At 32.5% G+C, this 54221-nt stretch overlaps 2 protein-coding genes across 2 annotated transcripts; one reads left to right on the plus strand and one right to left on the minus strand.

Annotated features, from left to right (window-relative positions):
• Positions 1–998: 998 nt before the first annotated feature.
• LOC140440696 (circadian clock-controlled protein daywake-like) lies at positions 999–28276 on the plus strand. The gene is made up of 4 exons (XM_072531058.1): positions 999–1156; positions 21880–22120; positions 25617–25750; positions 27901–28276. The coding sequence occupies exons 1-4, from the start codon at positions 1096–1098 to the stop codon at positions 28200–28202; spliced, it is 738 nt and encodes a 245-aa protein (XP_072387159.1). The 5' UTR covers positions 999–1095; the 3' UTR covers positions 28203–28276.
• Positions 28277–31215: 2939 nt separating this feature from the next.
• LOC140441488 (uncharacterized) lies at positions 31216–53880 on the minus strand. The gene is made up of 10 exons (XM_072532242.1): positions 53729–53880; positions 51264–51522; positions 47392–47551; positions 46018–46140; positions 45368–45509; positions 41549–41893; positions 38609–39394; positions 37709–37930; positions 34169–34307; positions 31216–31520 (listed from the first exon to the last, which is right to left on the minus strand). Exons 1-10 carry the CDS (start codon positions 53797–53799, stop codon positions 31314–31316), a joined length of 2454 nt encoding a protein of 817 aa, XP_072388343.1. The 5' UTR covers positions 53800–53880; the 3' UTR covers positions 31216–31313.
• Positions 53881–54221: the final 341 nt, after the last annotated feature.

Here is a 54221-nt window from a genome sequence, read left to right on the forward strand (position 1 = left end):
TAATAACCAGAGCTTATAATCTGTTTTCGCATTAGAATCAATGACTTTCTTAGCTAATATATCTACATATACTCATTATGCTCAAGCCCTATGTGAGCTTTATTCCACAAAAATCTCACTGTTCTTTGTTCCTGGTGTAATTCAAAAATAATTTTTTTGATTAAAAGGATGTAAATATTTGTGCTTTTGATAGTAAAAGATATAGTCTCAATGGCTATAAGAACCGACAAAGAATCACATGCAATTATTGTGGAGTTGTCATTGGAATCCTTAAAATACGTTAATGCTTAATAAATTGCTATGGCTTCAGCAGTAAGAATTGAAAAATTATGATCTAGAGTAAACAGGTTTTTTATGCTTTTTGAAGGAATATAAAAAGCGTATCTAGTGCCAAGAGAAGACTTTGATGCATCTGTATAAATAACTGTTGATGCTGGCGAGTTTTCTAATAAAGTCTGATTGCACTATTTACATGGTACCTTGGTTTAATTACCGTAATAGTTTGCAAAAAAACATAAAATTCTTCAAAGTTTGAATTATCATATGTGTATGAGTTGGTGTAATCGCAATTTGAGAGATTTCTAAAAACGTCACAAAGTTTAGGAGATTTGCTCTATATAAAACTATATTTTATTTTGTGGTAATTTAAATTAAAATCTAGTGTTGGTGTTTGTTAGTTTACACTGTACACTGTTTTATAACTACTATCCCCTTTAGAGTTTAGAATATTCAAAGAGTAACACAGTAATAAAAAACACTCAAACACAAGGTTTTATTGACAAAATTGTTCCCCACATTTTCTAAAATTCGTTGTAGACAATATTGCCAAATTAGATTGTTTATCTATAAAATTCAGTATATGAATTTCTGTTTAACCTTTGTATTTATTAGTTTGAATATTAAATGGACTATTAGCCTCTACATTTGTAAGCAATTACAATGAAAATAATTGCTGATGTTGTCAAGGACCTGGTGCAAGCTGGTAACCATATAATACCTGTCTCAACAACACTTCTTATAGTATAAGTAGTGATACCACAAGGTAGTATCGAACTGTCAGTATTATTTTGATGCAGTGTTTCGAACGAGTCTAATATGTTGGTAAAAGTGGCAGTTCTAGTTTTTTGCTTGCTCTGTCTTGCTGATGGAAAATTACGTAAGTAAAAAACTGTATTAAGAAAACAAGAAAGACATTTCTACATGACTCCTACTTTTTTATTTATTGTAATTCTGACTGGTATACTAATATCTTAGTCCCGTTCACTTTATTGCTTTTTCAATATTTGAGATTTGCGATATTTATCTAAAAATCTTTTTTATCATCGTTCATTTTGATTTTTTATTTGGTTCATTAATAAAAAGTGTTTGTAGATATATTTCAGTACTAATAGTAGTAATAATATTCTGAAGAGCTATTCTATAAGTAGCCCAGTCTGGTTATGCAAAAATCATCGATTTCACCGCAAAATTTTTCGCAGATATCTGAAGCTTTTAAGACATAGGTGGGGGTTACTAGATGACGAATAGATGAAAAAATACTCGTATTTAAACCTTGCGTTTTTTTTAAACAATAATTTATGGTCACAATTTGATTTTTTGCCTATAAGTTTTTTCTCTTATACTTTTTTTTTTTTTTTTTTTTTTTTTTACCGCATCAACCCCTAGGGTTATTAGCGGGTGGTATATCTTTATTTTAGAAAAGTTACATTTAGTATATTATTAAAATTTACATAACATTTTTGTAAAATACAAACATTTTATGTTATGTTACAGTTTGTTATACAGTTTACAATTTTTGATAAAATTTATTGTATTGCTGATGTCTTCTTTTAGAGTTTCTTTCAAATTGTGTTTTAGTTTTGCTGTCGATCTTGCTGTTGAGTACACTGGACAGTCTATCATTATATGTTGCACTGAAAATGGTATTTGACAGATGTGGCAAATCGGCTGAGGGTCCTTGGAGATGATGTATCCATGTGTAAATTTTGTATGACCTAGCCGCAGTCTGTTAATAACTACTTGGTCATGTCTTTTAGCTGGGAGCGGTAGTAAAGCAGAAGTAACATCTGGTTTGATACTTTTTAATTTTGCTTCTGTTTCTTTCCATTTTACTTGCCAGATTTTGTTCATGTAAGTTTTTATTAATGTTTTTTGGTCTGAAATTGGTATGTTTTGCATAATAGGAATTGTCATGTTATTGATAGTTTCTGTTGCTGCTTTATCAGCTGCTTCATTACCCTTTATCCCAACATGGGATGGTACCCATAAAAATGTTATGTTTTTACCACATGTTTGGGCATTGTATAGCATGTCTTTTATTAATGCTAAATTGGCATGAGTAGGATACATCTGCTTGACACCATTTAAGGCACTTAGAGAATCTGATATAATAAGAAAGTTTGTATCAATGCTGGTACATTGGTTCAGTGCGTTGAAGATTGCCTGCAGTTCTCCAGTATATATGCTACACTCCTTGGCTAGACGGGTGACAGAGGTGTTGTCTTCAAAAATAGCTGCAGCAGCTACACCATTACTGCTTTTAGAGGCATCAGTAAAAATTAGTTTGAAATCAGGGTATCTGGAGATGGTAGACCGGAATTGTTGTTGTATTTCAGAAGGATTGTGTGAATGTTTGGGATAGTTAAGTAAGGTAAAATCTACTTTTGGTATTTGAACTTTCCAGGGAGGAGACTGGCATCTGTTTGTAGAAGTGGCTCTCAATTGATGTATATCGAATTCAAATCGATTTATTCGTTCATTGAAAGGTAAGTTTCTAGGGCAATAATTTGAGTACAGATTTGGAGGGTTGCTCCTTATTAGGCTTGTTATAAACGGGTTTTCCTTTGCACTGAGATATTTAGTAGCACAACACATTGAAAAATATTGTCTTCTGAGAGTTAATGGCGGTTCTCCTGCTAGGACTTGAAGGCTGCTAATTGGCGTGGTTCTGAAAGCTCCGAAAACTATGCGTAATGCTGTGGATTGGATGATGTCCAGTTTGTTCATTTGAGTTTTAGTAGCAGTTTCGTAGCATATACATCCATAATCTAGTTTGCTTCTAATTAGAGCTTGATATAATCGCAGAAGAATAGTTGTGTCTGCGCCCCATTTGTGATTGGAAAGAACTTTTAGAAGATTTATTCTCTGTTGGCATGATTTAATTAGTTCATTTATGTGCGATGTCCATTTTAGTTGAGAGTCGAATGTCATTCCCAAAAATTTGATTTCGTTGATTGTTATAAGAGTATTTCCGTTAAGTTTTAAATTTAAGTGGTGTTGTGTTTTTCTTTTGTCAAATATTATTACTTTAGTTTTTTCGGTTGAAAATCTCAAGCCTATATCTAAAGACCACCCTTCTAATTTATTTAGTGTATTTTGTAATATTGATGCAGCTGATTGTAGGTTTTTACTTCTCATATATATTACAAGATCATCGGCGTAAAGGTTTGCTTTTACTGGAAGCATAAAATGGTTAGATACGTTGTTGATTGCTATTAAGAATAGCAGGGGGCTTAATACAGATCCTTGAGGGATACCATTTTCCAGTGATTTCTTAGTTGACATGACACCGTTTGTTTTAACTTTTATACTTCTGTTCTCCAGGAAGTTTTTGGCGAAGGCTAGGAATTTACCATCTATTTTCCAACTCTTCATTGTTTTTAAGATGTGATATGTCCACGTGGTGTCAAATGCTTTTGTGATGTCAAAGAAAATTGCTATTAATTTTTGTTTATGTATAAAAGCTTCGTGTATTTCAGATTCTAATGCTATATTGTTATCTATTGTAGACCGTTCTGATCGATACCCACTTTGGATGGATGTAAGGAGATTTTTCTTTTCTAAGTACCATTTTAATCTTTTGCTTAGAATTTTTTCCATTATTTTACAGATGCTACAGGTAAGAGATATTGGTCGATACGAAGAAGATAAGTTTTTTGGTTTATTGTCTTTTAAAAATGGTATTATAATTGCTTCGCGCCAGAGAGATGGAAATTTATGGGTCGAATAAATTTTGTTGTAGATCTCTACTAAAGTAACCTTCGCGCTTATAGGTAGTTTTTCTATGAAAATTGGTGGTATGTCATCAGGTCCAGGTGAGGTATTTTTGAGGTTATTAAGACTTTCATTTAATTCATCAAGTGTTATGGAAGTGTTTAGTGGATCAGCAGTATCTTCTATATTAATTTTTGATGCTTCTGTTCTTTCTTTGTGTTCTAAGAAATTTGGGTGGTACTGCTGATTGCTTGAATACAACTGATAGTGTTCTACTAAAATTTCTGAGATTTCGTGTTTGTCTGAAGTTGTTAGATCATTTGTAGTGATTGTGTCAATATGGTTAAATGTTTTTGAACCTTTTATTTTCCTTATTTTTTGCCATATATCCCTTATGGGCGTAGACGAGTCAATTGACGACACGTAATTGGTCCAGCTCTCTTTTTTTGCTTGTTTTATTAAAAATCTAGATCTGGCCCTTAAAGATCTAAAATTGTTTAAGTTATTAGGTGTGTTAAACTTTTTGTATATATTAAAAGCATGTTTTGTTTGCTTTAAAGCGGATGCGATTTCAGTGTTCCACCAAGGAAGAGGAGCTTTTGTGATATTTTTGGTTTTTCCTATAGAATCTCTGGCTGCGTCTAAAATTATACCATTGAAAGATGATAGAGTAGTGTCTATATTATCTGATATAACGAGATTTGGTATACGTATGCTTACTAAGTTCGAGTATTTTTCCCAATCGGCTGACTTTAATTTCCAAGTTTCATATGGTGTTGTACAGGTTTTTTCATCTTTGTCATGAGTAATTATTATCGGAAAATGATCACTGTCGTATAGGTGGTCCAATGTATTCCACTGTAAAAATGGAGCTAAAGTTGAATCACTGATAGATAAGTCTATGGAGGAAAAAGTGCCATTATGTGCATTGAATCTAGTAGGTGCTCCTGTATTTAATAAAACTAGTTTTATGTTATTAATTGCTTCTAATAATATTCGTCCATTTTTATCTGTTCTTTGTGATCCCCATGCGATGTTGTGACAGTTTGTGTCACCCAAAATTAATTTTGGAGATGGAATTTGTTTAATTACATTTTGAAGTTCTAATAGAGTAGTTTCGTCAGGATGTGGTAAATATACGTTGCATATGTTGATTTTAAAATGATGTATTACCGAAACTGCTACTGCTTCCAGATTTGTATTTAACGGAATTTCTTGGGATTGGATGGTTGAATGTACAAAAATTCCGACTCCACCACTGGATATTTGCTGTACTGCTCGATTTTTTGTATAGGGCATATAATTTTTTAGTTTTGCTTGATTGTTGGAAAGACGAGTTTCTTGAAGACATATTATTAGTGGTGACAGTTCATTGATTAGCATTTTAATGTTTTCAATGTGGCTATAATAGCCATTCAAGTTCCATTGAAGAATGAATATAATTGGACTATTGAGATAAATCGTAGTCGCTTTCTTCAGTGAGGGAAGATTCATTTGTTGGATTTATTTTCTTTATAATTCTTGTGATATTATTTTTCATGCGTCTATCATTTAATTTTGAGTGAACCATTTTTAATAAGGTGTATAAGCCGTCAAAATCTTCTGTATAGTTTTTAGCTGTGACTTCAGGAAATTTTGATCCTATTGCGTTTATAACGAAGTCGCATAATTCAGAGAAATTTAGCGTATATGAAGGAGATGCTGTCATTAAAATGTTTTCAATTGGTTTTAATGTGGCTTCGACATCTAAAGCCTTTTTCTTTTTTTTGTGTGCGGATTTTTTTGGAGTTATGAAAGTTTCGTTTAGGTTTTTAGTTTCTGAGATTTCAGGAGAGGTTGAAATTTGCCTTTTTGCTTGATTGGTTGTTTTACTATTATTGCTGTTAGCTTTAGTTGAAGGTATGCTGTGTACTATAAGCGAATCATTTGTCGTTGGGATATCTGCAGAAATAGGGTTGAAACAGTTGGTTGTATCATCTGAAATATTTGTTGCTGAATTATTCTGATTTATTTCCATGAGTTCGAGTTCTGAGGTATAAGGATCTTTAAGTGTTTCTGTACCAGTTGATGTTGATGTGCAGTTTTCTTCTTTGTGGCCAGTAGTATTACATCTAGAGCAATTTAAACCATCTAGGGATAGGAAGATTCTGTAAGGAGTGTTGTCATAGGTTATTAAGATTGTATTTGGAATTGGTTTGGTGATTATCGGAGAGACAAATATTTGCCGCCTAAAGCTTAAGACATGACTATACTCAGACTCGGGCATGCCAACTTTTAAAAACGTTAATTTGGATACTGCAGTTATTTCTAGTTGTTTCAGTTCTTCTTCTAAAATACTGTTCGGAATGCTGGGGCAGATGTTTGATATTACTAGTCTCCTTGCTGGCGTAATAAGTCTTCGAATTTCTATCTCATTGCCTTGGATGAGTACTGTTTTATGGTTGTTTAGTAAGGTATCTACTATGCTAGTATTGTTCAAGTAAATACAAACTCTGTTGTTAGCTATTCGTGATGCAAAGATAACATTTTTTGGTGTGAGTAGAGACCCTATGGCTACTATGTATTCATGTATTTTAATACCTTGGATAGCTGACAGAATAATGGCTTGTTCTTTTGAAGGAAAATTGAAGTTGCTTACTGCATTGGAGTATGTCGATGTTGATGATGTAGTAGGTATACTAATATTTTCAGAATTATCCATTTTTAATTTTTGTTTTCTTCATTTGATAAAATTTTTCTAGAGCCGGTCTTGTATCGGCTAATTAGTTAGGCCGGACTTGTGGAAGTTGCCAAAAAACCAGAGACTGGATTAATTGATGTGTTGTATTGAATTATGGGTTATGTATAATATTTAATAATATTGAATTTGTATTAAATTGGTAATGTACTCACAGTTTATTTTTTTGTGTGAAGAAACTTTGTTGTTTAAATACTCTATTTAGCTAACAATATTTTACGTTTCTTGATTATAAACCAATGAAAAGTTAGTTTTAGTAAGAGCAGATTTTAATCGGCACTTTATCAACTAAACGCAGGGTTGGAATCTCGAATTAAACTTTAAAATGTGGAGAAACTTTAAAATGTGTTACCACACTTTCTCTTATACTTTAAATAAACAATATTTATATCATTTTTTTATATCAAGAATATCTTTATTGTCTCGTTTTTTAAATTAAAATTGATAAATAATTTACGGAGGTATTTGCAAAAAAGCACTTTTTTGCACTAATTTATAAATTTTATTATTTTTTTATTAACAAAATAAAATGTTATTATAACATTTGAACATTGAGGAATTACCGGCTTTTAAATTTGTTCAAAATTTCCTCCCGATCGGTTAAATAGTTTAAAAGTTATTTAATTTATTTATCTCTGAGGCTAAATATTTAAACTATTGAACTTGCTCTATTACTGGTGTTAGACAGATTTAGCAAATTTCATAGGATTCTTTAAGACTTAAGTTAAATGCATATTGCGTTTTCATCGAAATTATTTACAAAATAAACGTTTGAAAAGGGGTATGTTTTTTACTTATAAACAATTGTAATAACTTCTATATTTTTCAAGCTACAGACTTGTACGTACAACCATTGGATAGCTCGTAAAAAACTCACATTTTAAAAAAAAAACCTTATATGGCCAATAGGAACGAAGTTTTTCAATTAAAAAAATCGACTTTGAAGCTAGTTTTGCAATATTTAAGTAACAAATTAACAAAAATGACTTTACAAACTCTTTGTAAATGATTTTCTGTTTTTTTTTTCAATAAAATTGTGTCATTATTCAAATTTTGTAACATTAGTCCACAATACACTTCAAAATCAACTATGGTAATAATAAATTACAAAATTTTAATAAATGTAAATATTTGTTGGGAGTTTTTCTCGTAAGTATGTGTCTTCTTCTTCTTTTGGTGCCTATTCGGGTCGAATATTGGCGATCATTCTGGCTATAATTATTTTATTAACTGATGCTTTAAATAGATTAGTTGTTGTTGTGAAGAACCATTTCCTCAGGTTTTTTAACCATGATATTCTTCTTCTCCCAATTCTTCGCTTTCCGAATACTTTTCTTTGAAGGATTATTTTCAGTAATTTGTATTTAGTGCCGTTTCTTATGTGTCCGAGATATTCCAACTTTCTCATTTTAATTACATTACTTCTCTTTCTTTCCCCATTCTTCGTATCACAGTCTCGTTGGTTATCTTGTCTGTCCATGATATCCATAGGATTCTTCTGTATAGCCACATCTCGAAGGGTTCAAGGTTTTTCTCCATCGCTTCAGTGAGTGTCCAGGATCCAACTCCGTAGTTTAATATCGAGAAGATATAACATCGTAGGAGCCTTACTTTTATCTCCAGATTAAGGTTGTGGCTTTTAAAGAGTTTGGCCATGTTGTTGAATGCACTCCTAGCCTTCTCTATTCTACATTTGACTTCTTGTGAGTGATGACATTGTTCGTTTACTATTGATAGGTAAACTGTTTTACTCGGTCCACTGGTGTATTCTTGATAAGCAGTTGGACGTCTCTAATTTTATTTTTGCTAATGACCATAAATTTAGTTTTTGATACGTTTATTTGTAGTTCAAATCTTTCACTTACTTCATTTACTTAAAAATGCGTTAGGCTTTCACGGCCATCGTCTAACTTATTAAACAGTTTGTTCGGTCTGTTAGGCCGTTGTTTTCTGAGATTAGTTCTCGACGTTTCGCCAAAACTAGGTATTGGCATCTTCTGGAGATGTTACTGCTTCGCTTGTAAGCTGAAACTGACTCCGCGTTGTACTGCGAAGGCCATATTTATATTTTCTACTCGCCTCTCCTTCACTGGTGTGTCGTCGTTTGTAGTAACTTTTATTCCTTAGTGTTTTGCGGGAAGGGTTTTTGTGGATTTTAATATTGGTATCCATGTCTTGTTGATTTTTAGTCCTTCTTCTATCCGATTAAAATTATTTGTGTGCTTATATATCTCCACCGCTTCCCGATACAACCGTGGGTAGTACTGTGATGTTTTATCCAGCATCTGCGTTTCTTCAAACAGTATCCGATGTTCTCCGCTTCCCAAATCGTGTTCGACAACGGCAGATTTGTCGATATATCTTAAACTACAATGGCTTTTATGTTCGTTTATCCTTGTGTTTGTGTGTCTTTTCGTGGTTCCCACATATACCATTTCACATGTGCATGGTATTCGGTATACTTTGGCCGATGCTAATCGGTCGCGTTTGTCCTTCACCGATCTTAAAGAGTCCTTGAGTTTCTTTGTAGGTTTGAAAATGGTCTTTACATTGGCTTTTTTAAGTATTCGTCCAATTCTATCCGTTACCCCCGAAATATAGGGCAAGAACGCTTTGCCTATACATTCTATTTCTTCGTCCTTTCTTCTAGAGATCTTGCTCATCGCTTTATGTATTTCTCTTCTGGTATAACCATTAGAGGTGAGCGCTGTTTCAATATGAAGAAGTTCATTTTGCAGATGCTGTGGTTCACAAATTCTCTTCGCCCTCTCCGCCAGAGTTTTGATGATACCTTGTTTTTGACCTGGATCACGATTTGAATTCCTGTTTAGGTATCTGTCCGTGTGCGTAGGTTTTCGATACACTTTATGTCCTAAGTAACCTTCATTTCGATTTACTAATACATCAAGGAACGTCAGTTGTTAATCTTTCTCTGTTTCCATCGTAAATTGAATATTTGGATGTAGCGTGTTTATATAAGATAGGAAATCGTTAAGTTTTTCTACTCCGTGACCCCAAATCACAAAAGTGTCATCGAAGTATCTAAACCATACCCTTGGCTTATATGCTGAATCCATTACCCTCTTCTCTAGATGCTCCATGAAAAGGTTGGCAGTGGGCTTAGTGGGCTTCCCATTGCTACTCCATCTATCTGTTCATAAATCTGGTCTTCCCATGAAAAGTAGGTGGTAGTAAGGCAAATACGGTATAATTTCACCATATCCTTGAAAATTAGTCCCTCAATTTAATTTAGAACGTCTTCTAGGGGAACTCTTGTGAATAGGGAAACAACATCAAAGCTAACAAGAATATCAGATTTCTGTAAAGTTATTCCTTTGATCTTCTTGATGAAATGGGACTTTTACAAAGGCATCGCTTTTTCCTATATGTGGTTGTAAAATATCGGCCAGATGTTAAGCAATGCTGTAAGATGGAGATCCTATGGAGCTCACAATAGGGCATAGGGGTACATCGTTGTTGTGTATTTTCGGTAAGCCATACAAGCGTGGTGGGACTGCTTCGCTGTTGCATATTCTTGGCTTTATATCCTCTATCTAAGCCAAGGGTATTGTTTAGATACGTCGATGACACTTTTGTGAGTTGGGGTTACGGAGTAGAAAAACTTAACGATTTCCTATCTTATATAAACACACTACATCCAAATATTCAATTTACGATAGAAACAGAGAAAGATCAATAACTGGCGTTCCTTGATGTACTAGTAAATCGAAAGGAAGGTTACTTATGACATAAAGTGTATCGAAAACCTACACACACGGACAGATACCTAAACAGGAACTCAAATCATCATCTAGGCCAAAAACAAGGTATCATCAAAACTCTGGCGGAGAGAACCACAGAGACAAAGAGTAGAGACGCACCATATAGTGAGCGCGGCTAAAAAATCGAGTGAGTGGACCTGTGTGGACCTAAATTAAAATATGCTCCGATTGCTCTTCAGAATCTTAAAATTGCATAGGCATTTGTATGCATTTGGTAATCTTAAAAATAATCATTTACATACGAGTTTTCAAGCCACGAAAATGCGTATTTGCATTTTTCAGATTTTAAATCGCTTATAACTCGAAAACTACCAACTTTAGAGAAAAATTCTGAAGAAAAAAAAAGGGATTTTTGGAATTTTATTTAAAAAATTGTTTAATCAATTTCTGTCCAATAATTTCGCCTGGCACTCTTTAGATTTGTTTAAAAGGCACATATTTGAAGAAGAATCCGCAATTAATAGGAGTTATACGTATGTACCAATTTGAAAAAATATTGTATTTTAGAGGTTTATTTCCATAAAATGTGGTATTTACTGCAAAAAATGCCAGAAGAAAATAATTTCATCTGATTATAATCATGTCACGACTTTGCTTCCCTTCTTAAAATAAAATCCATCAGCGCTACAAGTACAGACAAAAACAACTTCAATAAGTAGTATAAAATAACATATTTGATTAATCACCAAAATTAAGTCCTTCACTTTTTATTGGAATAAAAAAGTTTATTTACAACATAAACCTTTGGTGAGCCATTTATTTCAAGTTTAAGGACGTCTACTGTTACAAATTATTTTGAATTCAGACCATTAAATCAATTATACGGTGTAATTGCAAATTAGAATACAATTTCTTATAAAATATAAAAGAATCAACTATAATTAATAAAAATAATTAATATGTTTTTAATTCCCATAATTCCTGTTATCAAGTAAACAATATACAAGTATACGTAATTGTATAGTACCTTCAATATAATTAATCATGGAATAATAATTTTATTGCACTTGGTAGTATTTGTCTCACTTTTAATTGGAAATTTTAAGTATCTTGTTATTTTTACAATAATTGTAGTGTAGTTTATATATGAACAGTGTAAGAGATTGTTTCTATATCTAGAATCAGTCTACGAATTCAGATTTAAATCATGAATGGGAGAAATGGAAGACATGTATTGAAAAAGTAAGAAAAGGAAAATAAGATGCAGAAGCTCAGAACAAAGGAGAGAAGATTAAAAAAAAACACATTATCAGAAATTCTAGGAAACGTTTATTAGTAAAATTGAAAATATTTTATCATCAACATTAACTCGACAGCCCTTTGTGGGTCTTACTTTGTTCTATGATTTTCCGCCATTCTAATCTAGATTGCTTGGTTTGTTTTCCCTGTTAGCAATATTTATTTGTTCCATGTATCTAAGTTTAATCTTCCCTTTGACTTTACCCGTACTGCTATATATCTTATTATTTTCTTTGGTATTTCATTCTACCGCATTCATTCGATATGTCCTATCCAGCACAGATGTCTAATATTTATACATTTTATGATGCCAGGTTCTATGTGTGCTGTGTATAACCATGTATAACTAAAAAATTATATTTTCTACGCCATACATTATATTTTTTTATTCCTCTATATAAACGCCTTAATATTTTTCGTGCAAGTGTAGCTAATCTTTTAGCTAGCTAGCCATCACATGTCTCTGACCCATTATAAACACCGGCGTTATATGTTTTATTACAACATGTATCCTTCTTTTTACATCTTTACGGATATTGTTTGTTGTCTACGGTGACAACGTTTTAATCTTTTATGGTTAGATTCTCTAAGTCTTTATTCCTTTTGATTATCTAACATTCATGTATTTAGTTTTCATTTCATTCATTTTTGGGGTACTATTTTGTGGCTCTCTTTCATCAAATTAAGTGCTTATACCATGTCTCTTTACCGGATTGGAATCCTCAAGACCGACAGAAAGTAGGCAGACCTAAATAACTTGAAAAATGATAGTAATGGACGAAGGGAAAAAGTGGAAAAATCCTGGCTTAAAGCAGAAGTAGAGAGATTCACAATTATTTATTTAAAAAATTTTGGAGATAAAAAGAAATAAGATTCTTTTTTTTTGTAATTGTTATATGAAATAAAGATAGGAGAATAAATAAAATTTGCAATATTGAATATCGATTTCCGTTTTTGATAAAATAAACGATTTTTATAATTTTTAATTGAAATCTAATGTGTATTATTTTGATCCTCATTTGTCTATCCGTATAAGGAAACCACTAAGAAACATTTAAAGCCACAAAAGTAAGTAAGTGATTTGTTTAATTACTAAAATAATTAATTAATTAATTAATTACAGCGAGTAAAACTGCGGTTTTGTGGCTCGTCGGTAAAGCTCGTCAGTGTATCATTGCAATACCGCGGTTTTATATACCTACGAGCCTGGCTCGCGGCTCGTCAGTTTGTTTTATTTTTTACTTGGCTCGTCATTTAAAACCGCGAGTGTATCACTCTGATGCATATTCTCAGCCACGACTTTTTATTAGATTTTATATATTGTTTACGAGAATGTGTTTGTTTATGGAAATGTACATCGCCAGAATACAAAAACAAAACAACTCGACTTAACGCATATTATGTTAAACTTTTAAATACCCAACGTCTAGGACGTCTCCGCTTTTTTTTTGTAATTTCCTAGTATGCTATAGCGAGGTAACATAAAACTTCACTTTCAGTTGAACACGACATGTTAGCTGTGGACGGTTGACAATGACTGTTTTGCTCGCTAGTCGATCAGCACTAACGAGCCGCGAGTAAAACCGTCGTTCTTAAAACCGCGGTATTATGGCTCGCTTGTCGATCGCCCACTTAAGAGTAACATAGGGCTTTCACGAATTGTCTCCAGCGAATTCGATTTGTCGCTAGTGTTTTGATTTTAAAGAATGTTCTTGATGTTCAATTTTCTTGATATAGAAACAATTTTTATTTATCAATATTATTGTATCATAAAAAAAGTTAACTACAATGATTTACTTTAAACAAATCGGATTGAAATTTGATGATTTTATAATAGTGAAATATGTAGTTCCATATGCCCTGTGGTATTTAACACGAAAAACAATACATTCATTATCGTAACAGAAAACGACTGACCTTTGCTGATGATTATACACTGTCGTCACCCATAACACGTTTCCTTACTTGCTGGTATTTCGATCAAAGGAAAACTCGTCCACGTCCCCCAAGAATGTCTCTACTCCTCTGCTAAATTTTGTTCTCCTTTCCTTTCACTGCTTCGTACCGTACCCTTCCGGCTTTCTCCTGATGCAATCTTTCAAATTTTTGAATCACTTAACATAATACTGGATACTTTAGACTCAAGAATTTATATCATCTCTCGACTTGGCCTATTACTCGTTCCACGATTTTTTTGATGATGCTTGTAACTTTTCAAACACAAACCGACCTTTTTTCATTCTTAGTACACTGCACTCAAAACTGGACTTCTCCTTTCGATTGAATAAAACACACTGCCATACTCTCCCCATTCATTTTCTTACTTCCAAATTGTTCACCCACAATTAATTTTCCATCCAATCAAAACCAACTTTCAATCATGTCGCATTATTTACCCAAAACTACCTCTCTCCTTAATCTAAACAAATTTTCAAATTTACGTATTTTTTTGTCTTTATGGAGTTCCAAGAAAGAAATAAAATTCCGTATCCTTATTCTATTTTCTACAAATAATCAAATTCTTATCTATCTTTGAGAATCTTAATACAAAGGTAGATTTTAACTATCTACTATGTATCGTACGGGCTAATGAGTTTCCTACCCGCATATCTCGAAAACTTAATGGTCTTTCCTTTGTTTAACTAAAACATATTGTCCGTGAACCCTAATCGTCTCTAATTGTTTGCTTGAAATACATTGTTCATTGGGCTAGTAAACAATTCTGCGAAACACTCTCTTAAAACTAGCTATAATTCTTTTTACAAAACTTGTCATATACAGGGCGTTAAAAATTTATATGCTCGTGGTTGAGAAACATGAAATTGGTATAATATATATTGTATATATATATATATATATATATATATATATATATATATATATATATATATATATATATATTATAGGCGGTCTGTTGTATATTTGGAAATAAAACTTATTTTTTTTCTTTACGTCTCTATACTTCGCTAATTGTTTGTTAGATTTATCAGGAGAAACTACGATATAATTTTAAATAAAATTAATAAAAAGAACAATCTTATAAATTATTAAACTTCAGAATTAAAAGTATTTTTAAAAACAGTTCCATGATCAAAACAGTACTGACACACAATATCACTTAAGTGTATAATTATAATTAGTGATTAAAAACACAAAAAACAGAAAAACAGAAATACATATTTAACAGACAATAGAAATAGTCTGTTTTATACATGTTAAAAATATGCATTATGAATGTTTTACTGTTTATACATACAGTAAAGTTAATTTAAATTAGGTATTTAGAATATTACAGTGTAATTTATTTACTATTTTCCTTTATTGATGTGACACATTTTACACACTTTAACAACACTTCTGAAGTAAATAAGTTATTGAATAAAAACAGTTAATGGTTTAAAAATATATCTTCTGGGTCCAAAATTTGGTGTTTCTTGTCCTAAATCAAATTTTAAGTTGGATATTTTTTTGGCAGATGCAGAGAATATAATAGATGAAATATCGGACACATCTAAAGATTTATTACCAGCAAAAGTTACTAATTTTGTTCTTCTTCTTTTGGTGCCTATCCTATGTGGATGCTGGCAATCACGTTGGTCCATACAACTTTGTTGACAGCTACTCTAAATAGATGTACGGTAGTCATTTCTGCCCACTGTCTGATTTTCTTCAGCCACGATGTCCTTCTGCGACCTTGAGAGGTTTTGCCTTCTATCTCGCTTTGTAAAATTAGTTGAATTAGTTGATACTTCTCATTGCGCATCACATGCCTTAAGTATGTCATATTTCTGATTTTCACGATACGCATAATTTCCAGATCTTTATTCATACGTTGAATCACCCTGTTGTTTGTAATATGATGGATATACGAAATTCTGAGCATGCGGCGGTAGCACCACATTTCGAAGGCTTCTAATCGTTTGGATGTTGCCTCCGCCAAGGTCCAGGCTTCGACTCCATATAAAAGGGTATAAAATACATAGCATCTCAAGACTCGTGTTCTTATATCAATGTTAAGGTGCATATTACATAAAATCTTCCTGAGGCGATTGAAGACAGCTCTCGCTTTTCTATACGACATCTTATTTCCTGTGAGTGGTCCCATTTCTTATTTAGGCTGTATCTTAGGTATGTAATTTTGTCGATTATTTTTAAGGGTTGATTATTAACTGTGAATTAGTGCTGTATTACGTCGTTTTTACTTACTACAAGAATTTTGGTCTACTTACAGTTTAATTTTATGCCGTATCTGTCACAGGCTTCCACTACACGGTCTATTAATGTTTGCAGATCCTCTGCATTATCAGCAATCAAAACCGTATTGTCCGCATATCTTAAATTGTTTATGATTTCACCATTGATTTTTCTACCTTCTCTTAAACCATCAATAGCTTCCCTGAACAGCATTTCCGAGTAAATATTGAACAACGTCGGTGATAAAATGCAGCCCTGACGTACTCCTCGTTTTATCGTGAATTCTTGTGTGGTTTCGTTGTCTACTTGTACAGTTGGCCTTTGCTGTAACTATAAATTTTTAATTAGGCATAAATCTTTGTCATCAATACTAGATTCTTTCAGTATCTGAAATAATTTTTGATGTTGCACCTTGTCAAATGCTTTTTCAAATTCTATAAAGCATGTGTAGACTTCGCAATTTACGTCTCGAGCTCTTTGTATCAATACTTGTATGGAAAATAGGGCCTCTCGCGTTCCCAGTCCGCTTCTAAACCCAAACTAAACACTGCTAATGTTTTTTTCAATTTTTTTATATATGCGAGAGTGAATAACAGAAAGAAGTATTTTGAGTGCATGGCTCATTAAGCTTATAATTCTGTAATCAGAGCATCTGGTGGTATTAGTCTTTTTGGGGAGAGGGATGAAGGTGGAAACCAACCAACCTGTAGGAAATTCTGCAGTTTCATAGATTTTGTTCAGTAGACTCGTTAGGAGTTTGAGTTGGTTGTTTTAATATTTCAGCTTATATGTTATCAGGTCTAGGTGCTTTGTTGGTTTTTAGTCTTTTTATTGCATATGTTACTTCACTGAGCGTTATTTCTGGTGCTGAACATACACAAACACTGACTTCTGTCTCTTGCTCTTTCTTGAATAATGCTTCCATGTATTGCCTCCATCTCTCAAGTATTCTCTCATTTTCGTAGAGCAGACTGTTGTGTCGTCGTCTAGTATTAAGTTATGACTTCGTGATCCGTTTCCTCCCGCTAAGTTTTTGATCTTTTTATGTAGGTTAAAAGGGTCATGCTTCTGTTCTAGGGATTCTATTTCTATGCATTGATCTTGTAGCCATGATTCTTTTGCTTCTTTAATCTTTTTCTTAATGGTTTTGTAAATTTCTTTGTACCTTTCCTCATTCTTATTTCTATGTTTTATTCGTTCTTCCATTATCTCTAATATTTCTTGTCTCATCCAAGGCTGTTTCTTTATATTTTTTTCTGGTTTAAGTTTATTATCTACCACTGAACTATAGACATTTTTGATTTTATCCCACACATAATTGCAATCACATAAGATAGGGTGTACAGTATCCATGAACAAAACTAAATACATTAAAAAAACAAAAGCTTTATTAAATGATAAAATTACATATCTTCAGCTAAAAAAAGATCCAACCACTACGATTCAAACTTCTTACAATGAACTTATTAAAGATATGAGAAATAACTTAGATATAAATCAAGAATATGCCAAAAAACGAACTATATACAATTCATCTTGTCACAAACTTTACTGTTTACTAAAAAGCTTAAGGCCTTTATTTCGAATGAGAAGAATTTGAAATTCGTCATTAAAAGAATGATTATGATCTATAAGGTGAAATGCGTATGTAGAATCTGTTTTTCTATTATTGAAAGCTATTTGATGTTCTGCTATTCGTCTATTAAAATTTCTACCAGTTTGATCGATGTAAGTTTTTGAGCAGTCGCCACAATTAAGTTTATATACACCACTGTGTAAGTGCTTTTTATTTTGGCTCTTGTTGTTTTTAATATGTTTGCTAAGTTGTTGTTTGTTCTAAAAGTGTTATTCCTTTCTTTTTTATGTATTTGACTATTTTTGTTGATATTTTGCCTGTATATGTAATCGAGCAGAAGGTACTAGGTTTTTTCTCTGGTGGTGGAAATACTAATTGTGTAGTTAACTACTAATACTAATACTAATTGTGTAGATAACTTCTTGTGTAGTTTTTAATTTAAAATTTTATTAATTGTTTGTTCGTTGTATCCATTGTTTACTGCTATTTGCTTAATGATATTTAATTCTGACTCAAAGTTGTATTTTGACATCAGAATTTCTGTTAATCTATGTAACATACTATGATAGGCTTTTAGTTTTCTAATTTTTATTAATTTTATTTAAAATTGTATCGTAGTTTCTTCTGATAACGCTAAAAAACAATTAGCGAAATAGAGATACGTAGAAAAAGTAGTTTTATTTACAAATAAACAATAGACTGCGTACCTGCTAATTCACTACAAAATTATTTGTTTATGTTTCGGTAGATAATCTGTATCATCCGTATCATCATAGTATTATCAGTTTACATACAAAAAAGACTTGGTTTAAGTTTAGAATATGAGAATATGATTTCCTATGTTTGATAGGAATTGTTGCCCTTTTCCGATTTTTGCGTTGAGGTCACCATAAATAATTTTAATGTCATTCTTTGGACACGTATAGTATATAGTTTCTAATTCTACATAAAAGTCCATCTTCCTTTTCTTTCGTTGAAATATGTACATTTCAGAGTTTCTTTTAGTCTCAGAATACACATTCTGGGGTTCTTTGCACGAAAGCAGCTGTTTAAGATGTTTGATTTTTTATTTACTATGAAGCCAGTGCCTAATGCGTGGTTTTTAGTATCGCAACTATAAAATATTATGTGGTCGTTTTTTTTTCTATAGTGCCAGTCCCGGTCCATCTAATTTCTTGCAGAGCTGTTATATCCAGTTTATACATCTAATTCATTGCGTAAATTTTAATAAGCTCCTCTCGTAACAGCCTTTTTATAGGATAGTGTTGTTAGCCCTAAGTCCAACCGTCCCACCTGTGCTAAAAATTTTATATAGAAATTATATATAGTAGTATATAGAAATTATATAAAATATTGGTTATTACATATTTATATACAAGACAGTGGCATTATGTATATTATTTAGATTATATTCACTTTATTTTCGTCCATATTTTAAAAAATGTACACTCTTGAAGAACTTTTCGATAGGTACAATTTTTTTAGTGGCACATAACATCGTATTTTTGTAAGTGTTAATTTGAATATCTGTTAAAACTTACAAAAATTGAAATATAATAGGGTACGGATTGTAAAATGTATTAAACTTAAAATAAAAACTTTCACAGGCATTAGTTGTGATGAATTGTTTTCCGCCCACATCTCACGAGGAAAGTCGGCCTCTTCAGAAATATAGTTGTCCACCAAGTAGTCAGCAAATTGTTGTACGGCTTGGTGTTGTGCTGGTAACATCTCACTAAAGTCAGCATAATACTCACCTACGTCTAATGGATCTAGGAAAGGTAGACCAAACATATATCTAAGGTATTGCCCGACGTCATTGTCCTTTGAGTACTCAGTAGCCAGTTTAAGTTTTTGAATTTTTCTTCACCAGGTTTGTCCGAGATGAAAATCTACTGTTATGATGTATTGTTTGTTTGAATGATGAGCAATGAGTGTTTTTTAATAATATAGGGTTTTTATCGCGGTTCTCAAAGAATTAGTTTGTAAGTACTTTTTTAAATTATCTTTATTATAACTACTATGATAGACACATATATATCTAACATAGCCAATGTAAATTTAAAATAAACTATCTTTAAATTGAAATTCTTATAAAACTAATTAAATTCTATAGACAATGTAAAATTTAAACAAACTATCTTCAAAATTGAAACTGTTATGACACTAACTAAATTATATTAACAAAATGTTGTACCTTTCTTTCACTGAATGCCTAAATGAACTGTTTTCCACTATATAGATTCTAATCACCACTAAATGTCTTCGTACTTCGGTTATCCTTGTTTTTGTGAAATTACTTTTTCCAATTATCAGCTTCTACCAATTTAAGATATATTTTTCTTCACCACCATTTATAAACCACCAAGCAAACCAGCAAACAGCATTTATATTTATTCTTCTTTTCAATATACCAATATCCAATTATTATAAGTTGATTTATACTAATCTCCAATCATAATATAATTTTAATTTCTTCCAATATTCTTCTAATATACTTTTTTAATTATATTAAACAATTGGACTATTTGTAACTGATTGACTGACTCCAACTAACTTTCATATTTCTTACTAAACTGCCTGACTTGAAAATTCTGAACAATTGACTTCACTAACTAAATGAGTCTATCTTCTACTAACTTTCATAATAAACTGGCCATCTTGAATCCAAATCACGGGTATTTATATCTTTTCGGATGTTCCAGAACCATCTGGTAAGAAATCATGTTCGATTTAGTTCTATTTCTTCTATATGGATGTTCTCGAAAAAAGTATCTGTTCGATCCACCGACATACTCATTATTCCAGAATGTTCCAACATAAACAAAGGTCAAATTCTGCATTCTGGAGAATTCGTTAATGTTCTATTGATAATTTTGTTTACATTTAGGCTTTTCAGATCAGAATAAACATTTAAATTAGTAACTAACACTCTAATTTAATAAAATACACATTTTAAAGAATATACATATTATTATAACCCCACTTTATAATTCGCAATAATTTAAAATGTCACTTGGAGAGTATGTATATCTGTCTATCACTCACATGTATAGTTGGTTGCCTATGCACATGGCTCACTTAAATATATTTACAACATTAAACTACAACTTTTTACAATTATTATATGCTAATTTCTTAAAAATGCCCTCACATAAATATATTTTTATAAAATTTTCTAGTATATAACTTATTAAAATAACCAAATACTTTTAATATCTAATATTATGTAGTATATAACTTATAAATTATTTTCTATAAACCTTAATCGTATCACTACATCCTTTTATTTTCGCAGATGGAAACACTTCATTTACAGCTGAACGGATCGCTTTATTAGCTATTAACATAGGCTATTAACATCAAAATACTTTAATGATAATATCGTTATAAAATTTTAAGTAAGAAGTAGTTTTGTATTTAGGTAACTAAATACAAAAATACTGTTGTATTTAGTAAGTTTGAAAAATAGTTATTAAAAATTTTATTAATAAAATATATCATAGTATCTGCTTTATTAAGACAACATTCTCTATTTACGCTGACCGTGGCTATTCACTATTATTAATTGCGTACCTACTAAAGCCATTTTTAAACGATCTTTTCTAAGAAGTATATGGCCGGAACGAATTTGCCTGTGACCCTTATCTGTAGAGAGGATATTAAAATCTGACCGCCACGCCGGAGCGAACTAGTATCTGCCCCCTGGAGGACCGGAGTTTTCTGTCGAGGACTATGCTTGTCTTTTTTGAGTATGCAATGTTTGGTGACATGAGGTTAATATACATTAGTAAAATGGGCACTAAACTACCTTTAGAAATGTTAAGTTTTTAAGAGGACATCCCGAAGATAGACTTGGTTTATTCCTAAAAATATTCCTCTGTGATATTAAACAGACAGATTTGCTACTGTTGCTTGTGTCGAGAAAATACTTTGGTACGCAGAAGTTACGTAGTGTATATTTTGCATATTATACAAAGACATTAGAAACGTCTGGATGTCAAAATTGATGATGACAAAAGAATATCATAAAATAGAAAATGTTTGGTGGTATATAGGATATTCATGTAGCTGATAATTGTAGAGACGATGTAGTCTCACTTTTTCAGGAAGAAGAATTTTCAGTAATGGATACATTTATATTTGTATCTACAAATGGATAAATTAGATCAACAGAATCAGGAATCAAATCAATTACTTTATGATCGAAAGGGGTTTTTGTAACTGTATTAAAAGTACCAAAATATAACCATTTATCTGGTCACAATCTTGTTATATGATTTAGTTAGGCTAAGATTTAAAAATTGCAGAAGAGATTTTGATCGTATCTAACTTTACTTTGTTCTCTTTTCTTTCAGCTTCATACTTCCACGTCTGCAAACGCACGGACCCCAATATAGACAAATGCGTTACGGATGCAGTTATGACTCTTAAACCTCAACTTTCAAAAGGGATACCAGAGCTACAAATCCCGCCATTAGAACCGTTCATTTTAGATACAATAATTTTAAAGAGTGGAAATTCTGGAGTCAGAATTGATGCAAATTTTACTAACCTCGTAGCCACCGGAGCTTCTGGATTTGAAGTATATGATCTGAAGTAAGCAATTTATGTCTTTCAATGCTCAGTATCCTAATTTTAAGACACACTTATAAAAACGGTTTATGATCAAAAGTGGATCTATTGTTTTCAAAATAATCTTGAAAAATATCGATCAGATGGATCAAAATCATAAAATCTTTTAGATTAAAAACGAACTTTAAGTGGCTATTTTCAATATAGATGAAAAAAAACCGAAATAGGGTAAAAATGGAAGAGTACGTATCTAGTTGATCAAGGGATGTATCTGTATCTGTAGAGTTGCGAGGGCGAGTTAATTGACCCTTTGTGCATCCTCTCAGAGAGCTGTCGTCCTTTAATTGTCCATCCTGCCATTTCCAGGAAGGTGGACAAGTTACCAGTAGACGTCTCCCTTATGTAGGCAGGTATAGGCCAGGCCTCGCCGAAGCGTACTCTCACTTGTATTAGAAAAAGCCTGTTCATGAAAGGATCTTCCTTAGATGAATCGATATAATGTGGAATGCAATTCTAGATTCGCCATTTCGATACATTGATCGTCTACTTGCTTTGTAAATTGTAGAAGACACAGATTTAGGTTAAAATCTGAATTTTGGTTTCGAACAAGTAGAAATCTTCGGATTTTTTACTTTTTGTTTTCTTCTTAGATGTCTCCGTATGCGTCTTTAGGAAGTTATTTTATTATTACTTCTTTTGACAGAAAATATTTGGTTTCACATTAATGAGATATTTTCGATAATTCTCTCTTCTTCTTCTTCTTCCTCTTTATAAGCAATTCTGCTTGTTTATTGGCGGATTAATACCTCTATGGAAGTTTGTCACTCCATCTTTTGCGCGTCGTCTGATACTTCTTCTGCCGATTGGTGACTTATCTCTTACTATTTTCACGATACGGGTCTTCTCTATTCTGCTTATGTGGTTATTTCATTTTTTTTTTCTATTTTGTGCCCATTCATTTATACACGTTATATTTTTTTCAAATATCTTCTCTTTTCTTTCAATCTTTTAGCGTATTTCCTGTAATTCTTCTCAGTACTCTCATCTCTGCCGTTTCCAGTAGCCTTTGCCTTGTGGCTGTGTAGGGTCTTGTTTCTGAAGCATATGCTATTATTGGTCTTACACTGGCTTTATAAATTCTTGACTTCATCGCAGTGTTAATGTGTCTATTTTGCCATATAGTGTTATTAAGACATCCTGCCAGTCTATTTGCTTTTTGTACTTGATCTCTCACTTCTTTGTCCAGGTCTCCATAGCTAAACGGTGTAATTCCCAGGTATTTTATTTCCATTACTTATTCAATTCTTCTTCTTTAGATGCAAATCCACTAATGGATGTTAGCGATCACATTTTCCATTAATTCTCTATTTCTTGCAATATGTATCAGAGATTGTATGTCGTTAATCCCTGTCCATTGCCTTATGTTTCGGAGCCAGGACATTTTCTTGCGTCCCATTCCTCTCTTGCCTTCAATTTTACCCTCGATTATAAGTTGGAGGAACTGGTATTTTTCATTTCGCATGATGTGACCTAGATACGCCGTTTTCCTTTTCTTGATGGTTTCGAAAAGTTGGCGTTCTTGGTTTATTCTTTTAAGGACATCTATATTTGTGATTTTCTCTGTCCATGGTATTTTTAGGATACGGCGATAGAGCCACATTTCGAAAGCTTCTAATCTGTTTATATCCCTCGTTTTGAGTGTCCAGCCCTCTACGCCATATAGCAGCACTGACCACACGTAGCACTTAGTAAACCTTAGTCTCAGTTGAAGATCGAACTCTGAACAAGTCAGTACCTTCTTGAATTTTACGAAAGCTTGTCGAGCTTGCTCAATGCGACATTTTACTTCCCTGTCCGATGCCCAGTCTTCAAAAAGCCACGATCCCAGGTCTTTCAATGGACTTAGTATTCAGTGTTATGGTGGAGTTTTCAAGTGCATCCAAGTTTCTGGAGATGATCATAAATTTGGTTTTTTTGGTATTAATCTCTAATCCCATTTGCTTACTGTATTCTCCGATTATAGTGACAAGTTGTTGAAGATCGACTATGTTGTCACAAATTAAGACACCATCATCAGCATATCGTATGTTGTTGATCAGTACTCCATTCACTTTGATTCCCATCTTTGCATCCTCCAGAGACTCTTGAAATATGGCTTCCGAATAAATGTTAAATAAAAGAGGGGAAAGCACACATCCCTGTCGAACTTCTTATATGTATGGGTTTGGATATAGAATTGTCTATTTTTAACTGTGCCGTTTGATGCCAGTACAAGTTTTCAATGCATCTTATGTCTTTTTGGTCTATATCAACTTTCTTGAGGATCTGCATTAACTTGTGGTGTTGGACACGATCAAACGCTTTTTGGTAATCTAAAAAGCATAGGAACAATTTTGGACCAGCACCTGTGTTGCTACTATTGCTTCTCGTGTTCCTAAACCTTGCCTAAACCCGAACTGGGAGTCACTGATGTCCCATTCACATTTTTTGTATACTCTTTGATTTAGTATTTTTAAGAATATCTTTAAAGTGTGACTCATCAGGCTAATGAGTCTGTGATCCTCACATCTTTTTGCATTGACTTTCTTGGGCAGGGGAATAAAGGTAGAGCGTAACCACTGTTGAGGATAGCAGCCAGTTTCATAAATTAAGTTAAATATTTTGTGTAGTGCTGAAATTCCCCTTTCATCCAGTAATTTGAGTATTTCTGACGGGATTTCATCTGGTCCAATACCGATTCAATACTGATATGAATTTCTATTTTACATCGGGTTGGTTCTTTCCTGACTACTATTGTTTTGGTTTTCTGAGATGAGATTGTCATATTAAATTCTTTTGATCTTATGTTAAATCTGTGGACCAGCCTTTGCAGACTATCTTCATCTTGGGATATCAATATTGCGTCGTCTGCGCAACAGAGTATTTTTATTTCTTTGTTTCCCATTCTGTATCGTCTTCCTTTGTTAACGCTTTTGATGATTTCATCCATGATTAAATTGAAGAATATGGGGCTCAATGAATCCTCTTGTCTTATTTCGATGCCTATTTCTATAGGTTCTGTAAATTGTCCATCTATTCTGACTTCTATGTTGTTGTTTTGGTAGATGTTTTCAGTAGTTTTTATAATATTTAGGGGAACTTCTCTACTATACAGAAGATGCATTACATCTTTGAGTCTTACTCTGTCAAACTCTTTCTTTAGGTCAATCATTCACAGAAATGCTGGTCTATTATACTCCAGTAATTTTTCAGTAATTTGATTTATAACAAATATTGCATCTGTACACGATCTTCCACTACGAAAACCCTATTGTTCATCTGCTAAACTCTCATTTATTAGCACTTGTAACATTTTAGTCGTAAGGTTTAGATAATTAAAAAATAAATTAAAAGGGAACATTTTAATCCTTCACTGGAATGATGAGACATAAAAGAAGGAATATTATGAACAAAAAATGATCTACTTAATTTTCGTCTAAAAAGGCGCCATTTTTCAAACCATTTAAAATTTTATTTTTAGGTGCGATATACCCAAAAATGTATTTTTATTTAAGCTCAAAATACCTCATTTAGAATTCAATGGTGATTACGATATCGATATGAATGTTTTGGTTTTAAAATACAAAGGTAGCGGGCCCATTTCCGGAAACTTTTGTAAGTATTAAGATATTGTTAAGTGATTTGTTTAATATGACCGAACGAGATTTTACATTTCGAAAATATAATGGACCTTTTGATAGGATCTACAATACCTTTTAAAACTTTCTTTTAAAATACTCATAGAAAACACTAACGTCAACATTGTTCGGAAAGGTTTCTGCGATTAGTACAATTAAACCTAATTAATATTATTACAAAACCTGTTTGGGTGGGATTTGGCGCAAAAATTCGTGACAGCAGGAATTGGATTTGTTGATAAAACGCACGATGTTCCGTGATTTAGAAGAGGTCTACATGTTGTAGGTAACCGTGAGCCATCATCTCTTTTATTGAGACAATTCAGACATTTTTCGGTCTCTATGGCTTCTTGGATAATTCTTGGTTTATAGAGAGGGATGGGAGCCATAGTTCAAGAATATTCAAAATCAATTTTGTGACCTATATAGAGATGCTGTTGGCCCAGAACTGAAATCGACTTTTACATTCTTCGATTGGTTTAACAAATGTAAGACCCCGTGTTGTTCATTTGAACAACACGGGGTCTTACAGGTTTGAACGGGGTCTTACGGGTTTGAAGAACTTGCGAGATTGGTATGGTATTGATACAAGCATGCTATTTAGGGTGGCATAAAATTAAGATAGCTATGATGGTATCCAACGTTCTGAAAGGACATGGTACATGAAGAAGAATAATTGAAACAACCTTCCGGCGCATATATAGTGGTATATGCACACGCGGAATGGACGATCTTCTTCTTCACGTGCCATATCAGAATTATCCAATCTTGGCGATCACTATTGCGAAGGCTTCTCGATATTCTGCTATATGGAATAATTGTCCTGAATTTGATATCTTAATATCCATATCCATGATAATTCCATTCACGAATGTTTTTTAATGAAAAACCTGCTTTCTTCCTACACATCTACGGCCTTTTATTTTGCCTTTAAGGATCAGTTGTTGTATTCTATATCGATTTAGCTTTACTATACGTCTCAGAAAAAACATTTTCCTGTATTTAATAGTCATTAGCAATTCGTTATCTTTGTTGACCCACCTTAGTACTTCTTGCTGCCACTACTTTTTTTGCTGTCAAAGGTATATTCAGCATCCGTCTACGAATCCACATTTCCAATGCTTTAATTTTGTTTATTGATTGCTTCTTTTAGTGTTCACACTTTGGTTCATACAAAACAAAATTTTTGGTCCATACAGAGCAGATGTAGCACTTAACCATTCTTTGTCTTATTTCTAAACTAAGATGATATCTTTATTTTCGTAAAATAAATAGTTATAGTCACTGTTATTCTGCATTTTATTTCTATATCTAGATCAGGTTGACCCCTTATGACAGTTCCCAAATATGTAATTTTGTGAACTTTTTCAAGTTAAACTTCATTTAATTGAAGTCCTGCAACTGGATTTGGGTTACGAACAAAGACTATAAATTTGATGTTTCTTAGGTTTCTTTTAATGCCCATTTCCTCTCCTACTTCAATATTTTCTGATAGACCTACTGTATCGTCCTCTTATCTACTTACATTAAGTAGTTTCTTGTTAATTTTTGTTCAATGTGGCTGTCTCTAAACTGCTTTTTTAAATAACTGATCTGAGTAAACATTGAACAATATTGGGGACAAAATGTAACGTTGTCTGACTCCTCGTTTTATGGAGATATGAAAGAAACGATCCATTTTCGAATTGTTAAAATTTACGGATAACCCTATGTCATAAAGTAAATTAAGCTTGGAAGACGGAAATATAGGCCAGTTGGGGTACATGGAACCCTCTGAATTAGTAAAAGTTATACCCCAACAACAAATGGTAGACCTAAAGGATGGCTAATAATATATGTGGACCAAGTATAGAAATATATTAGAATAGAAGAAAAAATATAAAAGATAAGATATAATAGGGAGATAGAAATAGAAATCAACGGAGAGAATTATTCGAAAAAGTTAGGCCCAACCTAAGCACTATGAATTGGTTGTGAAACGCTCTCATTGTTACGAAATATAGAGCAACTTTCTTTGCAGCAAACGATCGAGGAAGATTTAATAACAATATCATGCGGATAGTTAACGCTTGAAGGAGAACTAATTTTTTTCAGTATATTTTTCTGTATTTATTTGTTATTTTTTAGCAAACCTGGACGTACAAGTTGAATTAAAAGGTCAGATAAAGAAAATTGATGGTAAAAATTATCAGACGTTTAAAAAAATTGGAATAGAGCTGAAAGTTGGAAGTTCGCACTTAAAACTGGGGAATCTTTTCCTTAATCAACGAGGTTTAGGTGATGCAACCAATCAGGTAGTTAACGACAATGCTGATATATTTTTAAGAGAAATACGACCTGCTCTAGTGAACTCTTTATCCGAAAAATTCACCGAGACAGCGAATAAAGTGTGTAGGATGTTTACTTATGACGAACTGTTCCCACTGTAATTTCTATTAAATTAATATATGAGTGATATTTTATTTGTAATAGTTTTTTAGATAATAAACTGTAATGAAACTAAGTAATTGTATTTATGATTCGCAAAACGGACTATCGGGAGTTCTATGTACAGGGTGTTTCACGAAGATCTTACAGTATCTATATATTGGAAAGTACTTACAGGATATTTATAAAAAAAAGTAATGAGGAACTTATACCGGAAATAAACAAGAACTATGGTATTTTAAATGGAACACCCTGTATATTATTGCATTTTAAGATTTTACGTAATGATTTATTATCAATCTTGCAATAAGTTCTTAAAACGTTTAGACACGATTTATTTTCTAACTTGCGAAGAGGGATATTCCAGTTCAAAAAGAAATTGCATAAATTCTTTGCAAAATGTTGTTGCTTAGCTGACGTATTCTGAATCTGGACAGACTTCTGTAGAATCTGCCGCTGAGATTTATTATCATTATTTGATAGCTTGTTTTGGTAAAGTGAAGTCTTGATGTTGTGAACTGCTTGGAATTTCTTTTGGCGTGCAATGTGAAATATATTTTTTATTTCTTACTTCTCAAAGCGAAATTAAAATCATCAAACTTTAAATAGAAACAATTTAATTTGGGTATTTACTTTGAAAACCTATATTAAATGGTGGAAGTATCATTGAGAAAGTAGGACAGTCCCGATGTTCCGAGACTGTTTTTCACGCCTGAATAGCGACAGATACATAGATGTGTAAAGAAGTTTGAGAAGTTTAAAAATCTATTGAAAAAGAGAACTTTCCTTTTTATTACAAATAGTGCAAAACATATTTTCATTGTCGACAACTTTTGGCTATCTTAAACTGTTTTATTATTATAATAATTGAAGATACCTACTCTACCCTTAAAATTTAATTTTGTTTGTTTTCCTGGAATAGTTCATAAAGCAGAAAGTACTGATAGTATTTGTAATATGTATTCAAAATATAATAGGTACTTACTAATGTAATCTTTTCTGGGAAGTCTATAGTCTTAAACAATCAGACCGTGGAGGAGATAACATGTAAACAGTCTTAAGTCACACAAAAATCAAAGTTGAGTTAGATTTGCCAATGTATTGTTCTGTTGTAGCCAAAGTGGTTTATTCTATCTGGTTGATGCAAAAAAATATTTCCAATGGTAACAGCATGTTAAAACCACCTTTACATTCAAATTATTTCCACTGAATTGGTCCATTCAAACCAGCTTATTTCCAACCAACCAATAAAAGCGCTGTAACTGTCACTGAGTTGACTCAGTGAGTCTTGCAAATTTGAGGTTATGTAAGGATTTTGTATTAAAAGCTTGACTTAAGATTGACAACGTATTCAGAAACAATTAGTAATTACGTTATTATTTAAAGCAGAATGGATGGTGCAGATGGAAGTGTAAGTGTTGGTGAACGAAATAAAGGGACTAGAAAGAGAAGAGTTACCAGATGAAAAAGAAAAAGTCAACAAATTTCCAGTTATGGAGCCCTAGTTTTTGTACCGTGTAAGCACAATAATGAAAGTTTCACGTGCGTAAAGTTTTATTTATAAAGTTCCAGACAAGAAAAGGCAAAACAATACAATTGCCAGTCTGATTCATACAACACACATCAAAAGACATATACCTAGGCCGGTAAACAAAAACAAAAAGAAAAAACCTGGACCTGCGCGAAAGTAATCAAGACAAAATTTCTTTCCAACTGTCCCTGGTGCTAAAACTTCTGTATATTTAAATTTTCGCACTGTTAATGGTGTTGGAGAAACTAGTAGAATAAAAAACATAGCCAAAAAAGTGCATTTTGAGTTTATTGTTGAAGAGAAAAGAGGAGGTGACACTACCAAAAATAAGAACTATCTGAAGAAGGAAAGTGTTACATAAAATGAAGTACATAAAAAAAGCTCAGAGGAACTGAATCATATGACAGCAGAAACAAGTCTAAAATATTATATCTGAGTAGTGAGTTAAGTATTGGTAAACTAAGTAAAATATATAATGATCAGTGTGAAGAGGAGTTAAATGTGAGATGCAGCATGTTTAGGAGGATTTCTTTAAACGAGTTTATATAGGGTTGTAAGTCACTTGCCTCCGATCTCAAATATCTAAACACGCATGGGAATGATTCAAATATATTACTAAAAGAAACAAATGGTAATAAGAGAAAAATCGAAGAAGCAGTTCTAATGATGCTAAATGAGACCAATTGTGACGCATTTCGGGATAGTATTATGAGGTTTTTTCCTGGTTTTTTTTCTCATAATTTACTATGGAATCACTAACAGGAGAATTTTACTGTCATCATCGCACGTGGTTGTCTTTGTAAAGACGAATCACATGCTATGATCTTTCTAACGGATATTCTCAAGTTAAAGTTGATTTCATGTAATCAAATGAACTATCCTACTATAGGTCGTCCCAGAAACGCAACTCAGCAATATTGGCAATATCATTTTAAAGTCGTCTACTTTAAAATGTATAATGTATGTTTGAATTGTCAATACAAAAGAGTCAGATAAAATTAAATATTAGAATAATTTTTCACCAAGTAACATAAAAACAAAATTTGTTTAATTTATTATTGTTTGTATTTTGAGAACGATTTCCGAAGTAGAAATTGAAACGTCAATAAACTTATTTTATACTTCAATCGTGCCTTATTTCCATTAAAATAGTAATTACTTTAGGATGCCACAAGAAAATAGATTCAAAACAATATTTTTCGTTGGAATTTAGAAAAAACAGGGTCATAAGAATTATTTCAATTTTTTGCTAGATTGCGTTCGGCATGTAAAAACTTACCAAAAAAAAATATTTTAAAGATTATATACAACGTTTTCAGCTTTCAATAGTTATTGATAATAATGTCAAACAATTTTAGAATTTTGTAACAACAATTTTGATGAACATAAATATAACAGCTTACCTCCAAATATGTTTTATAGCGATCAACACTCTTCAGTGGGCACTGATCTTCTATTAAATTCTTTGATATATTAAATTCTACTTTTATTAAATAAATATTTTATTCGAGATTCACGTAAAATACAATAAATAAAATAAAAACACACATATAAATAATAAATTCACAACGTATAAAATCACTCATTGGTAGCTCAGCCCGTATTTTTGTAAAACCTTTGGATTAATATGAGAACCCACAGCCATTAAAAGGGGCACATCAACTAGATTTATCTTCAGCGTTTTGACCAAATTGTCCATCGTACAAAAATCTGTCGTTAACAAAAATTGACATAACGCATTCGCCTTTAGACAAATTTCTGTTAGTTTTTGTTCCAAGAAGGTAGAGCACTAAAAAATACAAAGTAATGAGATACATTTGTTAGTAAATTAAACAAATATTGTTTTTTTTTATTTAAAAAAAAGAGAGATACATTTGGCTAAGATTAAAATTATGTTAAATATATTAAAATTAACCACTACATTGGTGAGATATGAATTTTTTTTCTGCGTATCTAAGATAGTTCAAGTATCTTCCGTAAATAGGGATTCCCTTATTTTCTTAGTCTATTGACTTATGTATCTTTTAGGGCAGCTGTAAATAATTTTGGAGATATTGTGTCTCCTTGCCTTACGCCTCGGTTGATTTTTACTGGTCTTGTTTCGATTCCATTACCCAACGTCACTATCATTTCAGCTTGTTCGTAAATATTATGTATTAATATTCTGTTCCTGGAGTCGATCCGGTTATTGACTAATGCTTCTTCTATTGCCCACAGTTCTACGCTATCAAAAGCTTTTTCATAATCTATAAAAGCCAGACATAATGGGAGATTCTATTCGTTAGTCTTTTCTATTAGGATTTTCAAAGTATATAGATGGTCACAGGTGCTGTACCCTTTTCTAAATCCGGTTTGTTCTACTGGTTAATATCCGTCAAATTTAATTGTTAACCTGTTTGTAATAATCTTTGTAAATGTGTTGTAAAGTTGTGAAAGTAGTGAAATTGGTCGATAATTTTTCAGGTCTGTGGTGTCTCCCTTTTTGTGTATTAGTATTATTTTAGCAGTATTCCATTGTTCGGGTATGTTGCCTTCGAATAGACATCTATTAAATAGTATTTTTAGATATGTGATGGCTTCTTCTCCGCCTTCCTTCAGCATTTCTGCTAGGATTCCATCGCTTCCTGGAGCTTTATTCCTCTTTATTTTTTTTTTCTGCTTTTTCTATTTTTTAGTGTCTTATTTCGGGCATCACTTCTGAGTTGACATTTGTTATCTGCCTTTTCAAGTTCTGCTTTGAGGAGTTAGGGGGATCGTTTCTGGAACGGTACAGATCGGCGTAGAACTTTTCAATTGAGTTTGCTATATCAGATTTACTTTTTTCTAGTTGTCCTTGTTCATTTTTAATGGTTATTATGTTTTTCTTTCCTAGTTTTGGTTTGGTGGATTTGAGACTTCGGTTTTTCTTTATGACTTGTTATTCTGTCTGTTTAGTGTCTGATTCTTTTCAGTGTCTGTTTTGTTTTGTCTCAGAAGATCTTTTCTTTGTTTCAGCATGTTTTGTGATTCTACACTTATTTTGGATTTTCGTTTTCTGTTAGCGGTTGCCACTTCTGAGCTTGCGTTTAATAGTTCTTTTGTTATGACTTCATTGATTTCATTTAAGCTAAGTTTACCTAGATTTAATACTTTCGCGGGTTTTAACTTGCTTTTATATTGTTCTGTATTAGATTTTAGTTTCTGTGTCTATATTCCAAGTTTTTCTAAATTTATTTCTATTTTTATTATGTTTTATCTCTAATTTGGCTCTAACCATTCGGTGATCGCTATTTACTGACGCCGTATTTATTACTGTTACGTCCTGTATTATATCTGTTTTGTTACACAGTATGTAATCTATTTTGTTCCAAGTTTTTCTACCTGGGGATAGCCACGTCCACTTTCTTTGTGGTTTTTTATTGTAGAATGTATTCATTGCATAGTACTTGTGAGCTTGTAGGAAGTTAGCCAAGGTTTCTCCTTTCTTATTTCTAACTCCAGAGCCGAATTGTCCTATATAGTTTTCGAGTTTCTCATGTCGCTATCCGATCTTAGCTTTAAAGTCTCCTATTATCATCGTGTACGTGCTGCGATAATTGGTGCTAGTTTCTGCAATTTTCTCATAAAATTCGTCTATCTCTTCATCGGGATGTGCTGCGGTTGGAGCGTATACTTGAATCATTTTCAGGGAGATTTTTCGTGTTCTGGATTTAGCCTAATTATTGTAATTCTTTCAGATATTCTTAGGAATTGCCCTACTTTATGTGCATATTTCTTGGAAATTAGAAATCATACGCCATCTAGGCTTTGTTCTTCTCGCCCTTTGTAATATAGGACGCTATCGGACTCTAGTGTTACGCACTCTTACCCTTTTATTTTTACCTCTGCTAGACCAATTATGTCCCATTTTAAGTCCTTGATGTCTTCTTCGAGTTCATAGAATGTTTCATCTTTGCTTAAGGACCTTATATTTAGAGTTGCCATGTTCAATGGTGTGGTTTTTAGCGATTTCTGCCTTCTTCCAGATTCCATTAAACTTTCTTCCTTTCTTTCCAAAGGAGTGGGAATTGCAATTACTGTATTACCCACCTGGGGACTCATTCATTTTGTTTTAGATATCGCCATATTCCTGTTAGGAGGGTTTTAGCTTTAAAACCCCACGCTGGCTAGACGGGTTGGTAAGAGATTTTATACAATCCCTAAAATTAAGGGATTGCCACTTCCGTCATCCACACTGTACCGAAGGTATTCTTTGTCGCCGTGGCTGCCGTTGTGGGCTTCATCTGTAACCCTGTACAAGGGACCCTAAGTAGGTACTAGTTTACCGGGTCAGGAAACACCTGGAATCAGCGGAGGGCAGAGATTGATTCATTTTCCCCGATAGCACTATCCAAAGGAGTTCCTACCCAGTTCCTACCCGCTACCCGCCAAAAAGTATAAATTATTATTAATCATTACCTGCTCCTTTGACATATTTTGTTTCCACATCTGCAGCACAGTATCCAACATACTTGCTACTATAGGAGAAGCATCTACATCTCCACCCATTTCTCTTTTTGCCATCCTTTTTCTCACACTAGATAAAACTTGTACATCCCTGTAAATTTAAAATATAGATTTATATTAATAATTTATAAAATACTTTCTAAATCATTGGCATAAACTCAGAAAAAGTAGATAAAAATCTATATTTAGTACAAGTGATAAAACTAACGACGTAATTGACAAAATTGATATTCTAGCAGATGCAGAGGCATCGAGACGTTTTAATAAATTGAGCTGAAATATATAAAAATAAAAGGAGCATATCTACCGATATTTTCAACAGTATTATCTGCAATCAAGATATTGTTTTATATCAACTGGAAGAGAGGTTTTATTTATAATGGCTTTTGTTGTTTTCTCTAGATAGGTTGTTGGATTATTAGGAATTGATCAGTAATTTGGAGTATTAATGAGATTTGAGAGGTGATTAATATAAAAATAAGTGTTTAGGATGACGGTGGCATTGCCTTTATCGGTAGGAAGAATGATTAGATTTGTATTTGATTGAAGTTCTTTCAGGGCTTTTTTCTTGGATTGGGTAATGTTCGGAGTAGGAGGCTTTGAGTTTCTGAGAACTGTAACGATGTCTTCCCTAGTTATTTTAGCATCTTCGGAAGGTAAACTGGAGATGGCTTCTTCAGTTTGACAGATGATTGTCTCAATTGGAATGTGACTTGGGGTAACAGAGTAATAAAACCCTTTGGCTAGAGCTTGAGTGGTAATGGCCGAAATGGAAGTATCGAAAAAGTTATGAACTACTGTAGTAGGTTTCAACGTTGTTGTTTTGGAATTTGTTTGGCAATTTGATGAACTAATTTTCGCTTCTGAGTTTCAGTCTTAGATTCGAAAGTGTGTAGAGCTGTCTATGACCAGACCATCAATGAGTAGATGACCAAATATTAAAAATACTGGTATTTGTGACATCTAGTTTTCGTCTAGATATTTTCATCTAGAGATTTTGGAGATAGAAGAAGACGTATGGTATCTGAGTTTTAGAAATTTGGGAATGACGTTCTGATCTCGACAGGCTTTAAGGAATGTTAAATTATCTGTCAAACTGAAGAAGCCATCTCAGGTTACCTTCCGAAGATGCTGAAATATGTATATTGATATAAAGTGAAATGGACAGATTGGAATTGTCAGATAGTCAATTATCTCACGCAATAATTAAATTATATTTGGTGTTGTACAGGTCTTTATTTTTTATTTTTTCTTAAGGATCTGCAGTGTTAGTGGCCCAATTTCTCGACTGGTGTATAGTTATTTCTCGTATTTGTCTGTTATCTTTTAGTAATTCCTATATATATTGATTATATCTTTCTATTTTTTCGCTTTTGTTAAGAATAGTTTTACCCCTTTTATCTTATATGATACTTCTGTGGTTTGTTTTTCTAATACCGATCAGTTTTGTCACCTTTCTATGTGAAGTCGCAATATATATCCAGTAATGATTTTATTTCCTCACACTTGAGTACCATTTTCCCTTCACTTTTCTTTTTGTTCTAATTATATTATAATATATGCCTATATACGTTTAAATCTATGTTCTTATATAATCTTCACTTTTCCATCAATATTGCAACATCTCATCAGTCATCCCTGATTTTGCTTTATTAGTGTTGTTCTTTCTCTTTAAGATAATCGTTGGATTCAGTATTATCTTTTTCAATGTTTCCAATTTACGGTTCGAGTCTTTCTTTAATTCGAGTTTATTCTTTTGGCTCTTAGCTAAGGTCTTACAACTGGGACTTTCAAAAATGAACGTTGTATTTAATTATTACTATAACCTGTAGTTGTCTTTTTGAACTGGGGAAATTTTTTAACCACTTACATTAATTACATGCCTAAAACAAAAGAATACGTCACGAAGGAAAGAAGGCTCTGACAAGAACCATAAACTTTGTTTATATGATTATGATTTGCAAAATGGCTGAAATCGTAAATATGTTTATTAAGTATCTCCAAAAGCTACTCATTTACAAGCTTTTTACGCCACGTTCGAATAACACAGAAAAAACCAAACAGCATTCGTAATCCGAGAACTAAACAACATAAAACAAAAATCATCGGGCATATACGGGGTATGTTCAAAAAATACCTGTAATTTTGTTTTTTGAAAAAAATCCTTATTACATTTGTCTACATTAATGTTGTCTCCTTCAAAGTAGTCTCCATCAGATATTATGCACTTGTACCAACGCTTCTGTCAATCCTTGAAAAACTTCTCAAGCTCGATCTTTGGGATGACCTATCAGCGATGCGCTTTTAATGTGATCTATGCTTGTGAAACGACGGCCTTTTAAAGATTTCTTTATTTTTGGAAATAGGAAAATCACACGGGGCCATGTTTGGCGAATATGGACACTGTGGCATCATTACAGTATTGTTTTTGGCCAAAAATTTACGAACAAGCAATTAAATTTAAACTGGTGCATTATCGTGATGCAAATGCCATGAGTTGTTTTTCCACAAATCTGGTCTTTTTTCAAATTAAACTTGTTGGTAGTACTCTTTATTGACCGTTTGATCTCATGGCAAAAATTCATCGTGCACTATGCCATTAAAATCAAAGAACACAGTGAGCATAACCTTCACGTTCGACCGGACTTCTAGCCTTTTTTTTTATCTTGGCGAACCAGAATGTTCCACTGGGACGATTGCACCTTAGTTTCGACGTCATATGCATAAACCTATGTTTCGCCACCTGTTATAACTCTTTTGAGCAAATCTAGGGTGTCGTTTATGTCATTTAGTGACTCCTGAGCAACTTCCATTCACTGCTGTTTTTGTTCAAATTTCAACAATTTTGGAACAAATTTTGCTCTACAAAAGACACTCGTTTCATACCCAAAACGTTTGCAAAAATGCCATGGCATTTTGATGATATAGCAACTTCATCAGCGACTTCTATTTCTGTCACTTTTTTAGGTTTTCATTATGATGTGCTGGGGCGTCCGGAGCAATCATCATCTTCATCGTGTTCACGGCCATCTTGGAAACGCTTATACCACTTGTAAACACTTGTTTTTTCATACCATATTTATCACAGGTCTTTGCTAACATCCTTTATTACACTTTATATTATTTTTTACGCAAAATTAAATACAAATTCTTTGTTACATTTTCTTAAACGAATGGAAATCGCCGAGCTGATATAAACCGTCGAACCTTAGCGGCTGCCACAGGCATATATAAACAATCAATATAGATGCAAATTTTTTTATACTTTAGCAGCATGTTTACCGACATATTAAAAAAAATTTGACGAGTGGACTCTCCAAACCAGCCAATTTTAAAAATTCAGGTATTTTTTGGACAGACCTAGTATCTATTTAAAAATTTATAATTGGGCCCTAAAACTGACAGTAAAACTGACAGTTTTTCGGCCCCATTCTACCCTCAACACAGATCATCAACTCAAGACAAATTATTAATAATAAATGATTTAATTACCAAGAATCAACATCTGCTATAATAGCCACATTTTCTTCTATTCTATCTGTAAACAAACATGATTTCTTCAGTAATAGGTCATTAGTTAAAATGCTCTCCCACTTGGCCGTAGGAACATTTAATCCTTGAACTATTTTATCAGGTACTAATTCTTCTAAATTATTATGGTCGGGAAGAAAAGATGTTGGTATCACCTCTATTGGATCACCAATAGGTTTCTCTCTAAAAATACCTAGATTATTAAATTAAAAGAACTTTTTATAATCAAGACGAATATATCACATTTTCTGTGATATATTTATATAAATATAAATAAAAATATAACATTAAATATGTTCAATACATAAAAATAGTGATAAAATAACAGAGATACGCTTTGAAGAAATATTTCACTATAAATAAACTATTAATTGAGCATCACATACGATGCACAGACGTTTTAAAAATAATGCCTGTGTATCACATGCAATGCACAGGACACGGAAAAGGTTAATAAATTATTAAGTTTTTAAGATACAATACAATACGTAATACAGAGGGTCAAATTGCTTTGGTGCTTTTAGTGTTAACACACCTGATGAAGACAGTCGCAAAGGTACCCTAGTCAGGGCTGACTGCTTACAATTTCGGAAACAAAGTATTCAGAAAAGCAAAGAAGATTGAAAATGTGAAAGCTTCCCAACGGTGTCACAAGGTGGAAATAGTAGTTAGGGTAGTGGCAAGTATATGCTAATTCAAAACGAGTAGCGGTGATGAAAAATTTATAAGCTTAAATTTACACGCTGTACCAAAGTTTCACCCCCGTTCCAAAGTTACCCTCTTGTACGGTACTATTTTATGGTTTTGATTTTCTAACAATAATATTGAATGTTTTTAAATATATTATTGCATTATACTTACTCGGGCAGGGGAAATTTAATAACATTCAATTTAGCTGCATTGTCAGGTTCAGATATATCTAGTGTATTACTTGATAATGTTCTTTCTGTTTTCCTAACTTCATTGGTCTTTTTCAGGTCTTCTAGTTTCTCGTTATCACCCAAAATAAACAACACAGTACTTTCTTCAGTTTCACCGCCAAATTCTAAGCCGGTTTCTTCCGCTAATGCACTTAGTTTACATAGATCATTTCCACAAGCCTTTGACTTGCTTAAACCTGCGCGTTTTAAACCACTTTCTTCATTTTTATGTACTATTTCTATTTGGTTATTTTGTAAATATGGTTTTTGTATGTAATTATTATTTGTCTCATTTGCAATAGTTTCGTCATCGAAATTTGTGAGCGTAGACAGGCTGAAGCTACTGGTTTTTGTTCGACTCAAACTTTTTGGCTTCGACACTGTGTCGCGCTCTACATTATTACAAGTAATACTATTAAATATATCATTCACGATCCTGTTTTCCCCTTCAACGTTGCTACGTTCTACGTATCTTCTTTGCACTTTAAAATATCGCAGAAAATATAATAGAAAGTCCAATACTTTCTTAACTAGTTCGTCATCTTTCAAACCGTATATTACAGTTTTTGATGTTTTTGTTAAGTATCCAGTGGCTCCAAATAGGTTGGTAAGTTGACTCCAAATTGCATGGTAAGAATCGTCTAGGGAAATTTCTTCCAGTGGATGGCATGCGGCTATCCAGCCGGTGTGGTGAGTGAGTATTGCTGTCAAAAGTGTACTCATAAAACTGAAAATATAAAATAAAATAGTTAGTTTATAACCAACGTAAGGAAATTGTTTTGTTTTGGTATTTTGAGAAGGATTTCCGAAGTGGAAATCGAAACGTCAAATAAACTTGTTTTAAAGTAAAATTGTGGCAACAAAAATAGTAAATACGTCGGGGCAGTTTTTTATCCTCTCTTCTATTTAATATTTATGTAGATTTAACCGGTTGTGATACCGCAACTGAATGATTACCAGTAAAAATAATCCCGCATTTTGTTGGTCAACAGCTAAGGGTGGAAGAACTAACATGTGGTAGGGCATTTTATTGCCCTGGAGCTGAGAAATTGATTCCACAGGCGGAAGAGCTAAATTAGCCAACGGCATTGAGATGTGGACAGCCACGGGATGACTACCACATTAAAGATCCGTAAGAAAATCCCCAGGACACCACAATGGCTGAAAATCCAAAACAAATGACCCTCAGTCCCGGGCACCCCTTAAGTGGTGAGAGGGTGCTAAGAATCCCCCAGTCAGCCAATAATGTCCTAAAAGTTAAAAGGATCGGTACATGGAACATTCGAAATATGTACCAAGCAGGCAAAGCAGCAAATAGTATTTAAGAAATGACTCGCCTGAACATAGATATTTTAGAATGCAGTGAAGTTCGATGACCAAATTCTGGAATGATAATTATGGATGAATACCATATCTATTATTCTGGAGACGATACAAGAAACATAAATGGCGTAGCTATAATAGTAAAAAGGGAAATAGCTAAAGCAGTAATAGGATTTACGCTAATCTCAGACATAGTTGTGCTATTGAAAATTAACTCAAGTCCCTCTAATATAAACATCATTCAGGTCTACGCACCGATATCAGAGTCCACTGAAGAAGAAATAGACAATTTCTATCAGACTCTAGAAGACTTTCTAAAACTGGCCAAAAACATGAACACACTATTATCATGGGCGATTTCAATGCCAAAATAGGACAAGCTACAGTCGAGAATGTCGTGGGGTCATATGGTCTTGGCATAAGAAACGAAAGAGGAGAAAGACTGATCCAATTCTACCAAAAAACGGATAGGATTGTAACGAAAACACTTTTTAAATTACACCCAAGACAGCTTTATACATGGAAAGCACCCGGTGATACCCCAGAGAAAATCATCTTCTTCTTTCTACTTTATAAATAGGCTTAATTAATGCCTGTTTTACTTCGGTTTTTAGCCTCAATTGACGTTGTCTGACCATCTTTTCCTCGGTCGTCCCAATGATCTTCTTCCATTTGGCGATTTGTCTCTTGCTATTCGTACTATTCTATTTTTGGTCCACGCGTTTATTTCCTCTATACCACATCTCGGTCGTATTTCCTCACTTCTTACTCTGTCTCTTAGAGTTTGGTTTGTTATTTTTCGTAAGACTTTTATTTTTGTTGTTTTCAGTAGTCTTTGTGTTTTCGCCGTATCTGCTCTTGTTTCCGCTGTGTACGTCATTATCGGTCTTATTGTTGATTTATATATCCTGGTTTTCGTTTCCGTTGTGAGGTATTTTATTTTATTGATATAATTTTTTATTAAATAAAAAATTCCTTTTATTTAATTCAGGAATATTTATAACATAATTTTAATTTTAATATAAAGGTTTTGTGAATATTTGATGTGAGTAAGATTTTATATTTTTAAGACGAATAAACAATATTAAGGAAAAGGAAAAATAATTCTATTGATCACCATCAACATGATTTCTCAAATTTTTTATATAAGTAAATTCTTCTGTAGAAGAAGTTTAAAAATTACTCACGCTTTTTAAAAATTTCTGGACTATCATGGAGTATGACAGAGTATAACGGAAAACAAGGAACAGTGAGAAACTTATCTTGGCTAAAAAACTTATACAAATAATATTCATTTAATTAATATGTATTATGATATTAAAAAATGTTGATTTAAAAAGCCTAATAAAGGAGGTGTGGCGCCTTCTGATTAGAGTTAAGGTTGACGAATTTTTATACCAGACATTTTTAGTGGATAGGATTTTTCAATATGTATTATTTTTGTTGAAATTGTCGCCACAACTTTTGACAAACATAAAGGTTGCAAACTCCTATTATGCAATTATTTACAAAATTTTACTTAAAATATATAAATATAGTTAAATATTCAATAACTTACAATTTAGTTTCTTTGGTTTCCAGTTTTTCCAAAACTTGACAAAAGTTTTCAAATCTTTCTTCTCTAATGTTACTCTTAAATATATTGCTTGGAAACGTAAGTTTACTGAGACTGTTTTTCAAGCTTACAGCAAAGTTCAAGTAAAATTTACTTTGAGGTTCATTCCCTGGTTTGATCCAAACATTTAGTTCGTGCGATAACCATTTAGCGCTGAGAAGAGATATTTCAAGCATAGTTGATAAAAATAATCGTGGAGAGTTGAGAGCTATTTCCACGTATTGACGAACACGCCATAGTATGGATTCAATCAATGGTATATGTTGTAGGTACGTGTTGTCTTCATTACTGGAAAATAACGGTAATTATTTTAATCAATGTATTGTATTTTTACTTAAACAAATCTAATGATAATTAAAATAAATTATCTATAAATAATGAGTTTAATAAGTCATTTGTAAACTAAATATCCAATAATTTTAACGCTTAAGTAGACAAAGGAGATCGGAATATACAGTGAGTGGTTTAACAATAACTCATTTAAAGAATTGAAGGACGAAGGACCACCAGCTAAAGGCTGGAATGAAAAACAGATTAAACACTAACTTATATTCAATGGTAAGATTAAATAGCAATTTCTGATAGCTGTCCGAAAACACTGTGATATGGGATATTTCACTATAATTTTCACTTAGGCTATTTTCGCTATTACATATTATTACAAGTAGGTAGGATTGCTTAGCAAAATATCGTTTCTATGTTCAAAACGAACTACTGGCAACACTGCTGGTTTGAATAAATGAAGTGTTTATATGAAAATTATAACTGCGGTTTTAGGAAACACTCATTACTATAAATTATTGGCTTGATAATATTTATGAATAATAATGCGATGCGAACTACTTAGTTACAAATGTAATATATTAATAAGCGAAGCGAGTATTTAGCGAGCTAGCGATTTCAGCTTACGGGATTTTGCGACCGACTTTGGTAATAGCTTATTCTCAACTAACTCTGATAACATCCACATTATATAGGCAAGTAGCAACGGGCTCTTACCCCAAGAGGTACCGTTAAATATCTTCCTTTATTCCTTCTAAGAATTTCAATATCGGCATGGTTGAAAATTTATATCGAGTGGAATGGAATTTCACCATTATGGGGGGCGGCGCCGAACAAATGGGCTAACAACTAACTTTATCGCCTATAGATAAAACGATAACTTTGGCGATAGAACGCTTATATTCTCCATCAGCAGTTTTTATTCGTAAAACTCTTACTTTACCGTCTTTGCCGGGTATGGTGGCAATCACTCGTCCAAGAGGCCAGAGCATTGGAATTGTGTCCTCACTCTTCACTAAGACTAAATCATTAACTTGAATATTCGGCAATGAACGTAGCCATTTAGGACGATTTTGCAAATTATTTAGATAATCGACTGACCAACGCTTCCAAAAGGATTGCTGGATTTGCTGGCATTGTTGCCAAGCAGTTAGTCGATTAGTATTTGTACAAGTTAAATCAAAATCAGGGTATACAGTCAAAGAACTGCCTATTAAAAAATGTCCTGGGGTAAGCGGCTGCAGATCATTTGACAGCGGATTTAGTGGGCGAGAATTCAACACAGCTTCTATCTGAGTTAGAATGGTATACATCTCTTCGAATGTGAACCGTGAGTTTCCAACCAAGCGAACTAAATGATATTTAGCACTCCAAATGGCTGATTCCCACAATCCACCCCAGTGGAGAGAGTGGGGAGGAATAAACTTCCAACGTATTCCCTTTTGGGCTAAATAGGAGCGTATGCTATCGAAATTTAATTGAGACTTAAAAAAATCATATAAGTCACGAAGCTGACTATTAGCGCCAACAAAATTGGTTCCGTTATCCGCTATCAACTATTTTATTAGATGTATACAAATTTTCAATTTTTGTGATTTTTTTTGTTTACAAAAATAAAACAAGGTATTTCAATATATATTTACTTTAGCGAGGGTAGTTGTTTGTTATCTATAGGTTTATTGCTAGTCAGAAGTAAAAATTCTTTATAAAAGTTTTCTGACTGAACTTGGCGTACAATGAATATATGCGCATACGAGAGTTCATCGACAGTTAAAGGACCTAACATTAACTAAAATATTAACTAGGGGAAATAAATTAACACAGGGGCATACCAGTAAAATTATGCCAGAAAAAAAAATAGTAATCTTAACTACATGGTTAAAACTGCTCTTCAGTTGCTTATATACCTAAAAGTCTCTATATAACTCATCATCATTATTCTTGCTTTACAACCTTGCATGGGTCCTAGCCTCCTCAAAAATGTCTCTCCAGTGATCTCTATCCATCGCCTTCCTCCGCCAAGTACGGGTTCCCATATTTCTTATGTTTTCATCGATGTTATAAACGAACCCGGTTCTGGGTCTTCCTCTTCTTCTCTGACCAATGGGTGTATCAAGAAGCGTTTTTCTAGCTGAGTCATTTTGTTCCATCCGCATTACATGCCCTATCTACCTCAGACGTTTTACCTTAATATATTTTACGATATCAGGTTCCTGATATATTCTATAAAGTTCGAAAGTTGTATCGTCTTCTCAACAGTCCATTGTCATTCACTGCTCTATAGATTCGCCTTATATTCGCTCTATAGATTCGCCTTAGAACTATTCTGTCAAAACATCCTAACATGTTTTCATTACTTTTTGTCAGAGCCCAGGTCTCTATATACCTTTTTCTTTTTGTAGTGGCAGATGTTGGCGACCATTATGGAAATTTTTTCAGCCAGGAAACCCTTCGCCTTTCTGGTCTTCGTTTTTCTTCTACTTTTCCTTGTAAAATAAATTGCAGCAACCCATATCTTTCGCTGTTGCTTACGATGTTACCGAGGTATTCGATTTTGGATGTTTTTATTGTGGTTAACAGCTCTTTTCCTTTTTGTATTCTTAATAAAACTTCATGATGAGTAACGTGGGCGCTATAATAAATCTTTAGAATTCGACGATAGACCACATTTCGAAAGCCTTAATTTTGTTGCTTTCTCTATTCTAGAATAGAGAAATTGCTTTCTCTATTCTATATTTAATTTATAAAGAATAGTCCCAATTTTCATTGACGTTGGTACCAAGGTAGTTATATGTTTTTACTCTTTTTATTAATTGATTATTCACACTGATTCTTACCAAGTCTTAAAATGAAGGAGCAAAAAGTCTTTTCGAATAATATGTGCAATAGAATGTTGATGCTGATATCCTTTATATCTAAAGAAGACTAAAAAATGTATAAGATATGTAAATAAACTGTTTTATGCAAATAATATACTAACAAAAATATTTACATTTCGTCTACCTGCCATTGTATTATGTATATTTCACCCTTACGAGACCATCAGATACAATTTGCTGATTTAAATGAGATGATAAACATATCCACTCGTAAATCGGTGGGTAATTCAAAACCTCTCAGTCAATCAGCGACTAGTAAACCTATGCTTGGATTATATAGAAGCAAACCTAATAGTCCAAAGTCCAAATAAACTGTTTTTATTTAGACAAATTGGACTGATTCTTCAAATTAATATCTAAGTAATTATGCGTGTTCTTATGACAATCAAAAACACTTTATTACTCGATGATTTCAATAAAAACCCCACGAGAAAAACTGAAGAGGATAAAGAAAGGACTAATAGAAAAGCTCATATTACGTAAGAGATGATCCCAGCCTGCTAAGGGCAAGACGGTGGTGAAACCGAGCCCAGGACGAATTAGCAAAATGTTAGTAGGCGCTTAATCTACATGGCGTGTATATAATATTTAAACAACGTACTTCTCTACTACAGGCTTTGGTACTATTAAAGCCAGTCCCAGTTTCGAGTAGCTAACGCTCATTCTAAAATTTTTAGCTGAATCTGCTTCGCTGAGGAATGATCCAAATGTATCTAACGATGTACAAGAGGTAGTGCTTCTTCCTAAAAAAAAAAAAGAAAATAAGTATTTTTCCATAGTTAAATTCGACCATTAAGTATTAGTTCGGTATAAGTATATCGGGAAAGAAACGAAAGGCAGAATTTACAAAACAGTCATCAGACCAATAATGACATACGCGGCAGAAACAAGTACGACACAGAAAGGACAAAAAGGATGTTAGAAACAGCAGAGATGAAAACACTTAGAAAAATTGATGGTAAGACACTATGGGACAGAGCTAGAAGTACACGACATAGATGAAAGGTGGAGAACATTAAGAACTGGATAAGAAATAGAAGAGTAGAATGGAACGATTATATAAGCCGAATGACAACAAATAGAAACGGCAAGAGACGGTTCCCCGTCTCGGGAATAGGAAGACGATCAGTAGGAAGACCACGAAAACGATGGAACGACAACTTACTGGAGGCACATTGAAAAGCAGACAGAGTTATGTCTATATAAAAAGCAGAGGAAAAAGAAGAAGAAGAAGTATTAGTTATTACTTACTTGTTAAAAAGCCTCCAGAGTACTGAGTAAACGATGAGTTTCTGGAAATGCTGGACTCTGAGAATCCTGAATCGATTGTTGTGCTTGTGGAACTTGGAGATATCCAGTTGGCGTTTCTTATCACTAAAAAAACACATTTATGAACGCATTGAAAATTGAATCAGTTCTCATAAATAAATCTATAGAACTACTAAACAAAAACTAAATTATAAACCAAAAAGCAGATGTGTAGGACGTCCCGTGAAGAGATGGAACGAACTTTGATACCCGAACTGGTTTGCATAATATCTAGCTCAGTGCATGGTACTATTTCCTACTTTTGTTTTACTCTTACTTTTGTAAACATCCACTGGCTGTTTTTCTGTATGTCCAACTGAGAGAGTCAGCATCCTGTATTTCTCATACAAGAAATACAGGATATTCGTGACTGTCGATATAAACAAAACCACCAGTTTGTTAGGGTTGCAGTCAGAAGGTTGGCCGAGGAAAAATAAACGGCTATAATACATTATTTCACACAAAAAACTTTTTTTCTACATTGTATGTTAACAAGGAATGATAGAAAAATGAATAGCTTTGGTTAAAAGTGCAGATTGCTGAGTAATAATCGGCCATACCTAATGCGAGTGAATAATAAAAGTAAAATGTAAGTGGCATGTACTACAGCACTACAGGTCTTAGAGGCTCTTGGCCTCCAATAGTCTTAACTAGTTTTCTGCACTTTTTACGGTCTTTCAATTGTACTTTCCAGCCTCTTGTTCTCATTTCTTCTATGTCAGTCCAAAAGACGTCAAACCACTTCCTTCGTGGTCTTTCTCTTCTTTTCTTTCCTTTTTTGTTTTTTGCTTCTTTTGGCATTCGTAAAACATGACCCAACCATCTGGCTTTCTGTGCTCTGATTTTCTGCATTATTTTAGGTCTCTTATTGATCTCCATTAACTCCTGATTTGTTCTTATGCGTCATTTCCCATTAGCCTTCTTTATCATTCCAAAAACTTTTCTCAGGATTTTCCTTTCCCAAATCTCTAACATTTTTCCCCATGTCTCTAATTACATCTTCATCAACGTCTGTTTTGCCTTACAATTCTTAGAAGGCAGAGATTAAAGTAGAAATCTGAATTTGATTTCGACAATTAGTTTACTGATTTTAATATCAGATGTCGCTATTTGCGTCTATACGAAGCCATGTTAGGGTTGCTTCCTAAGAAAAGATTTATTTTCACGTTCAGAGCGACTGTGAATATCCGTCTCTGAAGAGCCCTATTAGGGCGAAATACGTATAAGCGGATATACAGACGCACTGTACGTGAAATAAAACCTTAACTGTCTTTGCTTTTATAAAATAAAAAGTTAAATCATATAAAAAATACTTACAGGAGAATGAATCAGAATTTGAACCAAACGATGGATCAGATCCAGAACTAGCAAAAGAATTGCAAGATTCTAGAAATGAATTGCTGGAAAAATTTTTGGTTGAGTTATTTAACGAAGATTTACTGTTGGATAATTTCTTCACAAGAGGAGTGGAAAATACCTAAAATATATAAATACTCAATCAGTCTTAGAATAATCAAAAAGAATATAAACTAATGAAAAATGTCTAAGGAACATAACATTTTTCTAGTATGTTTAGCAATTTTAATTGCATTTTAAAAAGTGATTACTGATCCTTCCCAAAACTTCATCATGTGTGAGATAAGAAGTCTAACGAAATGCTCATCAATCATAGTTCGAATGCTTCGATCGTATTCAAAGTATTTACTTTAACCCTTTCATGAACACGAACAAAGTATTACTACGTTTAATATTTCTGCTTAAAGTTAATTTGAAAGGTAAATTTTATAACAATTTATTTTTTAACTTTTTATTTAGTTCAAAATTTTTACAGATGGAAAATATTTTTTCCATCCTCCAAAATCTGAACATATTGCTATACCTAAAAACTAATTAATTTATATTTAAATGGGAATAAGCCACAATTAAAGGTTAAAATACGTATATTTATTCCCATTTAAATATAAATTAATTTAAAATGCCACAAGAAAATAGCTTCAGAACAATACTAAAAACTAATAACAGAGTGGTTTCTTGTAATTATTTTACTGAAAATAAACATTCAGAGAAATAATCTACTTTCCATAAAAGCACCTAAAGCAAGGACGAATGCACAAAGGTATCTGGCATGACGAACATTTATATTTGGTTCTTTTTTGCAACTTTTGTGATACAGAGTAAGTCAGACAGTATTAGTGCTACCGAAATCAGTAAGTCTGACTTCTGGAACCACTCGCTTGTTTTATATGATCAATACAGGTCTGTTTCGGTTCTTTCTAGATGTATATGTATCAACAAATGAGTTGTTTTGCCAAATTTAGTTTAAAACTTAATTAATCATTTTTTGTTCTACTATTTGTATTCTTAAGTACAAAAGAATACTCCTTTGCTTTAGATCTTAAAAAGATATCTTTACAGTAAGAAAAACCAATGAGGAAGGACTAAACAGGGTCAACACAGATTGAATTATTAAAGACTATTAAACACCAAAATTGTCTTGTCTTTTTAAACCTTAAAGGCAAAATAGAAGGCCTTAGAGGTGTAGGAAGAACTTGGTTAAAAAACATTCGTGAATGGACTCAGATATCAAATGCAGGACAATTCGCCGGCTTAGTGACACAAAAATGTATCTCAAAAATGACTACTTTTCAGGAGAGCTTATTTGGGGTTTTTAAAAAAATGTTTTGCATTTTGTAATGGATATTAATCTTAGAAATGTATTCTTTACGGTAATACAATCATACGCAACATTGGATAAATTGTGTTTTCAAAATATCAACGATTAGATAAAGTAGCGGAGATACATTTTCGTGTCCCTACTGAAAAGTCTATGATTATAGAGACATACGTAGATATCATTTTATTTTAGAAACTGTTACAAAGTCATTTGTATTTAAAAGTCTATTAAAAGTACAATGGATTAAAATTTATTAATCTCTACCTGGTCCGAAAACTTAACCACGCAATTTAAATACAAATTAATGACTTTGTAGTTGGATTAAGCTTTTCTAAAATGAAATGGTACCTACTTGTAATTCTTTGTTGCTGTAGCATTATAATCTAATTTGACAACCGAGGGTTACCCAATTTACTAATAATAATAATTAAAATAATAATCATAATTCATTTTATAACTTTTGTTATATTGTTCTGAAGCTATTTTCTTGTGGCAATGAATACTATTTAAAAGTCTCGATGGGAATAATCACGATATATTTATTAATAAAAGAAACTTTATAAAATGTTTAGACAACGATTTCTGAATTAGAAGTCGAAACGTCAATAAAGTTTATTTTTTAATAAATATATTGTGGTTATTCCCATTGAAACGTTTATAACTTTATTTAAAATCACAAAATATTTTTTTTAATCAAATATAAACTTTGAAAACATTTTCAAACAATAAATTTAATTGTGTCAATCACTTTGCACATCTGATTGTTTGACTTTATTGTTGGTGAGCAACGACTTATAGAAGAGATGATACTGGGAAGGAATAATGCCTTTATTGCACAGCTCTCCTAAATCCTTATATTTTTCCTCTTTTATTGGCCCTTGTCCTTAATATACCGTTGTTAAGTTTGGCATGGAAAATTTCCTAGTTTCTTTTCGGACAACCTCAAAAGACCCGAAATTTTCATTTTCCTTGTAGCCATGTTAATTTTAGTCAATTTATACTACTACCATCGATGTCCACTTTTTTGTTTTTTATTAGAATTGTGGCAAAAGCTTTGAAGTCATAAATTTCTTCCTGTTCAATCTCGTGTACAGTGTATTTTGATTTCTTTGACGCCATTCTTACAATGGAGTACCACCCATTGGGGTTAAATATATCCACACTTTTTTATGCTTTCTCAATATTACCATGGACCGAGCCACACTTCACCATCGAATGGCCAGGTTCAAAAAAGCAATGGTCGCTTATTCTAAATCGTCACCAAAAAATATATCCTCACATTGTTCATATCCTGATCCATTAGGTTCACTTGCAGAAACATGTGAGGCACTGTCTGAATATGTCACTTGTTGTAATGAGAGCGGTAAATTATGACTATGTGTTGTATCATCTCGTACCGATTTGTTAAGAGCTAACAAAACTAACTTCTTCCCTCTTGCATCCATTATTGTGTAATAATAAAATTAAAAAAAAGTATTATAACGATTATTATAACAATCTCTACAACAATTAACTTAAAACTGATTCAACGTATTTACGTCTTCACAGTTGTAACAGAACTGGAAATGCAACGGACCACCCTGCTAAAAAATATAATAAACAAATTATCAACTGATTCACGTGTTTCACAACTGTAACAGAACTGCAAATACAACGGACCACCCTGCTAAACATAATAAACAAATTATCAAATCCACAGTTGCTACCTGCAATCTCCATTCAGTGCAATAAAATTATTGCCACAAAAATGTAACTCAATATTAGCTTATTTATAGTACTAAAACATAGTATCACAGAAATGTAACAGCACTTACATTTCTGTGACACTAAAAGATTGCTAAGAAATGTAGTTACGAAAACTCCTTACTGGGGTTTTGGGTGTTCGGAGAGATACAGTTTTGTGTCACTCAATAGAACTCACTAAAGTAAGTTCAATGGTGTAGATATCTCAAAACGGGAAAAAATGTAGTTACATTTTTGTGTCACTAAGCCGACGAATAATTATTCCATGTGGTTGAAGATCGAAAAGCCTTTGCAATGGTGCTCGCCAACGTCAGATAATTATAATATGACACGTGAAAAAAGAAGATAAAAGGGTTAACTGACCAAGTTTCAATTCCATACAGCACAATGGTAACACATAACATTGAGGACATGTATTCTGGTTCTTAATGGTAAACGAGTACAAAGAAGATTCTTCTAATTAAAAAAAAAATGTTTTGGTCTATTCGCTCTTCAGCTAACTCTGAGAAGCTTGTTGTGCTGTTGTTAGACTAATCACCATTCATTTTGTCTCGGAAAATTAATAAGAAGCTTAAACTGTTCACCAGTTTCGTTAATTTTGTTCAGAATTGCTTGAACGTCTTCAATGTTATTAACTAGTATTGTGGTATCGTCTGCGTGATGAATATTATTTATTGAAACGCCATTGATCTTAACCAAATTAAAACAAAGAAAAAAAAAACAATTTCATATTGAGAATTCTCAAAAAAAATGTATACCTATTATTACTTACCTGTGTAAAAATTAAACGATCTGGAGAAGAAACATCATGGATTTTAAAGTAAGTGTCATGATATTTCATCGCTGTAGAACCAAAGATCATTTCTGTCAGATGGGAAAATTCTTCAGGTTTGTTTTTTTCCTCTTTCGATGACCCATTTTCATCTTTAGTTTCACGATAAGAGTCAAAAATCAATTCTCGATCTCTTAAACGACATTCTTTAAATAAAAGAATGCGGATTCTGTTGGAAGAGTATAAGTTTAAATTCTCCCTGGAAAATGTTAAAATATCTTTATTTTAGACACACTATTAGTATTTTCTTTGTTAGTTTTTTAAGTAAGATGTAAAAACAAGAAAAAAAGATACAGTGAAAATAGCAACTTGGAATGTGAAAAACATGCTAGTAGTAGGGAAATGCAGGATTTAGCCCAGTAAATGAAAAAATGTGACCTAGATATCTATGCACTTCACGAAAAAAGATGGAAAAAGGATGAAAAAATAGAAAAGAAAAACTTCACACTGTACAATTCCGGAGAAAATAAGCAGGAAACAATGGAATGATAAGTAAAAACCTAAGAATTAAAATCATGGATTTCGGAGCAATTAGTGAAATACTTTTATACATCAAAATCAAGCACATTCATATTCATGAAATTAATGAAAATTCATGAAACAGTCAACATTTTCAACAATCATAATCAACATATACAATTTACAGTTGAGGAAGAGGTAAATAATTCTCTACCATTCTTTGACATGGGAATTGTAAGAAATACAGACAATATGTTGAAACCCAAATGGTTCAGAAAACCCATATGTAGTAATAGATTTATAAGCTATTACTCTCATCATCCAAATAAGATGAAAATGAACCTTATAACAGGATTAAAATAACGTGTTTTAAAGCTTTCTCATCCAGATTATCTACACAAGAAGATCTTCAATTCTTAAAAAATATTTTAATTGAAAACTCTTATCCTCCAGATATGCTATATAGGATGCTTTTTTCTAATATTGTTAATATAAATAACTTAAAACCATTTTTTGCTAAATCTCAGAACATGGTAACCAATAACCAGAACATCTATTATCATTCACTACCTTTTATACCATCATTAACACCTAAATTAATACAAACACTAAAGGTTACTGACAATATAAAAATAGCAACAAAGAACTTCAAAACTATTTCATCTTTATATTCCAAAACTAAGTATCCTATAGACAAATTAGAAAAAACAAATGTAGTATGCAGCATTAGTTGTACTCAGTGTGAAGCTGAGTATGTGGTGAGACCGGAAGAAATCTTTCAAATCGCATTATTTCTCACAAAAGTGATTGCAGAATTAAGCTAAGATTAATTGTTGTGCTTTAGCAGAGCCTGTAATCGATAAAGACCATATTATGGATTTTGATAGCATTAAAATTTTATGTAGTGAAAGTAATAAATTCAAAAGGACTTTTTTTGGAAATGGTTTGTATTAGCAAAAGTGATCATAATTTAAACAAAAGATCAGAAATTCAAAATCTAAGCAAAATTTATAATTATATTATTTCTTTGTATTTTATATATGGAACCTGTAAAATATCACATTTTGATTTAATTTTACATAGATTTGTTACATTTTTTCAGACATCAATGGTGAATAAATCTTCTTCTTTTTTGTTACTAAACAAAAAAGAATTTTTAAACAAAATTTTATTTTTGGCAATATAATTGTCAAAAATAAAAATTTTAAGTTGGCATTTGACATTGAGGCTTAATTGTAATTGGTCGCTATTCTAACTTATTTATAAATTCAATTGTTTTTGTGTTAGGAAAAAAATATTTCAAAATTATATTAAAATTTTAGAGAAATATTTATTAGATAAGGACATTTATATAGTAATTCTTTTGAAATATGTTAGCAGCAATTTTATTAACCATACTAATTTTATTTGGTGAGTTAACAAAAAATTATTTTTCTTTCTAGTTCAAGTTTGTAAGATATTTTGTCTTTCTTAGCATCTCTTGATAATAATTGTAAACACAATTGAAAGCTCCAGATAATAAATAGTTAACCAATAGCCCTTTTATTGACTCCAACCCATCCAAAACATTATATATATATATATATATATATATATATATATATATATATATATATATATATATATATATATATATATATATGATATAGTTCTTTCAACATGTTTAGCTAAAATATATATCTATTAGGGTTGCTAGAATTGATTTGTGTAGCAGTCTTCCCAAAAACGAATAGCTGTTTAAAAAAGTGTTCCCCACAAATATGAAGTACCGGGATTTTCCAGCGATTTATTTTCCACGATATAAAATTACCGCATATACTTATCAAGCAAATTAATAAACAAACATTAATACAACACCTACACACTAAATTAAACATACAACATTTAATAGCGCAAAGTTATTTTTTGTCCTGTAGATATATATTTAATACGAACATATCGCTTACCAATATTGGTCGTTTCCGTAAAAACAATCATTTTTCTTTTTGCTTTCTAAAAAACTGTTCTTGTTAGCCATTAACTCATTTTCTAACTTTGTTATACTTCTGTTTTTTAAACTAAGCAAGAAATGAGTAAATATAACATCACGTGCTTATGTCCCTGACGTAAAATATTACCACGTTGTCACTGGTTTAGAACTCTACCCAAGATAGTATCCTAAACATGAGACGTGTTATAAAACATACAGGGATATATACACTAGCAAAGATAACGTAAAATTTATTTAATCCCCGTGTTTTGATAGTTTCAATGTGGTATTAAGCACCATAAATGAGTGAGGATTTTTAAAAGATTTATCTGGTGCCAATAAAATTTCTCATTTCTCGTTACATTTCTCTTTACCTTCGTGTGTTCATCTTCTTCAAGTGTGATCTCAATTTTTAACACTCCGTGACTCTATTCCAAAATCGTCTCGTCCCTTACGTATTCTTCTTCTTC

The sequence above is a fragment of the Diabrotica undecimpunctata genome, chromosome 5 (genome assembly GCF_040954645.1).
Source record: "Diabrotica undecimpunctata isolate CICGRU chromosome 5, icDiaUnde3, whole genome shotgun sequence".
NCBI lineage: Eukaryota > Metazoa > Arthropoda > Insecta > Coleoptera > Chrysomelidae > Diabrotica > Diabrotica undecimpunctata.

What these genes read in the sequence shown, in the direction of transcription:
- LOC140441488 (XM_072532242.1), bottom strand. Translation starts at nt 53,799, where the DNA reads ATGGCTAACAAGAACAGTTTTTTAGAAAGCAAAAAGAAAAATGATTGT. An exon ending in ATAGCAGATGTTGATTCTTG is followed by an intron (nt 34,308 to 37,708) that starts GTAATTAAATCA and finishes TTAAATTTACAG; the next exon opens with GGATGTACAAGTTTTATCTA. An exon ending in AAAATATGTCAAAGGAGCAG is followed by an intron (nt 31,521 to 34,168) that starts GTAATGATTAAT and finishes TGTATTTTTTAG; the next exon opens with TGCTCTACCTTCTTGGAACA.
- LOC140440696 (XM_072531058.1), top strand. Translation starts at nt 1,096, where the DNA reads ATGTTGGTAAAAGTGGCAGTTCTAGTTTTTTGCTTGCTCTGTCTTGCT. An exon ending in TTTGAAGTATATGATCTGAA is followed by an intron (nt 22,121 to 25,616) that starts GTAAGCAATTTA and finishes TTTTATTTTTAG; the next exon opens with GTGCGATATACCCAAAAATG. An exon ending in GCCCATTTCCGGAAACTTTT is followed by an intron (nt 25,751 to 27,900) that starts GTAAGTATTAAG and finishes GTTATTTTTTAG; the next exon opens with CAAACCTGGACGTACAAGTT.